At 37.1% G+C, this 70,115-nt stretch overlaps 6 protein-coding genes, 1 long non-coding RNA gene and 2 other non-coding genes across 10 annotated transcripts in view; 3 read left to right on the top strand and 6 right to left on the bottom strand.

Moving 5' to 3' along the window:
- Positions 1–5,315, bottom strand: part of LOC126725942 (allantoinase) — an 8,187-nt gene extending 2,872 nt beyond the window's left edge. The window contains exons 1-10 of one of the 2 annotated variants that reach the window (XM_050430966.1): positions 4,864–5,315; positions 4,476–4,569; positions 3,984–4,104; positions 3,166–3,239; positions 2,799–2,875; positions 2,486–2,522; positions 2,328–2,413; positions 1,269–1,328; positions 754–902; positions 136–262 (exon numbers count right to left, since the gene is read on the bottom strand). In XM_050430966.1, the coding sequence (XP_050286923.1) occupies positions 136–262; positions 754–902; positions 1,269–1,328; positions 2,328–2,413; positions 2,486–2,522; positions 2,799–2,875; positions 3,166–3,239; positions 3,984–4,104; positions 4,476–4,569; positions 4,864–4,953 (915 nt within the window). In that variant the 5' untranslated portion in view covers positions 4,954–5,315. Of the gene's footprint in view, positions 1–135; positions 263–753; positions 903–1,268; positions 1,329–2,327; positions 2,414–2,485; positions 2,523–2,798; positions 2,876–3,165; positions 3,244–3,983; positions 4,108–4,475; positions 4,570–4,863 lie in introns of those variants that run through there. The other variant, XM_050430967.1, reaches the window with a different exon arrangement.
- A 14,474-nt stretch (positions 5,316–19,789) lies between these two features.
- LOC126728179 (uncharacterized) lies at positions 19,790–20,677 on the bottom strand. Its single transcript, XM_050434043.1, has one exon. It carries the CDS (start codon positions 20,675–20,677, stop codon positions 19,790–19,792), a length of 888 nt encoding a protein of 295 aa, XP_050290000.1.
- Positions 20,678–30,146: 9,469 nt separating this feature from the next.
- LOC126725941 (uncharacterized) lies at positions 30,147–34,825 on the top strand. Its single transcript, XM_050430965.1, has 5 exons — positions 30,147–30,413; positions 31,373–31,426; positions 32,191–32,294; positions 33,493–33,531; positions 34,299–34,825. The coding sequence occupies exons 1-5, from the start codon at positions 30,338–30,340 to the stop codon at positions 34,434–34,436; spliced, it is 411 nt and encodes a 136-aa protein (XP_050286922.1). The 5' UTR covers positions 30,147–30,337; the 3' UTR covers positions 34,437–34,825.
- Positions 34,826–38,416: 3,591 nt separating this feature from the next.
- On the top strand, positions 38,417–47,344 carry LOC126725939 (general transcription and DNA repair factor IIH subunit TFB2). The gene is made up of 15 exons (XM_050430963.1): positions 38,417–38,781; positions 39,163–39,330; positions 40,168–40,236; positions 40,837–40,930; positions 41,118–41,218; positions 41,337–41,382; positions 41,467–41,526; positions 41,642–41,710; positions 42,009–42,092; positions 42,209–42,292; positions 43,240–43,325; positions 45,031–45,121; positions 46,464–46,544; positions 46,772–46,846; positions 46,920–47,344. Exons 1-15 carry the CDS (start codon positions 38,669–38,671, stop codon positions 47,055–47,057), a joined length of 1,359 nt encoding a protein of 452 aa, XP_050286920.1. The 5' UTR covers positions 38,417–38,668; the 3' UTR covers positions 47,058–47,344.
- A 483-nt stretch (positions 47,345–47,827) lies between these two features.
- Positions 47,828–50,832, bottom strand: LOC126725940 (uncharacterized). Its single transcript, XR_007655637.1, has 2 exons — positions 50,632–50,832; positions 47,828–48,462 (listed from the first exon to the last, which is right to left on the bottom strand). It is a non-coding gene; the product is annotated as an uncharacterized LOC126725940 (long non-coding RNA).
- LOC126731978 (U6 spliceosomal RNA) lies at positions 50,669–50,771 on the bottom strand. The gene has a single exon (XR_007659177.1). It is a non-coding gene; the product is annotated as a U6 spliceosomal RNA (small nuclear RNA).
- A 4,315-nt stretch (positions 50,833–55,147) lies between the features above and the next one.
- Positions 55,148–55,220, bottom strand: TRNAV-UAC (transfer RNA valine (anticodon UAC)). The gene has a single exon. It is a non-coding gene; the product is annotated as a tRNA-Val (tRNA).
- A 969-nt stretch (positions 55,221–56,189) lies between these two features.
- LOC126725938 (tetraspanin-19-like) lies at positions 56,190–59,220 on the top strand. Its single transcript, XM_050430962.1, has 6 exons — positions 56,190–56,616; positions 57,139–57,238; positions 57,528–57,608; positions 57,708–57,812; positions 58,555–58,743; positions 58,844–59,220. The coding sequence occupies exons 1-6, from the start codon at positions 56,450–56,452 to the stop codon at positions 58,853–58,855; spliced, it is 654 nt and encodes a 217-aa protein (XP_050286919.1). The 5' UTR covers positions 56,190–56,449; the 3' UTR covers positions 58,856–59,220.
- Positions 59,221–65,307: 6,087 nt separating this feature from the next.
- On the bottom strand, positions 65,308–68,260 carry LOC126725936 (sphingolipid delta(4)-desaturase DES1-like). The gene is made up of 2 exons (XM_050430961.1): positions 67,878–68,260; positions 65,308–66,369 (listed from the first exon to the last, which is right to left on the bottom strand). Exons 1-2 carry the CDS (start codon positions 68,028–68,030, stop codon positions 65,551–65,553), a joined length of 972 nt encoding a protein of 323 aa, XP_050286918.1. The 5' UTR covers positions 68,031–68,260; the 3' UTR covers positions 65,308–65,550.
- Between the last annotated feature and the right edge of the window lie 1,855 nt (positions 68,261–70,115).

Genomic DNA, 70,115 nt, shown 5'->3' with positions numbered 1-70,115 from the left:
TAAAAGCATGTATATTTAGAAGTCATCAATGATTGGTAAATCTATTTGGTAGTGGATGCATATAAAGGCAATGACAATTTGCATCTTCTTTATTAAGTATCATGCCAATTGGGACTACATACATAGAAAGAGTACCTTAATAAGTTCTAAGGAAGAACTTGAATCAGACAAGTGAACAATATGAAGATGAGATCCTTCTGCAAGGCCACCACTCCTTGTCTCCTTTGTCACTGCTACAAGCTCCCTAATAGCTGCCTCCTCCCTGATTAAAAACAAAGAAGAATATCATTAATCATGTAAAGTAACATTGATAGAGATCAAGCCCTTGAAGGGTGAAAAAATAGTTAACAAATGTTCTGCGTTTTGAAGGGCATGGATAATTTTAGAAAGAAGTATTGATCTGATTTCTAAAGGTGGTCAAAACTATTTTGAAAATATTCTGTGGTTTTTGTTTGTGAATCATCAAGATTGATACTTGTTGGGTGTCTGCTGGAAATTCTAATTTGACTCATTATACATACAAATATCAGCCAATTATCTAGATTCAAGACGCATTAGCCAGTTTGATACCAAAGGCATGTATATTAGATAGCAGCATTAAGTTCGAATGGGCGATTGACCGAACCAATATATGCATTAGTATCAGAATGTATCCTATTTCATAAACCTTTTTTTCTCCATTCTAGAAGTACAATTCAAGCAATAGCTCAATAACCTACTTACTTCTTCATGATGTCATAAGAAATATCTTACCATGAAGGTGGCCTAGTCTTCAGATAGGTTGAGTAAGAATGAGCATCATCACTGCCATCTTTAGCTTCCAAGTGGATTTCAGAATCTTGTTGAATCTCTGCATGTACAAGTAATGGTCTTCTGTATTTTGCCAGGACAGACAGTCCCTCCTGAGGAATAAATTATTGCAAACCATTTGCAAATATACAAAAATACATCAGCACTGCAAGAGACAGATTCATCCAAAAATCATCTCTGCGAGACTGGCAAGCATAGACCAGGAAAACTAAAAGGTATTGGGAAAGAAGTAGAGGAGAATAAAGTGAGCATGTGATGTATTGCAATAAAGGTGACATCCACAATTATTTATGCATCACAAATTAAATTGTTATATTGGAAGAGAATAACAAAACATTAGAAAAATGGAAATGCAGCATATTGATCTTCCAATAAGTCACTTACTGTAACTGTAACTGAATTTGCAAAATAGGTAGATTGTTAGCATGAACATTTGGGCAAAATAGCAAGAAACAAACCTTTATATGACTGGAATTTGTCATGGGAAAATCGTTGATCCCCGAAGGACACATAAAGGACTACAAAAAAGCACAGAAAACTTTATCAAATGACCTCCAAGATCATACTTATTAGACAAAAGAAAAGTTGGAGTCATGATGGTCTAGATAGACACTATACACATACTTTACAATGCTATTGTATTATCAAATTAAACAATGATGATGGAAGCAGAAACCTACATGATATTTATTTCCAAAATGTACCAACTTTAGTTTGTGGAGCCATTGCTACAAGTCAGCTAAGTATAAAACTCTAAAAATCAATTAATACTTAAGATCAGGCTCAAACATGAAACAGCTATACTCATATAGAAGTTTGAAATATTATAAGTCCAATAACACTACAGAACCACACTGCTGAAACTTAGGTTCCATGAATTGGTGGTGGATCTTCAGTTGTAGTCCCTAGCTATAGAGTACTATCATTGTCTCTCTTAAGAAGATTAGGTTACTCATTATCTAATACGATAAAAAGATAAGAGGAAATTGATGCCTCCCTCTTCAGATGTGAAAATCCTTCATGAACCACCCAAATAAGTCATCTCACTCTGGAAGTTTTTTTTTTTTTTTTAACGGTATACAGTAAAATTGGAAAATTATGAATTGAGGGAAATAAGGAATTGGAGGTCCTGCTTTTCAACAGAGAAGTAGCCTCACTAAAGAAGTCTTAGTTGCAACCATGGTTCTCAATAAGCATCTGAAGAGGGATACTTAACATGCTATTATTTTCCATGAAAGAAACATAGACAGCTCTTGCAATTACCCTTATGCATGAAATTCTGTGGAAAGGAAATATTGATGGAACAACACAAGTTTAAAGGTGGAGATGGAGAACTGAAGATATTTCAAAATGGAAGTGCGGTCCAGCAAAGATTGCTTTCAAGCTTTGAGTCTCAGATCACTTTAGTAAGATAGTATACAGTTCAGCCCCTCTAGTTCTTGATCTAAGAAAGTTTTATCCAACCTTTTGCATGTCTTTTTTGAAAAGGAAAACCGAGCTTAATGGCTCATACTTACCTTCAAACCAAGAACACCAGCATTTAGGAGAGCCTCAAGAGCACTTGCATTGAATGCATTTTCCGGAACTAAACCTCCCCAGAAACCTGTTGGTAGTATAGTTAAAAACACTAGTCCTAGAATTATTAGTAGGCTAAGGTACAGGTTCGAGAGCATACCAACATCGACATAAATTCTCTCCTTTGCAGCTTTAATCTGTTAAGCAGAAGCATAAAAGTCAGAAAGAAAAATCAGTGGTTAGTTGACCTTATCTGCAGCTACTACCCATTAAAATTCATAAGTTCATTTCTTAATAAGGAGAGATGGATGGGATATGACAATATAAAAATTTTACAGATTTTACCAGGGGGAAAAAACCTTAGGACTCAAAGAAAATTTTCCTTTGTGTTGTGCAGGAATGTAATAATAAAACAATAAAAATTTATTTGTAATAAAAAACAAAGTAATCTACTGCTTCTTTTCTGTCCATACCTTGAGTTTCAAAGTCTCTTGAGACACAGTAGATGGGAAACTATTTAGAGGCATATCAACCAATGTTGTTATACCACCTGTACAAACAGAGTGATGCCAAATGATTTGGGTGTACATATATTATAGACTAGAGAGAAGCAAATAGATAAGAAGAGAAGAGATCAACATAAAAGAATCAAAGAATTCTGGTACTGCATGAGTATTATCTGAAATTTACAGAGAAATAAAATTGAGGAAAAAAATGATATTCAATGACCCCGGCTATCTAGGATATCCAGTAAACTCACAAAAAAAAAAAAAAAAAAAAAAAAAATTCCAACCAAGGGCAACCTTGAAACTCAAGTATAGATGACACAGATTGCCATACCTGCAGCAGCTGCTTTAGTCCCGGAAGGAAATCCTTCCCATTCAGCTCTTCCAGGATCATCAAGATGTGCATGCCTGGCTTGAACATAATCCAAATCATATAAATTTAAGGGAAAAAGGGCATTGTTCATGTTCATAAAAATAAAGTTATCTTGTTGAACTTAAAATTAAAGCTGGAGTTTGTATTTTAAATACCCCCAATTATATTTAATCTTATGCATTCCATAGTAACACTATTTTAAGACAGTCAAATCAAATCATCTGTTATGCACTGCTAATTACAGCCTAAGTAAAGAATTACGTGAAAAAATAACTTCCAGCAAGTCTGCATAATAGTTCAATTCATTCTTGCAAGCAATAGCTAGTTGGTGGAGAACAATTGTGTAAATTCTGTTTTGCCTTTTAAGATAATAAAAAATTGCAGTATCTCATATTCTTTCTGCCAAAAAGTGAATAAAATACAACGCCCAAATATCACCTATCATGAGACATAGAAAGTTTGCAAATCAATACATCATTACATGTGACCCAAAATACGGCCACCAGTTGCATGCAACTATTCAGGCATTCAGCGAGAAATAGATTATCCTGGATTGCAGTTTCCTAAATGTGAAAACAGGGGACACATAAATGGGAATATGTTTCCAAGTCTAATAGGCATCTTAACACTTATATCCCTGCAGTTCCCGTCATTATTTCTAATATATATTTCCCCTTCTCAATAATCAAATCCAAAACCATCATGAAAACTATAAGTCTGATACATATATATGCAACAAAGAAATTAACCACAAGAAGGAGATAGATATTATAGCTTACACATCAATCAGGCCAGGCATGACAACAGCCTCTTCATAATCAACTATATGCCCCACCTTGGATTTCCCCTGCCAATCCTCTTCTTTAACAATTGATAAAATCTTCCCCTCCTTTATTTCAACTGCTCATTTTAACATTTCATTATAAATAAAATAAATAAAAAATGCATTAATTAAGTGGTAAAATGATAATTACGAACAATCACGGTAGAATGAAGCATTTAGCATTAAAATAACAACAATAACTATATAACCTTGGTCCCAACATTTTGGGGTCAGCTATGAATCTCAATAGAGTCACATGTATTTTTTCACATTGTTTTACTCTATCCAAAGTCATACAAATTACTAAGCAACATTTTTATATTAGACACAAGTAGATTTTAACAAGGTTCTATATAATTTACAATCCACAAACCCTGATTTTATTTTCTCTATTTTTTCTCACTCTTATTCTTGGGGGACTTATAAAAAATGAACTACTAAAACAAACCTGAACCAGAAATGACACCTTGTGGTGTCACAATGCGTTTGCTGGTTATCCAATAGTGCTGGTAAGGAAGAAGGCTGCACTCCTTATGAGACGACTGTAAAACATGAAACGTCAAATTCAATTAACCAACCCAAATATACTACACTAATTAAGTTCCTCTATTTTCGAAAATAATAAACAAAAACCAATGCTTAACCGACTCACTTCAAGACCCTGATTACGATTTTTGGAAGGAAAAAAAAAAAAAAATTTTATTTGGATGAATAGGCTTTGATTATTTTATCAGCGACCAGACCATGGCTGATATAAATCAATCATTAGGAGCAATATATATAAATGGCAAACTAATATTAATAACAATAAGAAGAAGAAAAACAAAATATACGACCTTGGAAGAGTTCTGAATGTAGAACAACAACAAAAAAGAAGCGAGTAGTGTCAGCAGAGGCAACACCCTCCATTGCAGCATATAATCCATTTCTCTCTCACTCTCTCACATACAGAGGACAGACACAAAGTCACAAAAACTACTGTATGTGTCTTATGTTATCTCTAAGAGGCTTATAGTACACTATTTTGTTCATCACTTAAATCGTGAAATCGTTTTTTGAAAACACTGTCTTGTCTTGTCTTGTCACGCACGAACTCCACTACTCAAGCCTAAACAGAATAATCAGACCTGTTTTGGTGAGCCAGAAGTATTGTTACTGTCACCCGTGGGGGAGGTAGTTAGTGTCACCTACCAATGACATGGCTCCGGCATGTTGGTTGTCAGTGGCAACTTTTTCAGGGAAATTCTACGCCTTAGTTTGGATTGAGCGTTTTGTTCATTCCGTGGGTCTTGCGTTTTTTTAGTAGGTCGTATGAGTATTGTTTATGGACTAACAAATTCAGAAAAATGTAAAATTTTAAGTAAATTTGGGTCTCATTTTCATAGTACTATTTACACATTTAATAATTATTTTACTACAATATTTTTAGTAATAAGTTTTCAGTTTTCAACAAATAAGCGGTATCCAAATACACCCTTAAAGGCGCACTTGCATTTGTTAAAGAGTGGAATGATGCCTAATCACATTGTGACAAATTTAAAACCAAATTAAGGATTTTTAAAAAAAAAAATATTCATTTCCTTTCTTGGGTTTTTTTTGTTTTTTTTTTTGAGTTTCCTATCATGTTTTTTCAAAACTTTCAACTAGAGACTAATCACTATTCACGATGAGTGGGCCCATAGCGGGTAAATCGCTGGTTTAAAGAGTTTTTTCAAAGTACTAGTGCCCGGACTTGAACTGGAAAGTTCCTAGTCAAACTCGAGATGTTCTCAAAAAAAAAAAACTCGAGATAGCCACTTTGAGACCAAGTGCCCAACCACTCAGCCAACCCTATTAGGTTATTTTTTGGATTATATACATGAGTGAAGTCTTACATGGAATAATGATAAAAAAAATGAATAATTAATATAACATAATTGAATATATATCTATTAAACTTAGGCCTTTTAGGATAAAATCTCTCCTTTTACATTATATTAATTACTCAAAAAAAAGCTTTCTAAAGTATTTTCTTTCTTCCCAACACTTTTTTTTCTTTTTTTTTAATAAGGGGAAAGTTTGGGTCTAGTGAGTCCACTGGGAGCACTTTACCTACTGGCAGAGGGCATGGTTGTATGATATTTGTAATGTTTCCTGATGTTTTTGGGAATCACCAGTGGGACAGTCACCGAATGGTGGAGAAGATTCTTTCAGTTTCGTTAACAGGCCAATTCAAGTAAAAAGCCGAAAAACAATGAAGCTATAAAGGAACATACAATCATACAGCACTCAATTATATTATATCAGAAGATTCACCACTTTAAATGCATAGATAGCGTAACTTATGTAAAATAAAAAAATAAAAAAAGTAAGTCTAGTATCACAGCTCGTTTCACAATTTTACCTTAGTTTGGTCATATGACAACTCGTGCGAGATGGAATTATGGACCGATATAAATTCACTATTTTATTTCCACTACTTACAACTCGCCACATAGACAAGATATGGCAAGAGTTGTAAAAATTGTTATGGTAGTAGATTTACAAAAAAATCAAAATCATTTAATTGTTTGATGCCATAATGAATATGGAGGATTGGAAGCTTCACTATTATAAATATATAATATAATTTAATAATTAAAAAAAAGTTTGTTATATGTATATTGTTATCACGTTATAATAAAATTTTATTATAAAATTAGCAATTTAGGAAAAAAAATATATTGTAAAGTTAGTGATTATTTAGGCATTTAATTGGTTAATTGGTCTACTAGCCAAACATAACCTTAATATTTTAGCCATTTTCTACTTTAAGGTACCGTTGGGTACCGATTATTGCATCCACGTTTGGACGCAAAAAACATTTCAAGCCTCTTTTTTTTTTTAACCAACGTCTATTGCATTGTTCATGCATGCAAATAGGCATATCTACAGTAACCCTTTAGTGAACAGTAAATTTTTTATTATTTTTTTAAGTTTTCAGTAAAATAAGCAGTATCCAAACTCACCCTAAGTTTTAACTACTTTGTTGATACCATTTTTTATCCACCCTCGTTTTGCATGTTAGGCCCCAAAAATTTCAAAAAAATCATTTTACCGGAGGACTGCGGAAACATTTGGATCATCATGATTCAACTCGTTTGGGCATCGAAGCACTCAAAGTGTCATTTTAGGTTAAAATGACCAAAATGCCCTTATCAACTTGACCGAATGTCAAAATTGGTCAAAAATTCACCAAAATGACATTTTTCATATTTTAACATCAAACCCAAGGCTATTGGAGATTTTTATTAACTTTGACCAAATTTGACCTAAAGTTGATTCTCAACGGCGATTGAAAATCGAATTTTGATCTGAATGTCCAATTATAAAACCAACTTTATTGCAAATAATATTGAATTCCCTTTCAAACGATTACACTTGGGTCAAAATCAAAGTTAAAATAGTTGAGATATCTTGAAAACAGTGATAGGTACATCAACTCACTTCCAGAGGCCATAAATTTTGATCTGGCCGTTTGATTTTCAAAAATCAACGTGATTTGGAAACTAGACAGCCATATCTTTCCAATGCCACCAAAATCAAGTCAATCGTTGTTTGGGAAGGCCTTCAAATGAGCAACTAAAGTTGGAACCGAAATAGTTGTAGGAAAAGACAAGATTGCTGACGTTAGCAAAAGGAACTGGTGTGCAAAACATCACAAATTCACTATAAATACCCTCCCACCTCCTAGAATTCCAAAAAAAAAAAAAAAAAAGGCATTTGGAGCATTTTCTGGATCAATTCTCTCTCTCTCTTTTCACCTAAATTCTCTCCCACACACACACACACACACATAAATCCTTGATTCTCTCATCCTCCATACATCAAGAGGTAGTGTTTCTTGCTTCCATCTCCTTCGCCTTGGTCCATCTTCCTTGGTTTTGAGGTTTGAAGGGTGTAGATGTTACTTTTTAGTTACAATCTACTCCCATTTAATTCCTAGCACTTTATTGCTTTATTTTATTTTCCTAGCATGTCTATTGCTTTCATGGTCTCCCTACCATGTTTTTATTGCTTTGATGATGTTGGCCTAGCCTTCTTGGGTTAGGATATGCCTAAATTTCTTGATTTTACTCTTTATGCCATATCTACATGTTTGGATGTTATGCTTGAGTGCCTTTAGCTTTAATTAAATTATCTATGCCTTGTTTTCTTTATTTGTGTCATGGGTAGGGTGTAGATCTTGACCTATTAGTCAATGTTCACATCCAAACACCCAAGTTCAATAAAGGGTTTGGATTAGGGTCTTATTGATTGTCCATGCTTTTACTTGCTTTATTATTAGATCAATTATCTTGTGATGCCATGTTTGGTTGTTCCATGCTTAGATCCATGTTCATCATTTAGATCCATGCTTGCATGTTTAGATCTAGCTTCTTGCATCTTTACCATGCTTCACATGCTTTATTCTCCTTTTAGCATCTGTTTGTTTGCACCTTTTGTGCTTTTCTTGTCTAGTTTGGTTGCATCTTTCTCTTTTGTGGGTTGTTTGGATGTACCTGCTTGTATAAGATCTTATCTTGATGATGTTGGCATGCTTGTATTCTTGCCTCTCTCTCATGCATAGCTTTGCAGGTTAGGGTTTCTCATGTTAGCCTTGAGTGTGCATTATGACATGATTAGCTTTTATCCTTAAGTGTGATTACATGCTTTGTCTCCTTTTGTGTTGCTTGCATTGCTTGCTTTATCCCATCATGTAAGATTTTCTTGTGATTGGTTGCATCCTTTGCATATTTATCTTGCTTATGCATGTGTCTTTGCTTGTTTGTTCTTGTCATCAAGCATTGCTCCAAATATTGATTCCGTGCAGCTTCATGCCCATCTATATACATGGAATCCTAAGTCCCTCTATAGGAGCTTTGCTTGTGGCCACATGTGTCGTTCGTAATTCAATTCAATGGATCTACAAACACCAAATCCAAACCTACATTTGTCCCATAAGGACACTCTTTTCTTTGATTGCTTGCTTGTACGTTCACATGCTTTCCTTATTTGCTTGTTTTCTAGCATGCTCCCTTCCTTTGCTTGTTTGCTCTATTTGCATGTTTTTTGCTGTTTTCTTTTTAGCCACTTGAGAACAAAAAAAGTTAGGGCAAATTACAACTTACCCCTTGTGGTTTGACTAAAATTTAAGTTGCCTACTTGTGGTTTGAAATTGACATTTTACCCATTTGAAATTTGGCCAAAATTTAAATTGCCTAACTGTGGTTTGAAATCTCATGATAAAAGTGTTCCGCTAGATCCTTTTTGATCTTATTTGATCTTTTATTTTTATGTTTATTGTGTTTTTAGAGGAGAGAAACATAACAGTAGAGCAAAATTACATATTTAGACATGTTTTTAACAGATGTATGTGTTGAGGCCCATTTTGGTAAAAAAAGAAAAGGGCCAATGGCAAGAAGAAGCCCAACAATATAACAAAGGGTGAAGAAAGAAGACTTAGCAAAGTAAGAAAAACTATTAGGCTCAAATGGTAGGAACAATGGTACACAGGCCCACAAAATAGTAAAAGGACCCTAAAGAAAGCAAATAGGCCCAAGGGAGCCCCAAAGAAGGAAGAAGTAAGCCCATGAGAATCATAAGAAGTAGAAAGCAAGCAAAGATGGGCCGGAAGAGCCCAAAGAAAGGAATTAGTAAATGAGATTGGTGCAAAGGCCAACAAACCCCAAAAGTAAAGGATATGATAATTGGGCTAGGAAAGCTCAAAAGATTTAGTAAAAGCTCATGGGAATGCAAGAATGAGATGGGCCAAGGATGCCCAAAGGAATGAAATGGGCCAGGGATGTCCAAAGGAATAAAATGAGCCGAGGAAGTCCAAGATGATATGAAAACTGACCTAGCAGAAATACTGGGCGACTTGAACTAAGAGAAAGAATAATACATGGCAGGCCCAAAGGAGGCCCAACAAGCACAAGTTAAGCGATACTATGGCTGGCAAAAGCAATGCAGCTACGTGGTAGGAATATCAATTGACCCACAAACCAAAAGTAAAAGGAGACAGGGCTTGAATCAAAGAAGAAAAGGGCCATGCCCAAGCAATACCTAGCCAAAGAAGAAACGAGATGCAAAGAATGAAGACCCAATGACTCATCCATGCCACAAAGAGTTAAAAATAAGTAGCAGAATGCACAACAAGACCAGACAGACCTGCAGTCAATGGCAAACGCATGAACAGTAGACAAGTCATAGATTCACATGGAAGTGGAGCACGCACAAGGCCCAGACACCACCCACTTGTATCCAGCCAATACAGGGGCGATAGGCCATGGGTCAGAGGTAAGAGAGGGTATGGTCTGGCGGTGGGGAGAAGGGAGAAGTCTATTTTGGGATTCCCGCTCAAGCTCTTTTAGGGGAGATGTCCTGCTGGGATGACAAACCACCCAAAAGAGGGAAAGATGAGCTGGAATCACTAGGTGCATGCCATAGGAGTTAGTAAGAGAAAATATCCAACCCTTATCCTGATGGGAATGCTACAGAAAGCAAGAAAATAAAACAAAACTTTCTTTGTCTGAGAATGGAACATGGCGTAGCCAGCACAAGGTAATAGTGGTGGCTGGGCAACCAACAGACTAATGGGTGGCCAGGGAAGGACACCCACAACAAGCCAAAAAAAATTGAGGGGTAAACTAGTAAATCTTATCATGGCAGACAGTATAAAAAGGTCTTAGCTGTGCACAGTAAACAACAACGGGAGAACAAGGAAGAACAGCAAGAAACATAGAAAAAAGAAGAAGAAGAGAGAAATAGAAAGCAGAGAAAAACAAAGAGGATAAACAAAAAGAAAAAAAAAAGAAAGTAAGAAGTGAAGTGAGAAAAACAAAAGTGTGATAGGGCATGCACCAATAGGCTACTCCCTTCTCTCCCTCTCAATAGCCTACTTTGTAGTAAGTTAAAGGATATGAGATAAAGCCACTTAGGTTCATTCTTCCAAATAGGGTAATTTCTATGGCAGGATTTCCCTGCGAGGTTGCCCACATTGGAGATTAGTTCCCTTCTTGGACTTAAATCTACTAAGGAGCCAAGTTTAGCAAATTAATCCCCTTCCCCTCTTTTATCATGATTGTTTAAGCATTAACATTGTTCTTTCCATTATTGCTAGCTTATTTTTTTCATACTAATATTATCGCGTTTTTTTTCTGTTGCAAACTTGTTTTAATATTATCTTTGGTTGACAGTAAGCACTTTAGTTAGAATGTCTCTTTTTATTACCGTGTTATATTATGTCTCTCCTGCCATAACATTTTTATGACAGTATCTCTAGCCGTAGACATGTGATCAAGATCTCTGTAAATGGGTCCTGGTTTGTGCACAAGTTGGTTTAAGGTGGGTTTCAGTTGAGCTAGTCCCGACTCTCCTACCCCAAAACTATTGGGCCACAGTACGATAGGAACAGTCCAGCCCAGAATACAAAAAGGCCCACCACATTTAAATTGACGACTTCACTACGGAGTTGGGAAAAAGACAGGGAAGGTAGATAAAGCCCTCGCAAGCTATGCCCCCAAGATCAAAGACGGCTCGGAACGTGAGCCCCGTGCCCTCATAGGCAAAGTCAAGACTAGCAACGCCCCACTAGCACCAGCCCAACCAAGCGGAAGGCGTCATTGGAGCGGGGGTTAGAACTCAGAAATAGCAAAGTGTTCCCACTGATAATGCCAACTTTTTCATCAAGGTGCTACAATCTGTGTAGCATTCCCAGCAGTAGATAATGGAAGAAAATTTTCAAATGAAGGTAGACAAGACGAAAGAAAAAGGAAGCCAACATGACCTAGAGTATGCGGCAGACAAGGAAGAAACCTTTGCGGGAGGTGGTCCATAGAATGCGAAGCAGCGTTTCATTACCATGGCCGAAGTTGCAGTGCTTCTAGAACAAGAAAGGGCCAAAGCACCTAAGAAAAGATTTATGCACGAAGACCTCCTTTTCCACTGAGAATACTCAACAAGCCATACCCTAAGAGGTATGAACCGAGAACTTTTGCACAATACGATGGCAGAAGAGGAAGTGCTATCAAGCATGTGAGCAAGTTTATTGACACCCTCAGTCCCTACATGGCAGACGATGACTTATGTCTTTGGGAATTTTCCAAATCCTTATGTGACCATGCGTACACTTGATACACCGGTTTGAAACCAAGGTCAATCTCGACATGGGATGACATGGTGGATATGTTCTGCACTAAATACTTTCATGGAGAGGAGACAGTAACGCTTGCAACTTTGCAAGAAACCAAGCAAAGAAGCGACGAGGATTTAATGGAATACATCAAAAGATTTAGAGACATAACTCTTGACTGCTATGATCATTGTGAGGAAAAGACATTAGTGGAGATGTGTATAGGTAACATGATTATAGAATATGAGGTTTCTCAGAAAATCAATAGGTTGGATGATGCGGATTAAGATAATGTGGCGGACCTGAAAAAGAATTGACAAAAGTCAGAGGAAACCGGGGTGACAGGCCACAAATCCTCCGATGATGAAGTTAGTTTCTTTCTTCAGGAAATCTGAAATTTCAAGATTCTAGGAATATTGTCTAGAATGAACTTACCCTTCTTCACAGGAGTAGAAGTGTTTATATAGGTCGATGTAAGCGGTTATTCATCTCATAACTCCCCCTATTATTAAGGAGTCCGTAGGATTTGGAGTCAACTCCTGTAACTGCCATGGGAGTTATGTTTCTTGACTATCGTTTCCATAACTGTCGTTGGAAACGATTCATCACAAAGAGGCCTAATTTCCTTTATTAAGTGTAGAGCTCGTCCGTCTAAACGCTTCTAAGGACGGACGAGGTCATTAAGAACGCCTAGGACGATCACTACATGCGCTTGGTTCGCCCTAGTTGGTCTTTCTTTGGACGAGCCATATGGACGAGCTCAGGAGTTGGCGTTTTTTGTAACACCATCAGTTGCCCCCTCGTCCACATGGATCGTCTAAAGGATTTGTGTACTTAATGTCTACAGCTGTACGTGCCATGTGTCATAATTTCACTGATGTCCAGTTTCGTCGATTTATTTTTTCGAGGGGTAAGCCACGTATCATATCCTTGTTGGATGTGCCGTTTCGAATACCCAGGTCAGATGTCTATAAATAGTGGAATTCCTCCTCTACCCTTTACATTTCTGAAATTTTTCTTCGTCTAGAGCCTCGTTTAGAAGTCTCTCCGCGTCCATAGTTCTCTCTCGTCTAGAGCCAAGTATTTTCTTCCTTCTCGTCTTTAGGTATTTGGTTTCCAAAAAATGTCTAAAACTGTTATTTCCTCGTCTAGCGATAGTACAGAGAAAGCTATAGACGAGTATTATGATACAACCAGCAATAGTGGTTCAAGTAACAGTAGTCATAGTAGTGAGGAGAGTTCTACGGACGAGGGGAATACCTCTGGTGTCCCTGGGCTTCCTTTAGAAGTTATCCAAGAACAACTTAAGAAAGCCTCTGGTTCCCAAGCTGGCACTTCGTCCAATGTTCCTCCGTCTAGTCCTTTGGACGAAAAGGATACCGTTTATAGTTGTGCCGTAGGTATTCATTCCAAAACAAATGAGCAAAGGCTTAACAATCTTAGGGCATGGTACCAGATCCCGGATGAGTTTAACCTTAAGTTGCCCGTCCGTGGAGAGTGGTGCTGCAATCCCCGTTTTGGGGTAGGCGTCTATGAAGCTTATTTCTTGGGGGGTTTTAGGTTACCATTGAATGCATTTGCTAAAGAGTTATTGGTTAGGTTAGGTTTAGGTATATGTCAATTCAACCCTAATGCGTGGAGATTAGTTGTCTCTATGCAAATTTTGTGGAGTGAAGTGTTTGGGAGGGACCGTCCCTTTACTGTGGATGAGTTCCTTTATTGTTACAAACCTTTAGAGATAAATCAATCTCTTGGCTTTTACCAATTCACAGCTAGGGATAAAGATTGTAGATTAATCAAGTCCCTGGCCTCGTCTAACAGAAATTGGAAGACAGAGTTTATCTTTGTCTCTGGTTTTTGGGCAGGAAACCTTGTGGACGTTGGCAGGGACCCTTTTGCCCCTTACTCTGGGGACTTAGGGAACCTTCGTCCTGAAGGTACGTCCCTCCCCTTTTTCATTTTTCTTTCTTTCAACTTATTTTTTATTTGCTTCTAACTCTTGTTCATTATTTGTTTGACAGGTGTTAAACGACCGTCTTTAAGCAAATTCCACTGTGATCACATCCATAGAGCTCGTCTTTTCGCTGATAGGGATTTTCGTTCTTTAGTTACCCTACGACGTCTTGCCAAGTGGGGACTTGGTCCTGAACCATCAGACGAGGCTATTGCTCACGAAGTCACAGTACGAAGAAGTAAGTTTCTACCTAATGTCATTTTGAACACTTACCTTATTTCCTGATCTACTTATAATTCGTCACTTATTGTCATTGTTTTTCACTTTTAAGAGTGTCAACGATGAAAGAAAATAAGGGAAAATAAATTGTAGATGAAGAAGATCGTCCTGAGACCCAGCCTCAAGTTCGTCCATTGGCTGGGGACAAAAAGAGATCTGTGTCTAAAAATCTAGATTTGGGAAATCTCCCCAACCGACGAGGCAAAAAGGCCAAGCATGGGTCGTCCCAAACAGTCAAGCCCAACATTGCCTCGTCTTAACAGCCTGTCAAAATTTATGATGTGGACTCATCCACTCCAATTGAGACCACTTCGTCCAAGTCTCCTCCACCTAAGACGATTGTGCCTGCCACATTCCAGCCTTCTCAATGGGTCCCTTCAAATATCATTGAAAATGAAGACCTGGCTTGGGAGTGTTTTCAGAAAGTTGTTTTAGACGAGAACATAAATACTTGCTATGACATGTCCTTGAAGGATTTTGAGCACTCTGGTGTTCACGATCTTTTTAAGGTAAGTAATCACATTTTTTCCTTGTCTTTGCTAAAAAAATATACATATATATATTTTCATCTAACTTTAATTTTTTTTTTCTTTTTTAGGCCATGTCAAAATTTATTGCAGCGTCCAGGCAGGCTACAGGATTGGACAAAACGAAGGTCCTATTAGAGACGAGGATTCAGGAGGTGAAAGAAGAATCCAAGAAATGGGCTGGGGTGGCTGCCAAGGCTAAGGAGAAGACAATAGAGCTCTAGAACTTGATTGAGGAGTTAAAAACTGATGCAGTGGAAAAAGACACTCCTCTTGACCATCTACAAAAAAAGAATGAAGAGCTGAGTACTCTTCTATCCAAGGCTAAAGAGGGTGCAGTGACTGAATTCAAGGCATCCAAGCAATACACTGATCTTCTGGATGCCAATTATGCAGCAGGTTTTGAGGATTTCAAAGCAGATGCTATGGAAAATTTCCTAGAAGTGGACTTTAGCTCCATTAAGCTTAACCTAGTTACTGCTACCAGCTCTCTTCTTCAAACTAGCTCTGAGGACGTCAATGTGGAAGACGATACCAGCACTCACCCACCTCAAGACGACCCCAATGCTAATGCCCCTTCTTCTTAAAGACGAGACTTTTACACTTAGGTGATCCTTGTATTTCTTTTTCCTTTCTTTTGGTTTTTGTTTGGTCCTTGGTTTTGGGACCTTTTTATGTAACAAAAATACATTTGCCTCATCCATGATTTTAGGACGGGGTCTTAAACAATCATTTTGGTTTGCTTGACTTAACAAGGGTTTTTGAACGTAGGCTGTCCACCCTTTAGTTAATGAATGACAGTTTATTTTCTATCATTGTGTGGACGAATGCTATTATCTATATTAACTCCAGCTTTGGCTCATCCATGGTGAAATTATATATATATATATATATATATATTTTAATGTAACTCGTCTTTATGGATGGTAGTATTTTTCCTTTAGCTTCATCCGTCCTAAGACTTGCAAGCTGGTTTTACATTCTATCCACAATTTCTTTTGCCTAACTTTTCACTCGTCCAAATATTGGATTGTTTCAGTTTGGTTTTATTCTCGTCCTTAATTTGGACGAATATGCTTTATAAGGCTTTCCCTCGTTCATGACTTGGACGAGTATGCCTAAGCTTTTCCTTGTTTTACTTAGGAAAACTTATAGACGTTACATCTCTGCATCCAGAGAATTTATTCGTCTTGAACTTTTAGCCCCCTTGTGGGTTAGCTTGAACAAAAATAGTATGGAGATTTGGAATTCACACAACATTTTGTACATAACACAAATATTGTTCACAGATAAAGCATATACTTACAAGCTAATGCCTTTTTAGGTTTAGGGAATTTAATAAGTACAAACTCCATAACTTCATCCATAACCACAACATAAATAACCACAACATAAATAATAAAGCAGCAGTATTAAACATAAGCAGTATCAAACATAAGTAGAACATAAGTAGACAAATAAGCTACAAGCTCGTCCATAGTAATACTCGTCCAGGCTCACTTTTACTGATAGTACCTCCTCAGGTGCTCTACATTCCAAGGATGCTCCAATTTTCTCCCGTCCAGGGCCTCCAAGTAGTAGGATCCTTGCCTTTTATAGTTGATAACTTTGTAGGGTCCTTCCCAATTAGGCCCTAGTTTCCTATGAGCCGAGTTCTTGGTTTCCAAAGAAACCTTTTTTAGGACGAGGTCTCCTATGTTGAATCACCTCGGCTTCACCATTGCATCATACTGCCTAGCCATTAGGTTTTTGTACCTTGCCGTTCTATGTTCTGCGTTCGTCCTCACCTAGTTTATTAGATCGAGGTTTAAACGGAGTTGCTCCTCGTTATCCTTATCTTGATACATCGTCACTCTGTGGTTGGTCATGTGCACTTCTGCAGGTATGACTACTTCGCTTCCATAGGCTAACTTGAAAGGAGTTTCCTCCGTAGGGGTTCTCATTGTCGTCCTGTACGCCCATAGAACACCTAGTAGCTCATCTGGCCATACTCCCTTCGCCCCCTCAAGCAGAGTCTTGATGATTTTCAACAAATATCGGTTTGCAACTTCCGCCTGACCGTTTGCTTGGGGATGAGTGGGCGAGGAATAATGATTTTGAATTCCAAAGTGTTCACAAAAGTCCCTGAAAAGTGTATTGTCAAATTGTCGTCTGTTGTCAGACACAAATACTCTGGGTACCCCAAACCTGCACACAATGTTTTTCCAGACAAAGTTCTTGACATTTTGTTGCGTGATATTTGCTAGGGGTTCTGCCTCTACCCACATGGTGAAATAATCAATACCCACTACCAGAAATTTCATCTGCCTTGTCCCAAGCGGAAAGGGACCCAAGATGTCTAGCCCCTATTGTGCAAAAGGCCATGGGGCCATCATAGAGGTGAGATACTCTGATGGTTGTCTAGGGATGTTACTAAATCGTTGGCATTGATCACAAACCTTGACATATGCCTTGGCATCAGCTTACATGTTTGGCCAGTAGTAGCCTGCACGGACGACCTTGTGGACAAGTGATCAGGCTCCTGAATGGTTGCCACATGCTCTTTCATGAACCTCCCTCAATACATAGTTAGTTTCGTTCGGAGCTAAACACCTTAGATAAGGTTGTGAAAAACCCCTTTTGTATAGTACCTCGTTCACGAGGACGTATCTGGCTGATCTAACTCTAAGCTTCCTAGCCTCGTCTTTTCCTTCTGGAAGCTTTCCGTCCTTCAAGTATGACACTATTGGAGTCATCCAATTCTCTTCACCCTCTATCTGATGCACCTCTGGAAAGTTTAAGCTGGGCAGGTATTGAATTTCATCAAACTCGTCCATTACTTCGCTTGCTGAGGATTCTTTTGCTAAAGTATTTGCTTCAATATTTTCTTCTCTTGGAAGCTGAACGAAATCGGCTTCCTTAAACTTCTTGACAAGGTGTAACACCTTGTTAAGGTACTTCTTTATTCGTTCTTCTTTGGCTTCACATGTCTCATTCACTTGCCCTATGACTAGCTGCGAGTCTCCCAAGACAAGTATCGATTCTGCTTCCACAAATTTAGCCAACTCCAACCCTTCAAGAAGGGCTTCATATTCAGCTTCATTGTTGGTCGTTTGATACTGCAGACAAACCTTGTGCTTCAATTTATCTCCCTCTGGGGATAGTAAGACAACTCCAATTCCTCCTGCATGTTGTGTTAATGACCCATCTACATGGACGATCCATTTCTTTTTATCTTATATTTCGCTTAAGTCTTCATAACTTAGAGTGAACTCTGCAATGAAATCTGTTAGGGCTTGAGCTTTTATTGCATGCCTTGGTTGATATCTGATGTCAAATTCACTAAGCTCGATAGCCCATTGGATCAGTCGTCCTGCAGCTTCTAGCTTGTTCATTGCTTTCTTGAGCGAATGATCGGTCATGACATTGGTGACATGAGCTTGGAAGTAATGCCCAAGCTTCCTGGAGGCCGTTATCAATGCAAAAGCCAGCTTCTTTATTAGTGGATATCGTCCTTCCGCTCCCCTTAGTGCTCTACTTGTGTAGTATACGGGCTTTTACACTCTTCCTTCTTCCCTTATCAATGCTAAACTAACAGTATGTGGAGTGACTGCTAAGTACAAATACAACTCCTCCCCCGACGTGGATGGACTTAGTAAAGGAGCCGTAGTAAGGTAGATTTTCAAGTCCTGGAGAGCTTTTTGACACTCGTCCGTCCATTCAAATGCCTTTTTAAGTACCTTAAAAAAGGGCAAACATTTATCAGTAGCTTTAGAGACAAACCTATTAAGGGCAGCAACTCGTCCGGTAAGAGACTGGACTTCTTTGATATTTCGCGGAGGTTCCATGTTTAGTAACGCCTGGATCTTGTCTAGATTTGCTTCAATCCCCCTATGCGAAACCATAAACCCCAGGAATTTCCTGGATGATACTTCAAAAGCACATTTGCTGGGGTTCAACTTCATGTTATACTGCTTAAGTGTGTCAAATGTTTCTTGCAGGTCGTCCAGGTGCTTCTCCTCGTCCTGACTTTTCACCAACATGTCATCTACGTAAATTTCTACATTCCGCCCAATTTGTGGACGAAACATGTGGTTAACCAACCTCTAATATGTTGCCCCAGCGTTCTTCAAACCGAAGGGCATCACCTTATAACAGAATAAGCCTTGACTCATGACAAATGATGTCTTCTCTTGATTTGCGTCGTCCATCCTTATCTGATTGTATCCGGAGAAAGCATCCATAAAGTTAAGCAGCTTATGTCCCACAGTAGAATCTATCAATTGGTCAATGCGAGGCAACGGGTAGCTGTCCTTGGGGCAGGCCTTGTTCAGATCAGTGAAGTCTACACACATTCTCCACTTACCATTTGCCTTCTTGACCATTACTACATTGGCCAACCAGTCTGGATAATAAGCTTCTTGAATAAACTTCTCTATGATCAGCTTCTGCACCTCTTCTTTAATAGCACTGTCTCTTTCAAGAGCAAACACCCTTTTCTTCTGTCATATAGGCTTATACGAAGGATACACATTTAGACGGTGGGTAATGACACTAGGGTCTATACCTGGCATGTCTTCATGACTCCAAGCAAATACGTCAATGTTTTTCCTCAGAAAACGGACGAGGTCCTTCTTAACTACCTCTTCTAAATCTGCTCCAACCCTGGTGCACCTCTCAGGGTTTTTTTCGTCCAAAGAAATGTCTTCCAATGCTTCGATGGGCTTCGCCACAAGTTTTCTTTCTTCAATGTTCATTGTCTGAACCTATTCGTCCATGGCCAACATGGCCAGGTAGCACTCTCTAGCTGTTAGTTGATCTCCATGCACTTGTCTTTCTCCATGTTCTGTTGAGAACTTAACCAACAAGTGGTAAGTGGACGTGACCGCCTTTCAACTATTTAGAGTTGGTCTTCCAATTATGGCATTGTAGGATGACGAACAGTCAACCACTAAGAAACTCACGTCCTTAGTTACTTGCTGCGGATATGCTCCCACCACTACAGGCAACGTAATGGTACCCACAGGTTGCACTTTCATTCCTCCAAACCCTATCAATGGCGAGCTCACTGGACGAAGTTGATCTCGTCCAAGCCTCATCTGTTGGAAGGTAGGGTAGTACAATATATCTGTTGAACTTCCATTATCCACCAACACTCTCTTAGTTGTATAATCTGCGATAAGTAAAGTAATGACAATGGCATCGTCATGCGGATGATGAATCCTTTCAGCTTCTTTGTTGGTGAATGAGATAGTTGACTCATCGGTCCCCCTCGTCCTTGGTGATCGTCTAGAAAGTTGGACGTTTTGCACCACTTTGAGATACGTCTTCTTTGACTTGGAAGACTGTCTTACTGAAGTCCCTCCTATAATAACCCTTATCTCTCCAAGTGGGGGTCGTGATGATTCTTCCATTTTTCCCTTCAACTTCTCATTTTTATGATCTCTTCCAACGAAATGCCTCAACTTTCCTTGTCTAATAAGATTCTCAATCTGCTGCTTCAAGTCATAACATTCGTCCGTGTCATGGCCATGATCTCTATGGAAGCAATAGTATTTATTCTTATTGCGCTTGTTAGGATCGCCTTTCATCTTCTCTGGCCACTTCAAGGAAGGATCATCCTTGATCTGCATGAGCACTTGATCAAGTAGAGCATTTAGGGGTGTATAATTCTGATTCCTTGCTGGGGGGCCTGTCTTCCTATTATCTCGGTCCTTTTTGTCGTCCGTCCGTCCCTTCTTTGGACGGGGCCCTTGTTCAGAGTGGCAGTTTGCTTCCATTTTCTCAATTCTCTTCCTCTTCTAGGCTATGAATGCATCTTCTGCATTTATAAAGTTCTAAGCGGAGTGGACGAGTTCAGCCATAGTTTGAGGCTCTTGTTCGTAAAGCTTGTGGATGAATAGATCTGAATTAAGTCTGTTATGAAAAGCTGCCAATAACAACTTATCGTCCATCTCGTCCACCGCCAATGCTTCCCTATTAAAACGGGTGATGAAGGACCGCAAGCTTTCATTTCCCCCCTGTTCTATAGTCAACAAGTTAGACAAAGAATGTTTGTGTTTCTGTCTTCCGATGAAGTTATTGACAAACAACTTACTCAATTCTTCAAAAGAACTTACTAAATTTGGGGGTATTTTACCGAACCACACTCGTGCTGGGCCCTTGAGGGTGGTAGGGAAGGCTTTACACATTATTTCATCGGGAACCCCTTGAAGATGCATAATGGTCTTAAAGGTGGCAATGTGATCAAAAGGGTCTCGTGTCCCATCATACGAATCCAAAGAAGGCAACTTGAACTTTGGTGGTAGAGGGTGACCATTGATAGAAGCCGTAAGGGGGAATCAGTTCTGTGGACCAAATCTTCTATAGGATTCGCCCTTCTCATGTTCTCTTTCATTTCTTCCATGACTTTCTTCATTTGGTCCATCTCCTCTTTCAAGTGTGGCACCGTTCGTGAAGTGGTACCTCTTAACTGACTTCCAATTTCAACATTTTCTCTATCATCATGACTCTGTGTTTGTCCTCCTCCTTCACGCTCTTCATGTGTCTGCCTTCTCAGATTAATCTCCCTTCTTAATTCTTGGTTTTGGGGAGTTAACTCCGCCATTGCAGCCGCCATGGATTGCACATGGACAAATGATGTCTGCATGACCATTGCAGATTGGCGATCGCGATGGGGGTTGCTTGAAGTGTCTCTGCTTCCCTGATGGCCTGGGCTAGTAGCCCTCGATCTGGTCCGGACCATTCAACCTTTTGTCACGAAAAAGAGAAAAAACTGCAAAATAATATGTTTCCCATAAACAACGCCAACTGATGTTTCTCGGAAAATCAGTAGGTTGGATGATGTGGATTAAGATAATATGTCGGACCTGAAAAAGAATTGACAAAAGTCAGAGGAGACCGGGGTGACTGGCCACAAATCCTCCGATGATGAAGTTAGTTTCTTTCTTCAGGAAATCTGAAATTTCAAGATTCTAGGAATATTGTCTAGAATGAACTTACCCTTCTTCACAGGAGTAAAAGTGTTTATATAGGTCGATGTAAGCGGTTATTCATTTCATAACTCCCCCTATTATTAAGGAGTCCGTAGGATTTGGAGTCAACTCCTGTAACTGCCGTGGGAGTTATGTTTCTTGACTATCGTTTCCATAACTGTCGTTGGAAACGATTCATCACAAAGAGGCCTAATTTTCTTTATTAAGTGTAGAGCTCGTCCATCTAAATGCTTCTAAGGATGGACGAGGTCATTAAGGACGCCTAGGACGATCACTACATGCGCTTGGTTCGCCCTAGTTGGTCTTTCTTTGGATGAGCTATATGGACGAGCTTAGGAGTTGGCGTTTTTTGTAACACCATCAGAATACATAGCTGTTTTGGAGAACTTAGAAATCTCCTAGTTCTCACAGTTGCTGCAGAAAGCTAGGAAAACCGCCCAATCAGTAAGGTCAAGCTCTGACAGGCCCAAAGAATGGAAGACCACTCCATAAGCCATGGCAGTATCTACTGGCGAAAGGAAAAGGAAATCGGATGGGAAGGAGTACGAGACTCCTCCACCATTACCATGTACATCGAAGGAGCTAGATGTGCTCCTAGATAAATGGATTGCAAATGGGGTCTTCAAGCCCAACCAAGTTTCCAAGGAACCGATCGAAGAGGAGCAGAAAGACCCGCATTTCTGTCGTTTGCACAATTATGTGCAACACCCTATCGCAGAATTCTGGGCGCTTCGTAGACTGGTATATCGAAGAATCAAAGAAAGAACTCTCGAATTATCTCAGCCATAAGTTCAAAGAAACCCGTTCCTGAACCACAAGGGAAAAGGAGTGGCAGCAGTCGTCATTTGCGCGGATTCAGGGGAAGACGAGGAGGAAAGGTCAGCCTTGCTTGTTGCAGCAATTACCACCTTGCAGAAAAGTTAGAGGTTTAGGAAACTGTTTGATCAGTTGGAACTCACAGTAAATGAGCGAAGAATTGCCACAAAGGCTCTAGCAAGCATTGCCTCAGGGGCATGAGTAGAATGCTTGTCGACAGAAGCCAAAGCTGACAAAGCTTTCTTACAGGATACAAATGAGATCATTTTTAGTGATGAAGACATGGAAGTGGGGTATTTAGATCATAGGAGACCCTTCTACCTAGCAGCCTTCATAAACCAAATCCCTATCAAAAGGGCCTTGGTTGGTATAGGTGCTTCCATAAACCTCATTCTACTGGACACATTGCAAGCAACAGGAATTTCAAAAAGGAAAATATAGGGGTGCCAAATGGAGGTGATAGGATTTGGTGGAAGAAGTGAATATAATGCAGGCCACATCCAATTGTAGTTGAAAGTAGGACCAATAGCCTCCTTAGCCAGTTTCCATGTAGTGAAAACGAAAGTCTCATACCATATATTATTGGGAAGGCCATGGTTGCATAAACACCAGTTGGTCTCATCTACCTACCATCAATGCGTGAAAGGAAGGCTGAACAACATAATGATACGAATAGTGGCAAACTCGTCACCCTTCGAGCAAGCAGAGGCTTATCTAGTAGAAACCATGTTTTACAATGAGTGGGCACCATCCGGTGAAAGCTTAATATCTAAACCACAAGGCACTTTCCTCCCCAGATGGAAGGATATTCAAGATGACCCGGAGCCCAATCTGAGGGGACTACTAATCCAAAGGAAGAAGAGGAAAGAAGCGCCCGTTTTGACATTAAGTGATGCACCACGATGTGTTGGGGTTCGGACCCTTGATGGCAGAATAGTCTACAAGTTATGAAGGTGCACGGGGCCCATTTGCAATGTGCAAGAGGGTCCCAGATAAGGGCCAGAGCATAAAAGTTTGGTGTCCTGTGTAACCCAGGAAAGTTCGGAAGAAGAAAGCAATACTAAAAAAGAGGAGGGAATTACAGCAAATTACAGCAGAGAAGGACACATAGGTGGCAGCAGAAGAGAAATTGGAAGAAGTCGACCCACAGAAGCCAAGACCCATTTCGATAAGTTCGAAATTGTCAGAGGAAGAAAAGTCAAAACTAATATTATTGTTGAAAGAGTTCAGAGATGTCTTCGCATGGGACTACAACAAGATGCTTGGGCTAGTCCCAAGATTGGTAGTGCACACGTTCAACGTAGATCTCAAGGCTAAGCCGATAGCTCAGCCTGCCAGAGTGTTTCATACCGGAATAGAAGAACATATAGTAAAAGAAGTGTAAAAGCTTTTGGCTGCTGGTTTCATCCAACACTCGCGATGGTTGTCTAAATATCGTGCCAGTGAAGAAGAAAAATAGGCAGATAAGATGCTGCATAGACTTTAGAAATCTCAACCGAGTCTGCTCAAAGGACGAATTCCCGCTGCCAAACATGGACCTACTAATAAACTCTGCAGCAGGAAACTCCATGTTCTCCTTTATGGATGGATTTAGCGGATATAACCAAATTTGAATAGCGCCGCCAAGAGATGCGGAGAAAATTGCTTTCAGAACACCCATAGACAATTTTTACTACACTGTGATGCCCTTCGGGTTGAAAAATGTAGGTGCAACTTACCAACGCACGATGACTACCATATTTTATGACATGATGCATCGCAAGCTAGAAGACTATGTGGATGACATGGTTGTAAAGTCAAGGAGACAAGAGGACCATGTCAAAGTATTAAAAAAGGTGTTTGAAAGATGCAGAGTTTTCAAACTGAGAATGAATCCCCTCAAGTGTGCCTTCAGAGTGTCTTCTGGGAAATTCTTGGGATTCCTGGTCTACAGTAGGGGAATAGACGTGGACCCAACCAAAGCCACAGCTATGGCAACCATGAAGCCACTTGCCACAGAGAAGGAATTGAAGAGTTTTTTGGGAAAGTTTCTTACATCCGGAGGTTCATCCTAGGCTTGGTGTCAATCACTCCAGCCTTCGCTAAATTGCTCAAGAAGAGACTTCAAACCACAAGTAGGTAATTTAAATTTCAGCCAAATCACATGTGGGTAAGTTATAATTTGCCCAAAAAATTATATCTATTAAAAACAAAAATCTAAATCTAAAACGTGTACTTTGTTGCTATTTTTTATTATTATTATAGAGGATTAGATAAAGAATTTGGATTGTAATAAGATTAAGATTTTTATCAACTTAGAAATTATGGGAGAATATAATTATATATATATATTTTTTTTTTTTTTAAATTTTAAATTTTTTTTTACAATTTAGTGAAGTCACTTGACGTAACTATTATTTCTAAACCCAACTTTTATTATATAAAGATTAAATTGGATCAGGAACTGGCGTAAAAGGTGTGTTTTACACCAGCCAATCCTGACCCAACACATCAACTAATTGAGGTTCTTTTCTCTCTCTTTCATGACAAGCTCTCTCTCTTCCCTTTTCCCTCTTTACCCGTTACTTTATCTCTCACACCTCTCATCACAGCACCTAGTTCTTCTTCGTCTTTTTCCTTAGGTCCCTTTTTTTTCTTCTTTAGTTCAAGATTCATAGGTCACTTTTTTCTTCTATCTTTTTTTTTTTAATTAATTTTTTTTATCTTTATTCAAATATGCATTTGAAGGTTTTCTGTTGCAAGGCCTGTGAAGTGAAATTGCTTTATAATGTGGTTTTGAGTTTTTTTTAGTAATATTGTTGTCTATGTTGTTCTTTGTGGCTTGGGTATTGCAAGATTGAAGTAAAATTGCAAGTTGAAACTACTGGGTTGTTTTTTTTTTGGGTGGATCTGAGTTTGTGACATGGGTTTCTCACTGTATTTTGTTGTGAGTTCCATTGATGGTTAGTTTGGGTGTGTGAACATCCCCTTTGTTGGGATTTCTTTGTAAAATTTGCAATTCTTTCATAGGATTTTGCAGAAGAGAGGAAGATATGAAAAAAAAAAAAAGAGATTGTGTCTCCTTCAACGTTGCTTGCCTTCAATGCTTCTGGAAAAGTGAGGGAGATGGGAAGAGGAGAGAGGAAGAGAGGAAGAGAGGAAATGGTTTTTTTATTATTTTGCTGACATGTCGGGTCAGGATTGACTGGCCTAAAACCCAATTTAATCTCTATTATATATAGTATACGGAAAAAAAAATATATATATATATATATATGAAATTCAGGTTTGGCTTGGCACTCCTTTGGCAACATGGAATTCAGGTTTGGGTTGATAGTTTTTCCAGATTTCATATTGATGCTATAATTCAAGGTGGTTCGTGTGAGGTTTGGAGATTTACGGGATTTTATGGAGAACCGGATACTAATGATAGGGAAGAGGCTTGGAATATGTTGCGCATGTTAAATTCAAAGCCTCATCTACCTTGGGTGTGTATGGGAGATTTTAATGAAATTCTACTCTCTGATGAAAAACGTGGTGGTAGGATTCGGCCACATGGGCAGATGCAAGCTTTCAGGGATGTTTTGGACACTTGTGGTTTTGTGGACTTAGGCTTTACGGGTCCGGAGTTTACTTGGCAGGGCAATAGACATGGGCAAATTATATGGGAGAGGCTGGACAGAGGGGTTGCTAACTATGATTGGATGTCTAGATTCCCAGCGGCTACCATTAGACATCTTCACTGTGTAGCTTCAGACCATAGACCGATCCTGTTGGTGTTTGACCCAAATGGGGAAGCAACTAGGTGGAAGCGCAAACCATTCCGTTTTGAAGAGATGTGGTTGGCTGATAAAGAATGTGGTGCAACTGTTAAGAGGGCTTGGGAGATTCAGCCGAATGGGAATCAAATGTACCGAGTAGTGACTAAGATTAAGAAGTGTAAAAAATTGCTGAAATCGTGGAGCAAGGATCATTTTGGTAGCATTAAAAATCAGCTTAGATTGAAAAAAGAGTTGCTATGGAAAGCTGAGGAGGATTCGGCCAAGGGAGGCAACTATGAGGTGGTGGTACAATTGCGACGAGAGCTGAATGTTTTATTAGATAAGGAGAATCGTATGTGGGCTCAGCGATCTAGAGCTCAATGGTTGGCTTGTGGAGACCGGAACACAAAATTCTTTCATGGGGTAGCCACTCAAAGAAAAAGGAGGAATTTTATTAAAGGTATTAGGGACCCTCATGGTGCTTGGGTTTCGGATGAAAGGGAAGTAGGGGCGGTTTTTGTTGATTTTTATACTAGATTGTTTACATCCTCAAATCCTACAGATTTGGAGCGTGTATTGGCTGGTGTGCAGCCCGTGGTTAGTACCTCTATGAATGAAGCTTTGACTTGTCCTTATAGTAGAGAGGATGTGGAGATGGCTATAAAACATATGGCTCCTTTAAAAGCCCCGGGTCCTGATGGGATGCCCCCTCTATTTTATCAATCCTTTTGGCCTGACATTGGTATGGAAGTCACAGATGCTGTCCTCTCTTGCCTCAATTCAGGTAATCTTTTGAAGTCTATAAACCACACTTTTATTACTTTGATTCCAAAGGTAAACAATCCTGAAACTGTAGCTCAATTTAGGCCCATCAGTCTCTGTAATGTTATCTATAAAATTTTGAGTAAAGTCATTGTTAATAGGCTAAAACCTATTCTTAAGTCCATTATTTCTGAGACTCAGAGTGCCTTTGTTGCGGATAGGCTTATTACAGATAACATTCTTATTGCTTTTGAGTCTTTACATCATATGAAAACTCAGTGTTCTGGGAGGACAGGTTTTATGGCGTTAAAGCTTGATATGAACAAAGCTTATGATAGAGTGGAGTGGGTCTTTTTGGAGAAAATTTTATTGAAGATGGGTTTTCAAGATAGTTGGGTGGCCATGATCATGCAATGTATCACAACGGTATCTTACTCGATTCTGGTGAATGGCGTACCTACAGGTCATATTTATCCTTCGCGAGGGTTGAGACAGGGTGATCCTTTGTCACCATTCCTATTTCTATTTTGTGCAGAAGGCTTGAATGCCCTTCTTAGTCAAGCTGCAAATTCTGGGGAGATAAGAGGTTACTCTATTTGTAGAGCGGGTCCAAAAATTACTCATTTGTTTTTTGCCGATGATTGCTTGTTATTCTGTAGAGCTACTCCTGAAGAATGTGCTAAAATCCAGTCTATTCTTGCATGGTATGGGGCTGCTTCGGGTCAGCAGGTGAATTCGGATAAGACTACAGCTTTCTTTAGTCGAAACACTTCCGCGGAGGTTCAAGACGAATTAAAAGTTTTGCTAGGGGTGCCGGTTATTCAAAACTATGAGAAGTATTTGGGGCTTCCCTCTTTTGTGGGTCGTGAGAAGAAAGCGTGTTTCAATCACATCAAGGAACGGATCTGGGCTAAAATGCAAGGGTGGAAGGAGAAATTGTTGTCTCAGGCCGGTAAGGAAATAATGATCAAAGCGGTGGTTCAATCAATCCCAACGTACTCTATGAATGTCTTTCGGCTTCCTATTGGTCTCCTTAAAGATATAGAAGCTATGATTCGTAAGTTTTGGTGGGGGTGTTCTGAGAATTCTAGAAAGATCCACTGGGTTAAATGGGAGACTCTTTGTTCTTCAAAGTCAATTGGAGGCATGGGCTTTCGCGACTTACGTATGTTTAATGATGCCATGTTGGGGAAGCAAGTTTGGCGCTTATTTCATGATAGGACCTCGTTGGTTTATAAGGTGTTTCGGGCAAAGTACTTTCCTTCCGGTAACATTTTTGATGCGGTAGCCTCTCCGGTTGGCTCCTTTGCTTGGCGAAGTATTATACAAGCTAGGGAAGGTGTTTTGAGGGGAGCTCGATGGAGGGTGGGGGATGGGCGAGATATTAAAATCTGGAGTGATCGTTGGCTGCCTTTTGATGGTGGGGGAAGGATTTTATCTCCACAAAGGGACCTTTCTCTGAATATGGTCAAGGATTTGCTGCTGCCTGGTTCACATCTCTGGAATGAGGAGCTTCTTGATTTGAATTTCTATCCGTGGGAAGCTGAAGCCATCAAAAACATCCACGTTAGCAACCATGAGGCAACTGATGCTCTGATATGGCCTCACACAGATGATGGTGTGTACTCTGTTCGGAGCGCGTATCGCTTATTGGTAGCATTTCAGCATCAGAATCAACCCAGCTCGTCGGATGTGGAGTCCGGAAAGGGGTTATGGAATGGAATTTGGAAGTTGAAGGTCCCTAACAAAGTGAAACATCTTCTGTGGCGCGCGGTTCGTGAGGCATTACCAACGAAATGCAATCTGCAAAGGCGTCAGGTTTTAAGGTTTGGTATTTGTGATGCTTGTGGCGACTATGGTGAAGACGTGATTCATGCTTTGTGGCTCTGTGATGCGGTGAAACCAATCTGGATGTCAGATGCTCGGTTCTCTTTTCTTCGTGCTTATCATTTTTCTAACTTCGGTGATCTGTTTCAGTTTTTATGTAAGCAAGGTTCCTCTAATCTGGTTGCTATGTTCGCTATGGCTGCTTGGGGTATCTGGGAGAGGCGAAACAGAGTGAGGGAGGGGCAGAGAACTTGGGGTCCAAATTTGGTGATGCACCGAGCTTCAGAGCTTCTGCAGGAGTATCGGGATGTTCAACCGGTGAATCCACGAATGGCTACCCGAAGTATGGATCTGCGTTGGAAGCCCCCTGATTCAGGTGTGTACAAATTAAATTTTGATGGGGCTTTATTCCTGGAACAGAGGTGCGCTGGCTTAGGGGTGGTTGTGAGGGACTCGGCTGGGCTTGTTATGGCTGCGTTAAGTCAGAGAGTGCGGCTCCCAGGTTCGGCCGATGTGGTGGAGGCTTTGGCAGCTCGAAGAGCCATCTGCTTTGCTCAGGAACTCAGTCTTCACAATGTGGTGATTGAAGGTGATTCTCTGAAAGTTATTGAAGCCATTAACGATACTAGACCAGTGCAGACTTTGTATGGGCATATTATTGATGAGATAAGACTGTTATCTTCTTCTTTTATGTGTAATTTTATGCATGTTAATCGGAGGAGCAATAAGTTAGCTCATGCACTTGCTAGACGAGCAGTTTTATCTGCTGATATCGATGTGTGGATAGAAGAACTTCCACGGGACTTGGAGAATATTGTTTAGTTTGTTTTTCCAGCAATAAAGTTTCTTTTACCTTTTCCTCAAAAAAAAAAAGATGCCACGTATCTTTTTAGCATTTCAAAAAAAAAAAAAAAAAAAAAAATCTTCGCCCAACCAAACAACAAAAACTAATGAAGCCAATCGATCCGAAATTCCGAGCCACTGAACTGAAACCTTGCTGACCCAAAAAAAAAAAACAGAAAAGGCAGGTGGCAGTGTGGCACTCACTGAAACTGTCACTATATTTTAATTACTATATTTTTTTTTTGTTCGGAGGAAAATATTTGAATCCAATAAAATTAAAAGGGCGAAGGCAAACCACGAAACGAAACATGTTGTTGTACAAAGAAAAGAAAAGAATGAAAATGACGAAAATAGCCTCACATAAAGAGGAGAACTTTTAAGCAACACTGTTCCATTTTCTTCTGCCTTGCCTTGAGAGTTAGGTGAGAAGAAGAAGAGACAGAGAAAGAGAAAGAGAATGTTACCACAGCAGTGGGCGTCGCCTTGCGGAAACCAGTGCACCAACAAATACGCAGCACTGATGCAGATTCCATGTAACTATTCAACACTTCCATCTCTATTTCTTTTTTCTCTCATCTCTAAATAATTCTTGTTGCTCGCTCTATCACTATGTGTCTTTTTTTGAGTGTCTTGGCTTAGATGTAAGTGTAACGCAGACAAATTCCTCATGTAGAATTCCATAACATAAAATGGAAAAAAAATAAAAATAAAAAAAAGTCAAATTTTTTAGAAAAAAAATGAGTCTAATTCATCATTAAATTTGGAAGTGGGTGTAGTTAGTTAGAATTGAATTTGAATTGTAACACATTGTAGTAAGGATCACACAATACGGGAATGTACATGTGCAATAAGCACGCGTGTTGTTCCTTGGAACGCAAGCGTATGAAATGTAGTCAAGAGTCTTGTAACTCAGTATCATTGCTTGGTCTTCCTTATGAGGAGAACCAAGTTTTGAATTCCCCTAGTCTGCTTGTAAAAAATTGATTTTTCAAAATGTGTTCCAAGTTTAATTTTGAGTACATGTATGATGAGTTTTTTGGTTACTAAATGACCACACATACGAAGTAGAAAAATATTTATATCTTAAGACTGCAACATATAAATATATATATATATATATATATATATATAAAAATATTAATTAGGTATAAGTAGTAGAAAGAGATGTTAGTGATGAGAACAAGGCTTTCGACCAATTTCTAACTGAAGGAGTAAATATTTAGATGATCTGATTTCATTCTACTTGGCACTTTCTTGCAATGATTGTAAAGTATTTATGATATTCATTGCGTTTACATTGTCATTTTTCTTTACCAATGCTTGTTGTAGGGATCTTTGGGTGAATTTTGAAATGCTTTTCCTCCCATTAACCTTTGTGAATATGTTGGGTTTGCATTGCTTTGCCTTTGGAATCATGATTAGCACTATTTTTTTTTAATTGCCCTTTTAAAATCTATAATTACTGAATTGGGTCCAACATGGGTTCTTGTAGGGCGTGTATTTTGCAAAAAGGGCTGTGATGCTGATGTAAAGACATGGGAAGAATGTAAGTTTTACTTTTCTTGTTTGTGCTGCAGTTTTCTCAAGCTGATCGGTATGACATTGCCAGACTTTGTTGTTTCTTAGCTTTTTACTTTTTTGATTCCTTTTGTGCATCAAATATTTGGAGTTTTATTGAAATCTTTTAAGGTGTCAATGTGGTAGTTAAGTTGGATAAAAAATTTGGTATATTTAGCACTGCAGTTTGGGTCCATTTACAAAGGGATTTTGATGAGAAAGTTTCATTATTATGATGTGTTAACAATAATGAAACATTCATTTAACACTGATCAAAAATATATAAAACATGCGAACTTATTGAAGTGATGCGGGATAATGGACCATGCAAAGTTAGCCTTCTTTTCTCAGAGAGAGAGAGGGGGAGAGGGGGGAGTGGATTGGGCGCTGGTTTCTAGGGGCCACCAGTTAGATACACTATGGGTTAGTCCTCAAAATTCCGTAAATTTCCTATGAATATGATGGCATTGTGCGCTAGAATTCTCTATTTAAAGGGGAGAATTTTTGGGCTACAAAGCCCACTAGCATGTGGCTTAGCCTGCATCTTGAAAATTATGACTTCAAAAACTCTTGGTTCACTTTAGCTCATCAATTTCTTAATTGAACGATCTAGCCATGTATTAAACCTTTATATGTAATGAATCATTGGTTTGGAGAGTTAGTTTGCCAACACAAAAGGAGTGTGTACATGGAATCAATATTTTCTTTATACTTGTTTGTTAGCCTGATATGATAAGAGTATTGCATGTCCAGGCTTGGAGGAGTGCAATGAGATATGCTATAAGGACCCTGTATTAAAGGACCACCAATGGAGTTCCTACATTGACCGTTCTCCTGGACATTCCACCTACTCAGAGGTACTTCATCTTTCACCTGTGGTTCTTTCACATTTTATTTCCCTTTTTTCATTACACTGAATGCTGCAGTTAAATTTTAATATTTATACTGCTGTTATAGTTAAAAGCCTTCACATAAGGGTGCCTGCTGAAGATGGGCATTCATCCTCTTTGGTTATTAAAGTACTCATACATACTACTTTGTTTGTAATTTTTAATTTTCAATCAAAATGGAATATGTAACAATCATATTCAATTTGAAGATGTTCTATGGCTACAATGGAAGATAATGGCCAATGGTGGCACTGCTTGTTTTAAATTTGCAATTTGAAAGTCAATTGGGGGGAAGTAGAGAACAATAATAATACAGTAAGTACAGACACTAGATAAATTTTAAAGTTCAGAACTTGTAGGCACAAAAAGTCCTTGTAACTTTTGGTCTTTAACTCTTGCAAGATCCAAATAATTTGACTGCCTGAGAAGAGGATTTGAGCAACATTATAAAATTGAAGTGATATGGTGGTGTGTGCAATTGATAAAAGATTTTGAGTGACATGGTGGTGCCTTGTGAGATTGCTTGAGGGACAGTCAAATGAGTTTAATTGCATATTGGGGTGCATTTTTTAAATGCATTTTAATCCCAGACTTGACATGGGGTACTGCCCTGTCTGATCTGTCCTTTTTTCCTTGCTACAACACCAGAAAGTTGGATGCCTTTTACTTTGTGGTTATCTTTGTCTTGGAATTAATGACTTTTAATGAGATCTTTTTAACAGCCCCAGTTTATGCAAAAGTTTGTAAGAAAAAGGACTAATGACCTACTGTAATTCGTGCTCTTTTTGATAAAGCATATTCAACAGATTAAGTTGCTTTACTTTATGATTGTAAGTTTAAGACATTCTAATTTATGCATGAATTCCTAGGCTCTGGATTTGAAGGGGAGAGCCAGTATTAAGATTTCACAATTATTATTCTTTTTATTTGGAAATGCTGTTAGTGTTGGAATTTAAGGTTTGAATAATAATATAATTCTTGATGCATTGTACGAACCACATACTAAAATATATCTAGTGGAACTTTGTGGTTGTCCTTGATGTTCTGCTAACATTCTTGAAATTTTTAGATTATGGAAATGCATAACATGGAAGAAAAGAGCACGAACATGGTTGAATGTGATTATCTTATCAATTCTTTGAATATTGATTGTTTCTGTATACAGGAATGTTTCCATGCTTGTGTATCTGGCTGTGGGTACAAGGTTAGTTTTTTTCTCAATGAGTTAAGCATTTGGTTTTAGTGAAGATTTTAAATCTATTAAGCTTGAGATTGTTGGTTCTCCAGTTGAGATCTTTATGCTTCTTTGAAATTGGCGTTGCATCATGTTTATGATTGCGTGTCTTAAAAAGGATTAAATATGAAAGGTTTCTTTGAAATTGTAATAATCTTTTTATGTAATTCCTTCTCAATGTCCATTGGCCAGGTACTTTTGCCTGGACAGTGTCCTTTGCATAGTCAATGGGCTCAATAGTCTAACTACATTTAATGTCAATTTGATGACCTTGCTTAATTATGCATATATGCCCTAGTTTGATATAATTAAATCCTGTATTATGAGAAGCTTGGTTGCAAACATTTGGGTAGCAATTGAATGAATATTCCTCCTCTTCCCCTCCCTTGTTTTCCTTTGTCCTCCCTCACATATCCCCATCTGCACAACTGCAAGAGATGCACAATAAATTGATTCGTTCATATGATGCTATAATTTTGAGGACTAGTATGGTACACATTTTATCAAATCTGGGGAGAAAATAAATACAAAGAAAACCACATACACATATATAAACCTTGCATACATATAGGTGTGTATGTATTGGGATTTTTGTTTGCATAATTTCCATAACTTCTGGCTGCTACAGGACAATCATCAATATTTCAGTGCAGTATTTTTCAAGTTTTTCCCCATAAATTAGATGGAGGAATTCACAAAATTTCCATGTAATCCAGTGGGAACTTTCTTAATTGCAGTTTGATATGCACTCGGAGAAAGTTGATAAAGTTCGTCCGAATAGGCCACTAAAGCTTCCCCCCCCTGTTCCAAAGCCAACTAGACCATCTGTTGATCACATAGAGACTGCTGAAGACATTCCTAGCACTTCTGCATAGTGAGAAGCTAAGCATAATTTTAAGACAAAATGTATACCCTAACAATTTTTTAGCATTGTAGGAATATCCTTTTTGCAGATTAGTTCAGTCTTAGGCCCCTTTTGTTTACAGGAACACAAGTTTCTTCATCCATCTTTTCCCTCATCAGTTTCCTTGAGCTTCATGTCACTTAACCGGTACTCAATCCTTTTCTTATGATAGCATACCATGGATAACCAGTGTAATGTGGGTGGCTCTTTCAATATTGATGAGAGAGAAGTCACTGATGGATCTTTTTGCAAGTTTCATCATATAATCAAAGAAAAGCTTAGAATGTATCTCTTTAACTTCAATAGATACATTGAGACTGTTCTTCAATAGATACATTGACTAAGTGTCCGTTTGGCAAAGATTATTTTTGCCAACTTATTTTACTATTCAGCATATTTTTGCTACTATTCATGGATCCTATTGCACCTTTTGGTACTATTCATGGATCCCACTGTACTATTTTAGCTAATTTTTACCTTTATCTACAGTACTTTTAGTAAAAAGTTTTCAATTTCAGCAAAATAAGTAGATTCCAAACGGATCCTAAATGGTGGTGACAGTTTGTAAGCTTCTTGGATAAGTTAAAGAATTTTGCAGCAATAGATATTGCACTTATACTGCTCAGAGGATTGTGATTGTGTGTCAGGTTAATCCTACTTTATGATAATTGTAGTGCTCAATGCTGATATTGGAGATTTCAGTAGCATCCAGGTAGTGGGATTTCTTGCAAAGCCCTGCTTCAACTTCAGCATTGTGTGCTGAGTTTATTTTGTAGAGCCTAAGCTCTCAGCTTAGAAACATTACCAAGGAGTTTCATTCAATTTGGATCTGATTTACAGCGTGGATAATAGTTCCTCGCTCCTCTGACTATAAATTGATCCTAATGGACATTTCAAGCAATTTACGACATTCTACAATGTCATGGTAGTGTAAAATGTTGTTATAGCAATCACTATCATGTAATCTAGTCATCCTTGCCTTGGTGGTAGGATAGGGTGTAATCTATCATTATAGTATCACTATAATGTTATATAATCATCCTTAGAGTTAAAAGTGAGATTTAACTTTAGTGCAGGGCAACATAGCGATGTGTACAACACATGTTCATGGTTGAGCAGCCACGGCTAATTAATTTTCTAGTTATGAGAAAAAAATGGTTTCACTAAAGATTGTCTTCACCTAAGCTTGTTCGTCAATGGCTTTTAATTAGTATCAAATGCTATATCTTAATTTTGAAAAGTGTGAATGAAATAGAGGATTGCTAATAGTTGCCAGGAGACGACCATAGTGAATAGTTTGTTGCTTGATTGTGTCTTTAACGGAAACATTTGACCTTTTCTTTTCATAGGTCTTGACTTGTGAGTGGTGACTGACAAATTGGTGACCAATAGGGATTAGGATCGGGCCATACAATTACCTCCTCTCAACTCATAAACATCTTCTTCATTTTTTAATTTAATTTTTTTTTTATCATTTTTACTTTTTACCCTTTTTTTTTACCCTCAATGCCAACTATTTATAGTTATTGCATCTGGTGTAATACCTAACTCAACTTGACCCAATTATCATTTTCCCTTGTGCAATCATAGACAAAACCAACAACACTATTAACAATAATACGTGCCAATTAAGTACAAATTTCTAGGATTTTTTTCAAAATAACACAATTTTACTAACAATTTTTTTAGTTAGCAACGTTTCCAAATTATTTAAGAAACTAGCATCTTGAGTTTGTTAGACTTGAGTTACTCTAACAATTTGAGCTTAAGAAACTCGAGTTCCTGCTCCTTTCTTCTTCTTTTTTTCCTCCACTGCCATTCCACTCTTTTCTTCCAAGCCCCCAAAACTCAAAATAGTTCTTCCCTTAAAATAACGATCTCAAAAGTGAAGCAAAAACCCAAATCCAAAATAACAATTTCAGAATCGAAGCAAAAACCCAAACCCAAAAATCACTTTCTTGGCACTGGGTTTGGCGTTCTTGGCACTGGAGTGGCTTGGGTTTGACAATCTTGGCATTGGAGTGGCTTGGGTTTGTTGATCTCGGCACCAAAGGTTTGTTTTCTGTGTTTTTTGGTTTGGTTTATCTCCAGATTCGTTTTTTGTGTTCTCTGGGTTGGTCTGTTTGCAGTGGGATATTTGGGTTTGAAGGAAGTTCCATATGGAACTCGAGTCTTACAGACTCGATTTGCTATAGTGAACTCGAGTTTAAGAGGCTTGAGATGTTAGTTTCCTAAATAGTTTGGAAACGATGCTATCTAACGAAATTGTTAGCATTTTGTTGTTAAATTAGGGGAAAAAAAAAAACCCAAACTTCTATGTCTTTATTGAAGGAATTTATAATTTACTATAAAGGTGAGGGACTGTTCACTCCTAGGTTGTTTAATTGTGGTTGATGTTATGAGGATATGGTTGAATCTATCCCATGCATTTGTTGTACTTTGCTAATGTTGATAAAGATGTGTGATTTTTCATGAATAAAACACATATCTTTTCAGTCTTCTTTTTGGGGGGGGGGGGGGGGGTCGGGGGGCATCAATTCCATAATCTAAATTGCAATATTGAATGTTGAATTGTGAGCCCCAAAAATCCCTCCCTTAAAATGACATTCTTGTGACTAGAATTCATAACTTTGGCTTTGATACCATTTGTTGAACCACGAGTTGTGCCATTTCATCTAAAAAAACCAATTAGTGATGAGAAAGACGCTCAATTTTTTTTTTTTGACATTTGATATCATAACTTTGGTTTTGATACCATTTGTCGAATCATAAGTCGTGCTACTCCACCTCAAAACTAATTGATAATAAGAAAGACACTCAAATTTTTTATGATATTTGATATCGCACCTCATAAGGGCCTATTTTTAGAGCGGTTATAGGAAGTCGAATTGTGGTCACTAATCAAATATCAATCTATATATCTATATATATAATAATAGGTAAAACAGAGAGAAAATCCAATTAAATTTCAAATTGGATTTTAATTAGAGTCTAATTTTACGCCATGTGTCTCATCTAATCTAAATTTTAGAATTTTGTACCAAGTGAGTTAATTTAGTGTAAAAATTGAATATCAATTAGAGTTTAATTTTACGTAATGTGTCCCATCTAATCTAAAATTTTAAATTTTTGTGCCAAATTAGTTAATTTAGTGTAGAAAACGAGGAGTCCAATATAATAAACCATAAAAAACATAATCATACAACTAAAAAAACAAATTCAAATTTATAAGTTATATATATATTAATAGGTAAAGATTAGAGAAAATTGAATTAGAATTTGAAATTATAATCTAATTTTGCGTCATGTGTCTAAATTTATGTGAAAACTATACCATAATTATCGACTTAAGCTTGTGCCATGTGTGTACTTCGGTTTTATTTTTTATTTTATTTTTTATCTTTGTGTCAAGTGAGTTAATGAGTGCAAAACAATAAGAATCTAATATCAACGAACTATAAAATAAAAAAAAATAATCAAATATACTCAATAAAAATCACCATATGTTTCTCAAAAAATAAATAAAATAAAAATCACCACACTTTTTATTTTATTAAAAATTAGAAGAAAAAAAAATAATCATAAGTAGTATTAAATTTATTTAAGAATTTTAATATGGGACTAATTATGTTTACTTTAAAAATAATAATTTGACTAATCATCTATATTTTATGATAAAATTTGTTTAATTTTAAATGTATATGTATGTATGAATGCATGTGTTACATGCTTTAAAAAAAAAATTAATTTGACTAATTATTTATATTTTTATAATAAAAATTTTAAAGGTATCTATGCGTTTGCATGGAATTATATGCCATTATTATAAAGTTTAAAGCTTGTTGGTTCTTACTCAAAAAATAATTAAAAAAATTAAAAAACATGTCATAAAGAAAATAGCCACTACGCAATTACGGCTTTTAAGTAGCAGTGGTAAATTTTCTTTCACCCAAAAAAAAAAAAAAGAAAAAAAGAAAAAATTCCTTCTTCCCCATCTCGCAATTAACGCAGGACATATTAGAACGAACACCTTTTAAGAGTTACAGTCTTTATAGTCTTACAGTGATGAGAAGAGAAGCATCATAAGTCAGAGTTCCGAAACGATATCGGTCGCTCAAGTTCTCACTTTTCTACAGTTTAAAACCTTTTGCTTCATTCAAAACCCTAAGCAAGCTTGATCGATAGAGAGAGAGAGAGATCAGAATGCCAGAGGTAAAGATAATAGCGAAGAATTTCATGGACATGGTGGCGTCCTTGCCGGCCATGAAGCTTGACAAGCTCTACGACAACGCTTTCATCTGCGAAGCCATTCTCAGGTCCCTCCCTTTCCCTTTCATTCACTTTGGTTTTACTTTTAGAGGTTTTGTTGCTATTTGCTTCTTCAGTTTTAATAATGTGATTGCTTCAGACCTAGTTTATCTTTTATTTATATATATACATATACACACAAATGACTTGAATATCAATTCCTGATGTTGGGATTAAATAGTTTTAGTTAATATGTTTCGATTAAAAAAAAAAAAGAAAAACCAAGAACAAGAGGAAACTCCTTATTCATTAGTAGCATTCAGTCCTAGAGAGTTATTGTGCAAATTTTGTTTTTTTTTGGCTGAATGGGTTATGAAGTTGATGTCAAATGCCAAGTTCTCTGAGACATATGTGGGTTTTTTTTTTTTGTGTTTGGGTGAGTTTCTCAGGTCTCTGCCACCTTTGGCCAAGAAGTATGTTTTACAAATGTTATACATTGATTCTCCGATAACTGCCAAGTCAATGGAGGTGTGGGTACTTCCTGATGGGTCCTCAAAGCATAGAGTTGCGATTGATAGGTTGATTCAGTTAAGGGTATTCACTGAAACTGTTGACAGGTATGCGGCCAGCTTCTCTTTACACAACATTTCATTTGAAAATGGAAGAATTTTTTGATATATATATGGTGTCTTCCTGTTTATTTGAAACTGTAAAAGAGAAATTAGAAATAAAAGAGTTAGATTGCCGAGGAGATTAACTGTTTTAAGAACCTTTTTTCTTTTAATCTAACCCAATAAGAACCAAATTTGTCCTAAAACATTGAAACAAGAAACGAATTTATTGGGATATACTACCTCTTAGGATGGAATATTTTCTGTACCATGAAAACATTTACAATAAGGCTGTGAAATATTTGAGTTTGACTTAGTTTCATTGGACATCTATGCGCTTGCCCATCATATTGCAATGCCTTATTTTGCGGTAAACTGGGGATATGAGAAAGAAAACATGTTTGGATTTCAGTTTTTTGTGTTCCCTGATCTCTGAGATTTACTCTTGACTGCATGACATTGCTTGAAATGTCATCATACCTTCCTTTTTTTTTCTTCAAAGAATGAAAACATAATTTTTTCAGTTCTCCCTCATAATGTGAGTACTCCCAAAGGTTGTCCACTTTCATTTTAATTTTAATTTTTTTGGAATTATAAGTACGTTTATATGAGTTGCATATTGTTGAAAGTTATAAAGTGCCACAACTTTCCAGTCTTTTAGTTTTTTTTTTTTTTTGAATGTTTTTGTTTTTGATAAATGTGCCATATAATTTGTATATATCTCTTGAAATGACTTTCACTACTATTATCTTTCTAATAATCATTTTTAAATTATTGGAGTATAGTTTTGAATCAAAATCTATTCTGTCTGCATTGTTAATGAACTTCATGTTTTACTGGCAGGAGAAAGGAAACAACTTACAAAATCAATCCAACATTTCAGACAAACCTCCAAAAGCTTTTAACACATGGGTGAGTTTAGATTCATAAATCTGACTTTTATTCTCTATATCAGTTAGCTTAAATGAATGTGTTTCTTTCCTTTGGGGATTCTTTTGTGGGTCTTTGGGACTTGAGAATCTAATAATTACAGAAAATAAGATAAATCTACCGTGTTTCATGTATACTGTACATAACTCATACAGGCATTACATGATCTTTATTAGATACAATGTGGAGTTCTAAAGGATTCAACTCAGGGTAAAGTTTTGACAAAAGCTATGAAATAGAAACCTTCTTTTCCTGTTTTTCCTCCATCCAACCCCCATAGAATACAAATCACAACCTTGGATGTGTAGCTTTGTAAAATATAACATGCACTGCTCTTTTTCCTTTTACTTTCACCATTTGCTTCCATGTTTGGTCATGAATGTATTTAATTTATGGCCTCAGATTGCTTATAGGTTGTTAGAGTTACCATATTAGTTTAAATTGAATGCCTAAAATCTTATTTTATCAATGGCATAAATAAAATTAAAAATATGATCCTGCATTCAATTATGTTTGGCTAATTACAGTGCTCAAGATGTTTTAATCTTATTTGGCACGTGACCTTATTATTTGATATGGCAGTGAAGTTTTGCCAAGGGAACCAATGCCTTCTAACATAACCGTGAGGCTCCCAAGCGTGGAGGAACTTGATGTGTATGCCATTGGACAATGGGAGGTGTGAAGCTCAACTATATGTTTCTGTTGTCTGTTTTATTTGTGCATGTATTTGAAAATTTTCTCTGACTCTTATTCACCATGTTATTCTGTGTGAGTGAAATTAATTTCACTTTTTGAATTTACCCGTTGTTCAGTTTCTTGATTAAAGCTAGACTCTCTTGTGACTTGCTATTGTGTTAAATTAGTGTTTCTTGCTCCAACTTATAAGCTCGGCTCAAGCTGAAAGGCCATCGAATATCAGCTCTTCCATGATGAAAGTTTTCCAGAGAGGCCTTTTGAGTCAAAGGTCTTCTCTCGTATTATTTTATTTTCTTGCAGTCATTTTACATTCCCCTGTTTGTTGTGTAGTATGGGCTTACTGTGTCTTATATCTGGTATTGTGCTGTGTATGTGCATTTGTACAGGGATAAAGAAGCTCCGCGATTAACTGATAGTGGTTTCCAGTTCTTGGTATGCATCTTATGATTCATGAGCTGCTTGCACTTATTATGTTGTGTTTTACTTGAAATTATTTTTTATCTGTGCAAAATACAGCTGATGGACACCAATGCACAACTTTGGTACATCATCAGAGAATACATCTCTAATTCTGAGGTATGGATAGTGAGATTTTCTTTGGTAGTTCACTTCCCAGTTCCTTTGTTTAATAGTTCCCCATCTCTAATACCAGTGTTCCATCTTATATCTGGATTTTCTAATTTTGTTTCAGGAGCGAGGTGTGGATCCAGCTGATTTAATTTCATTCCTATTAGAGCTTAGCTTTCATGTCACCGGTGAGGTATTACATATACCTTGATATACCTTAGTGTTGCTTTAATAGTTTCTGTATCTTTGTGAGAATGGACTTTGAACCAAATAACATCTACTGCCCCTGTAAAGAAAGGGTGAAGAGTGAGATTACAGATTCTCATATGCACGTCTGTGAGTTGTTTTCACCTATTATAAAAGAAAAATAACTGTATCTTTTCTTTTTCTTATGTTATATTTCGAGGCCTTTTTGCCTTCTTTCTAAGAAGTTTATTGTTTATTGCATATCTCACCTTGGTGTAATGTTGTTCACTTTTATTGTGTTTTAGGCATATAATAGTAACACATTGACTGAAGTTCAAAGGAATACGATTAAGGACCTAACAGACTTGGGATTGGTAAAACTTCAGCAGGTATTCTGTTTTCTGCTATTCTTGCTGTAGAATGTGCCATTTATCCCTCATATAAAGATCAATAGTTGCTTTGCAAGAGGTTTGATTTTCTTTCTTTCTTTTGGTGTCGTGTACAGGGCAGGAAAGAGAGTTGGTTTATACCTACTAAATTAGCTACCAATCTTTCAGTGAGCTTAACAGATTCATCATCACGGAAACAAGTATGTTCTTTGTGAAGTCAGGAATTATTGTTCGATCAATAGATTTATCCTTTGTTGTTTGTCTGCCGTTGTCTTTGTGGTTGCATTTGATTCCACTCATCATTATTGTATGTTTGTGATATCACTGTCTCCCAGTTGAAAACCTTACTCCTGAGTAGAAGACAATAACCAACTTACACTTTCTATGCATATGGTTGGCATTATTGTTTTGATTTGTGACAAAGGGTATGTTACCTGTGCCTGTATGCTCTTGCTGGCTTGGTTCTGTAATATCCTCTGTGTACATGTCTTGCGCCCCACTAGCTCCTGCAATTAGCCTGGTGTTGCTGTATTTTACAATGAAGCCTCAAAACTGATTGTATTTGTTCATCAGTTCTTCTTTTGTACCATTATAGCCACAAACAGTACAGAAAACTTGTTGGAGAAGGCAGAAATAGATTATCACAAATCCTATATCTCTATGAACATGGGATTTGGATGTTCTTAACGTAAAATTTATATAATTGAATATCTGTCCTTGCTATTATTTGTTGGCACCATTAGTAGTTACCATCATTTTCTACGATGGTGTCCTGAAAACTGATTAGTAGTTACCATCATTTTCTGTTGTTGAGCTATTTTGGATTTTTAGCCTCTCTGGCATTCACAGTCCTGAAAACTGATTGATAGGATGGATTGGGTTTGTTGGAGCTATTTTGTTCATCATACAGGGAGTCATTTATCTGAGAGCTTCTGCCTGTTATAATTTTCTTCCTGTGAATCTTTTTTGTCTCATATAAACCTTAGACTTGATAAAATCCTGTTGTCACTTTGATTATATTTCTTTTCCCTTGTTCAGCTTGTATTATAATAGTCTTTTTCTCCTCAGTCCTCACTTCTATAAATATGTAGTGGATAAAAATTTGTAAATTAATATTTAGGCTCTTGCTTCTTCTCTCTTTGCCCAGGGATTTGTTGTTGTGGAAACAAATTTTAGGTTGTATGCGTACTCTACTTCAAAGTTGCATTGTGAAATTCTACGTCTTTTCTCAAGGTATGCCAGGCAATTTGCTTGATAGGGTTTTGGTAGTCTCTCTTTTTTTTTTTTTCTGGGTTCAATGTTTTCTCCTAAGCAAGCTTCATTTGTGGGTTTATTAATTTTAATAAGACTGTTAGAATGGTCTTAAAGTGTTTTATGAGATTGTTGTTATCTTTTCAATTATCACTGGATGAGGTCTAAAAGTACTGGGAGGAGGAATAGATGAATATGGTACCGATTTACAAGAACAGTGGAGATATTTAAAACCTTACAAATTATTGTGAAATTAAATTTAGGAGTTACACTATGAAACTTTGATAGAGAGTAACTGAACATGGGTTAAGATGCAAAACAACAATGTTGGAGAATCAATTTAGTTATATGCTAGGGTGGTCACTGGTCCACAATGAATGCTATTTCCTTTACTTAAACGTCTAATGGAAAAATATAGGATCTGTATAAGGTTTTTATTGACATAGAGAAAGCATATGAGACAGTCCCTACTGAAATTATGTGGTGGGTTTTGAAAAAGAAATGAGTTCCTCTAAATTTATTAAGTTGATTTAGGATATGTATGATGGAGCTGCAACTAGTATGAGAACAAGTGGAGGCATCACAGTTGAGTTTAGACATTTGCATCAAGGATTGACATTAAGTCCATATCTCTTTTGCACTAGCGACGAATGAGTTCACTAAATCGATTCAAGAGGAAGTCCCTTGGTTAAGTAGAATAAAAATAGAGTACATGGAATGTAAGTCCAATAACAAGTAGAAACAAAGATAATTGTACTATAAGACTTAATAGTCAAAAGACACCAAAGAGCTATAGTCTTTGACATCTTGGTGCAATAATTCGCAAAGATGGAGAGATTGAGTATTGTGTGATAGTTGAATACCTATTAGGTTCTTTTTCTCTTTTTTATTTTTTATTTTTAAATATTGCTATAGGACTAGCTAGACTTTATGGTACTAAATTTTGGGTTGTTAAGAAGGAATATTCATGAAATGAGTGTAGTTCAAAATAAGAATGTTAAGATGGATAACTGGAAATACAAGAAAAGATAAGATTCAAAATTCAAAATGAGGAAATTCATTTAAAGATAGGGATGATCCCTATTGATGAAAAAATTAGGGAGAGTCGCTTGAGGTAGTTGATCATTTTTAGAAAAGAGTGATTTATGCACTTGTGAAAAAGAGTGAGTTGATTCAAGTTAATGGAGTGAAAAAAGATAAAGGAAGACCAAAATTAACGTTAATAGAAGTAGGAAAAAAGAACATGTTAACTAAGGAAGTACTTCGAATAAAATAGAACAGAAAAAAAGAATACATATGGCCAACCCTAGCTAGTTTGTTGAGGATCCATGACCAACCCCAAAAATGATTTTTATGGCTATTTGAAGTCATTTAAAAAAAAAAAAAAAAAATCTAGAAATACTGAGTGTTGATAAATAGCTGTTATGATATCAATTTATATATTTATTTTTATTTTTAATCATGGGATATAGATTGTCTTTTGTCTAAAAATCAACTCTCTCCTTTGTATTACTTTAATGGAATTTATGACTTGAATTGCCTATATCTGTTTATACAGTGGAGTTTGACTACTTATTATTTATGCACTTCGATCTTTATCACCATCCTGCTTGCCTGAGAATCCAGGTGGTCTTTTTATATATGTTAATCATCTCTGAGATGAAAAGTATTGTGTTTATATATGCAGGGTAGAGTATCAACTTCCGAATCTTATAGTTGGAGCAATCACAAAAGAAAGTTTGTATAATGCTTTCGAAAATGGTATTACAGCAGATCAGGCAAGTATTGATTTCTAGTCCACTCTCATCTACCTTTTAGTTTACAACTCAACTTAGTCTTAATCCCAACTAATTGGATTAGCATTATGGATTATTGTATGCCACTCAAACTTTTCTATGTCCACGTCCCTGTTTGCCTGTCCAATCATCCTTTTAGTTTACAATAAGGTAATTTGTATTTCTTTCATCCTTTGCCTGAATAAGTTAATCCAAACCCACAAGTACCTTTTAACTGAGGCTAATTCAACCATTTCACTTAGGAAGTTGCATGTTGGTCAATCTGAATTGACATGTTGGGATCTTACTGCTTGTCAATTTTTTTAGTTTCAATTGGAAAATTATTTGAAGAATCATTGCTGTGATGAAATTATCTTGGGAATATGGATCTTCTATTATTTCTCTCGTGGCCAATGTCTCTCTTTCTCTCATTGTCACCACATTTTCTTAAATATTATCTTTCGTCACTGTTCTTTGCACTATATACTACATATAAGAACCACCCACAGCCGTAACAATTAGAGAGAAGCAACAATCAATTGGGTATAAAGTCGAAGATGCACCAGTGAAATCTATGCCAATCTGACCATTATGAGTAGTTGGAATGGAGATCCAACAAGATCTGAGGATTCAAATTTTGTTTATTTTGTTTCTTTTTTTTTTTTTTTTTTTTTTCTCAATTTTTTATGTAGCCTTGTCTTGACTGTGTTGGGGCTGAGTCCCAATTATTATTATTATTTTCTTTCTGGATATGTACTAGACACAGACGTCCGCCTGTTGGCTCAGTATCCTTGTCTGACACAAGCACAGCGCTGTTTTTCACATCAGTGCTTCAGTCAACTCTATAAATTGTAATGGCTATTTAGGGATTGTGACAACATTTCTTATGGCTTGAAAGATATTGCCTATTAGGTTGAATAATCTATAACAAATAAGTGGAATATAACTATTAGCAATGAGGATATATCCAAGAGATGGTCAAATGCTCAAAATCGCTATAATGGTATGCTCTTTTCAACATGCACATAATGTAGGTGTCTTGATCTGTTAGTGGTTTGTACTATTATACCACCATGGAAGAGACATAGGCAGGTTCAATTGTTTAAATAAAATAAAAAAACTTGTTGGCACAAGGACAAAACACCTTGCTACAGTCCTCCCTTTCTTAAGATGCACCCACAAATTACTTTCACATTAATTTTGGTATTCTTTTGGGCAAAAAGTGTTGTTGCATTTGTACTGGTTCTGCAATATTGGAAGGCTAAAATGTTATTATCTTTTCTCTCATTATTTTGTCTTTCTGGTAGATATTTTGCTTCAATTAACTCCTGAACTATATTCGCAGATAATTTCTTTTCTTCAGCAGAATGCTCATCCTCGCGTAGCAGAGAGAATACCAACTGTACCAGAAAATGTCACAGATCAGGTTTCAGTTCTCTATATTCATATTTGTATTTAACAAATATACTGTAGCTCCTTTCTTGTGATTCAATTTATGTGATTCTATGTAACCACCGGCAGTCCATTAATAGCAGACTTGACCATGCTATTTTACTTAACAACAAAGTTCCTGAAATTTCTTAGTTATTGCAATTAGAATTGCCGTGTTTTTCTTTGTCTTCTGACATTTTGAAATGCACTCTTCTGTGGCAGATTAGGCTGTGGGAATCAGATCTGAATAGGGTTGAGATGAATCCTGCACATTATTATGATGAATTTCCTTCTAGGGTAAAAATATCTTAGAGTGATCTGTTCATCTTCATATTCCCATTACTGGATCTGATTGTCTTTTGTCTGACAGGAAATTTTTGAGGCTGCTTGTGACCACGCACGAGAGTGGAATGGGTTGCTATGGGAGGATTCAAAACGTATGCGTCTTGTGGTCAAGGCAGAAATACACATCCATATGCGAGACCATTTACGTGGTCAAAAGCAGTAGGCCAGATATTGTTACAATTTTTCCTGATGATGAATTACTGGCAATACAAGCAGTCAGGTAGAGCAATATACATGGAACATGCTACATGGTTTGTGTACATTCTGGGGCTGTCGGATATCAGATTCTTCCTTTTTGCTCGAGTTATGTTGGATTTACCAATAAAGACTGAGTCATGCATCATGGAAAAATGCTGTGAACATACTGAAGATGGAGAGGATTAATTCTACACTGCAATCAGATTGTAAAAATGCTGTACTCTATAAAATGAGTTGAGTTTCAAATCCCAACATTCTTTCGTGTTGAAAATTCTCAGGAATTGTGATTTGTGAAGGTAGGGTGAAGAGAGAGAGAGAGAGGGGGGGGGGGGGGGGGGGTGGTGTCGGTGGGGAAGGCAGACAGGATGATCATTCTGCTACTTGTGATGTGGATACAGCTTATTGGAGTCAATCTCGTATTTAATGAAAATAGACAATACGTTTTAGACAAAATAAAGGAAGGATATTTTTTAGAAAAAAAAAAAAAAGGTTAATGTAAGTTCATTATATCGGTTGATATGATTCACAATAATGAATGGGAGGTCTGTGACCAATAAGTTTTACTTCAAATTGTATTTCCTCGCTTTATAGGAAGAGTGGAAACCTTGTGGGTGAGATCATTCAATACTCACTAGTGGACGATACTAGTTAAAATGCGTTATGTTATAAACTTATAATACATTCTACAAGAATTCAAAATGCAAAATCAATAGACTACCAAAAGACAAGCATATATAAACACAAAAAGTTCTCATGTGTGTTTGTTATTTCAACATCTTAATCACATCCCAATAGGTTTAAAATGCAGAAATGCTATGTACACCAAAAAAAACCTGAGAGCTTTACACTCCTTTCGAGTGCCAAAACAACAATGCAATCAAACATCAAGCAGACCGCTCTCTTTCTTAGCATGGCTCGTGCAATGCTTTCCCTGCCATTCCTCTTCACATCAATGTCATCTGTAGGTAATAATTTAAAACTTCACAAGTAAATTCTATCTAATTTTTACGAAAGCTTATTAGTTACTACACTAGTCACAAATTTTCCTTAACAAATCAACTCGAGAATCCAGACTTTTGAGTCTCATCCAACCAAAGAGGATTGCAAACATCACCATCCATTCTTCCTCCAGATCAAATTTAATACCATCCTGGTTGAAAGCACTCTCAAGTTAAAAGTTTTGTTGTGCCTATTGCCCACTACCAGCTTTAGATGCGCAGCAACATTGGCAAAATTGCAAGGTTGATTATATACTCAGGAAGAGGAGGGCTCTTTTGCAAGTTGGTGATTGTGAAGGAATAGCACTTGGGTTGGGGTAAGGGGACTCCATTCCACGTGCAAAGGAAATTATGTATACATAGAACCAGCACCTGCACTAGTAAATTCATATGACCTTTTTATCGAGTTTAACATCTTCTCATTTACTAACACACTAATGTGCAAAGAGTGTAGTCCAGGAAGAGGGTGAAATAAGCTTTAGCTAAATGTAAACAACTGATCATCCTTGCAATTTCAAGTTGTTGTGCAGTAGAAAATTTACTTCAAGGCAACATCTAGGACCCCACTTGGCCTAACTGAGCTTCTTTTGCATATGTGCATGACCTAGACAGGATATCACACTAAGATGAACGCTTTCTATAGTTGTGACGAGACCTCACAGATACATCCCTTGTCAGGAAATTTGGCCACCAATTGGCTACACGGACCTAACTTTTTGACTCCATAGGGTTTGCTGTGGGAACTTGAAATGATATTTAAAAAAGGGTTTGATCTGTGCAGCAATGGTGGTTGATAACATAAAGGAGTCTTGACTCTTTATGCAAAATAAAAATGGCAACAAAATATAAAAGAAAAATACAATGAGCTAACAATTAGTGTTGTAACAGTAATAAGACAGATAATTCACTAATCTGTAGGAGGGAAAGCTAAGGAATCTTATGTTATCTTTCTGCCTTCCTAAATGGGAAAAATATCATAATTTTTCCCTTCTCTTTAAAATGAAAATCAAAATATCAAGTGATCTGAGGAAATTAGGCACATCATACGTTCATCAGCATAGTGAACTTTGACAAGCAAATTTACCTCTACCATATTGTATAGCTGATTTCTTGGTTTCATATATCTATTCATTCGTTCCTTTCTTTCTTTAATTTGTTGACAAATTTTTAGCAGCTTCTTAAAATGTTTGCACTACCCCAGCTGCAGAAGCAGTTGACTAAAGCAAGTTCTTAAAGCATGATTATCCAAGCTAGCATTCGTACCTAAGAAAATTCTAGCCTAATAAAGAGTTTAAGTATTGGTTTAAACCATAAATCTTTGCCCAAATGGAGATCACACTAAAACTGTATACTCCACTAGTGTCACCATTCACCAAGACTTCTCTGGAGCCTAGATCAACTATCCAAAACATGTAAACACCAAATTAGAACTTCCCAACCAGACATTTAGGAAAACAGAAAAGGTTATTTAATCACTTAAACTGTCACTTAATACTAAATTTTTTCATTTCAATTGCAGGCTACCTGCCAGTTAACAATCAATTTCCATGGCATTTCTCAAAAACTACGAGTGCATCTAAATGAAGAGCCAAATCAAACACAACATCGACTATACCAATGTTCTGTCATAACTCATAAGGATGGTGAGATACAGACACAAGACTTCAAACAATACTCCAGAATCCTAATCACTCCATGCCTCACAAAGGGTTCTACCTATACCTTGGACTTCATGAAGGGGAATGCTAATGACTTTGTATTTAGGAAACTTCACAGTGTGGGCTTTAGAATTTTCTGTGGCTAAATGGCTTAGCCTATAATCACTCTATGACCTTCAACGCAGACTCAATTGTAAATCCAATCAGTTTGGTTAGCTTCATTGAGAGCCAAAGAAGTGATCATGTGTTCAATGGGCTGGGCATAATGTCATCATTTGTTTCTCTTTTCTGGACGGGAAAAACTACGAATTGGGGTTTTACCATCTTTCATATGTATTTTATTTTTGAATTTTTAAATGCAAAGAAATATATGGCTTTGAACAACCAGACTTTAAGAAAAGGATATTTCAGCATTGAAATTCACCTGAGGAAGTTCTATATTCCAATCTAAGTGCAATTCACAGGTTTCATATGATGGAGGTCCTATTATAATCATAAGCTCACTCAACAGCTTTTTTAAGGGTGGGGAAAAATAACTTTCAAGCTGTAGTATTAAAGTGGAAAAACTAGCAAGGCTCAAAATTCCTCTACATATTATAATGTTCTGAAGTAAAAAAGTGGCGCAAAAAACATACAATTTGTAGATTGCAGAAAAGAAGGAAAAAATTAAACTAATTATTAGCAAAGATGTCAACTTTGAGGATATCCTATAAAAAGGCGTGAACCCAATTAAGTTTCAGGTTTGAGGGTTTGTAAAAAATGGTGAACCCAATTGCAGCCGAATGTAACAAATTTGAAGAGAGTTTGACTAATTGTAGCCAAAAAAAAAAAACCCATCCAAATTGATTTAACTTGGAATCCAAAACTAGCACGAGCAGCTTACCTGATGAGCAAGAGGCGAAAATTGGAAGAAAGAAGAAAAAAATTTGGACCATTTCTCGATTTATGCGTGTCATCCTTGCGCAGGGGCCATGCTAATCTTCTCTGTATCGTTCCAATTTTATCGGATGTCCCCGAAGGGACAAGCTTACTTGCCTTGCTGTTTATTATAAAGAGTCATAGCTTTGTGTAACTAGACGATGTGGGATTGGTTGGCTCCTAACTGGAATTTGGCTCCGTTTAGTTAGCTTTTGGGCTTCCACACGTGTTAACGTTTGTAAGTCGTAAACGCCATGACCGAAAGACCCTTTTTTTTTTTTTTTTTTTTTTTTTATAACTTTTTTCTTTTCTTGAAAATAGGAAACATTAAATTACAATGTTGTTATTTCTCTTAAAAAAAAAAAAAAAAAAAATCCAGTATGATACGAATGATGCAAGAAAATCAATAGCTCAGTCTACGTAAAGTTATAAACACAAAATAAATATACATAATCTTCATCACATAGTTTCATACCAACTAAATTATCAATTCAAAACCAAATAATACGTGTTCTTAGTATACTACATATTAAGAAAGTTTCTAAATCTCATTACATAGCAAGGGGTTCATTAATTTAGCATGACCTAACTAACACCTTAGTAGAATAGACCAAATTTCAAATATCAAATCAAAGGAAAAAAAAAAAATGATGAATAAAATCAATAGCTCATATTGTTTAAATTTGCTCATGGCAATAATATCAAATAGAACAATCAAATTCAAATTTTACATTCTTCTCAAAAAAGAAAAAAAAGAATTCAAATTTTATATTCTAAGAGCAAAATTTTGAAAACATTAAAACAAACGAACAAGAGAAAAAAGTTGATATATTACTCACATATTGGTTGAAATTATTATATCGGCCAAAATTTAGAGAAGCACATTGTAATTTAAGTTGATGTGGAATAAGGGAAAATCATACCGGTTAACTAGGGAACATAATTTTTTGGCAAAAACACACTGTATCTAATAACTTTAGTTGCGGGTAGTCTCATAAGTCATAAGTGAAAGTTAGATAATTGGCCAGAGCAATGTTAGGAATATAAACTAGAGTTTGCCCAGCCCCTAGAAACCCCTGGCCCTTATGGTTCGTTGACTTGCAATAGAGCTCAATTTTGCATCGTGATGGATTTCTAAGGGAGCAACAATGAGGTAGTGGTAGTGGTGGTTGGTTGATTTGCAATGGGGATTGATCTGTGATGGATGTGGCAACTTGATTGTTTGTTACAAAGTTTCTATCGCAACTTATGTAGTCTCTTTTTGAAACTCAATTTTCTCAAAAATGAGGTCTAACATGAAACTCGATTGTACCAAAGTTGAGTTCTATACAATTCAGTAATATGTGGCAAAAGTGGAACTTGACTTTTGCCACATATGACTAAATTGCATAGAGCTCAACTTTGGTGAAATAGAATTTTACTTTGAACTTGATTTTGAAAAAGTTGAGTTCCAAAAAGATGGTACATAAGTAAATAAGTCGCAATAGAAACTTTTAATTTAACAAAATAATTTTCAAAAAACGAATATTTAGCACAAAATAAAAACTCTTGTTATGGAGGTTAGTTTGGTTTTTGGTGGCTAACATTTTAATGGTGTTCGATTTTAGTTTTTGCCTGGTCGTGTTATGGTGGTTGATTTGGGTTTTCGCTGTCTGTTTTGAGGAGGTTGATTAAGGATTATTGTTGGTTGACATGTGATGGTCAATTTCAATTTTTGCCGACTAGATGGTGGTTGAAAGAGTGTAAGCTGAGTATATAGTAATTAAATTATTTAATTGAATAAATAAATTATTATTTAAAAAATTAGTTATTATTTGATAGAAATGCATTCTCTAAGGACACCATATAAACCACTTCGAGAATCCAATTCTGTAGGAATTTTATTATTAGAATTAGGTACAGCCCCACTACTTACAAAACCTTCACACAACTAGACTTTGTATTGTAACCTTAATTGTCTTCTCATAATAGTAACTCTAGAATCTCTAGAATCCTTTTATGGGAGTTTCCTCCATGAATGAATCGTGTTTGCAACTCAGAACTTCGGAGCTTAGTAACAACAACCCATTGTTGGAGAAATGAACTTTGGGTTTGAAGAATGGACCGTTTAAGTACAAGGTATATCAAGATCACAATATATTTTTTACTAAATATGATCAAAGCACAAAGATGAATTTTCTCTATTTAAGCTCAAGGATACTGTTTTCTAGATTGACTTGTGTGGTGGGCCTTTTTGCAATTTTGGGTTGGGTTGTCTCCTGTTGTATTGGACCCAAGTGTTCTGAGTAAAGGAGTTGAGACCAGTCCAACTACAACTTACTTTGGTCCGGCTTGTGCACAAACTATGCCTTGTTTGCCAAGAATTTCGTTCACATATCCATTGCAGGGGAAGCTACTTCGTATGAGTCATGACAAGCAGACATGATAATAATAATAAAAGAAAGTACTTTTGCCTTTAGACAAAGTGAATAAATAATTCCCAATTAAAATGATAATCACATTGATAAGAAACACCTTGTAGAGAAAGTGGTGAAATAAATAGTAAGACATGAGTTAGCAAAAGAAAGAAAAAGATCAATCCGTTATGCCAAGTTATGTCACAAGACCAAGACCAAGGAGGGAAACCGTTTTCCTTAATGCGAATAATCTTCCAGGGAAAATCCTACCATGGAAATTAATCACTTTGAGGGAAGCGGACCTGAATGGCTTGTGCCCAATAGAATCTTTTGCTTTTGGCAGAGAGCAGGACTTTTAGAGGAAGAGAGGAGATCAACATATTGGTGCATGCCTGTCATTCTATCTCTCTATTTTCTTTCCTTATTTTCTAATTTTCCTTTTCTTTTTCTTTTTCTCTTCTTTTCTCAGTACTTGTTTCCGTGTTGTGATTTTCTCCTAAAGGTTACTATTACCGTGATTGTGTCCCCCTACTGTGTACGGCAAGGGTCCTTTATATAGTGCCTGCCGTGACTGGCTTTTAATATTTTAGCCTTTAACTACCTTTTTCTGGTTTGGGTGTCTTTGCCGACCACCACTGGTTTGTCAGCCGCTTAGCCAGCACCACTTACCTATGTTGGCTGTGCCACTCCCCATCACCAGACAAAGAAGACTATTTTGTTTGTTTGTCGTGGCACTCTTACTTGCTATAGTGTGGGTGCTCTCTCTCTTCATCCCTCATGGCATGCACCTTGTGATTCCAACTCATCCTTACTTCTTTTGGACGGTATGTCATCCCAGCAGGACATTTCCCCCAAAAGAGCCTGAGCAGGAACCTCAGAATAGGTTTTCCCCTCTCCCTACTGCCAAACCATACCCTCTTACCTCTGACCTATGACCTACCACCTCCTGTATTAGTTGGGTACAGGTTGGTGAAGCCTAGGCCTTGCACGTGCTCAACTTTTGCGTGTGTCCAAAACTCGCCCCTTGTGTTTGCTGTGGTCTAGGCTCATCTGCACATCCTGCTGTCCATCCTTGACTTCTTATGGCGTGAGCTATTTTCTGATTCTTCATTCTCTATGGCCCATTCCTTTTTGGGGCCGGGCTTTGCTTGATTGTGGGCTTTTCTTCCTTCAGCCTATTCTTTTGTTCATTTCTATAGTCTTGCTACTATTTCCTACCGTACCATTTTGCCATTCTTGCTGTGATGTTATTTGACCCCAGCCTGTTGAGTCTCTTTGGGCTTGCTGCTTATTCTTCTCTCAATGACTCAATATAATCATTTAGGTTTTGTATTACATTGCTTGTGGGCTCTTTTGTCCCATTTATTTCCTCTTGGGCATCCTTGGCCCATTTTCTAACTTTGCATTCCCATGAACTTTTACTAATTCCTTTGGGCTTCCCTAACCCAATTATCTTATCCTTTATTCTTGGGATTCATGGGCTTGCCATCAACCCCTTACTTTCTTTGCTTGTATTACTTCGGGCTTGCTGCGACCCATTCTCACTTTTTTACATCATATACTACCCATGGGTTTGCTACTTCTCTCTCTCTCTGGGCTCCTTTAGGCACATTTGCTTCCTTAAGGCTTATTTATTTATTTTATGAGCCTATAATCCATTATTCCTACCACCTGAACTTAATGGTTTTTCTATTCGTTTATTAACTCTTTTCTGCTCATGTTGCTAGGCTTCTTCCTTCTACTGGGCTTTCCAAAATGAGCATCAACAACTTGGTATGGCTATGAGAATAGCAACCTTCTTTGAAGCTTTTCTCTCTTCGTTTGTGTTTCAATCAAGCAAAGTTTGAGTTTCGCTAGGTTAAAAATATGTTCTTCAAATTTTCTACAATAGCACCTTGACACAAGTTTGTTACATGGAATTAGCTAAAATCTAACAACTATTTATCAAAAGAATGTATCATGTTAAAATGTCGTGTAATAAATTTCAGAATGCAAAATCAATAGAGTTGCAAAAGGCACCTTTTCGTTGATAATGAATATGTGTATGAGTACGAAAAAAAATGCACTTGAAAATAAAATTCACTATGTTGCTGCCCAGGATCGAACTGGGGACCTTTAGTGTGTAAGACTAACGTGATAACCACTACACCACAGCAACACCGTTGGTACGTTCGTAACAAATAATTATAATAACTCTTATTTTAATTCACTTCCAACATCTTTCCAAATTTTCAATGCCTCAATTAGCTATGAATTGAATTCTTTCCACCCCGACCAAAGTGAAAAGGGAGGAAATTTCTCTCGACGTCAAGACAGATTGAGACGTCAATTCACGATCGCCAAGTACGGGAAGCTTATCAGGCCAACCTTATAAAAAGACACAAGAGACAGTTTCTAAGAAATTTCTTATCTCCATTATGCTTTGGCTCTTTATGATTTGCACACTTTGTGGCAATAACTTTTTTGAACAAAGAATATTTCGACAAGAGCAGTGCTATGCCTATAATATTTCAGTCCTTTTTGCAATTTGTTAAACTGTTGATTTGAGCAGCATCTATTTTAATACGAGTCCAATATTAACTTTCATTACACTAAGAAATCTAAATGCATAAACTTTTTCAAAAAGAAAAAGTTATTACGGTTAACCTATATTTTTCACAATTTTCTTGAGAATTTTCCTTTTTCTCAATTAATATGATTTGTTGTGATTTGTGCACGATAAAAAATCATGTCAATAATAGACTTTTTATTTTATTTTTGAGAAGAAATAATGGACTTATGTAAAAGTAATGTTGTCTCAATCATATCGGTTTATATTAATCTTTGTGAAAAATGTTGTGTTTGTGTCGTGGTATTAATTTCTTATCCACCAATCCCAACAACCCATTTGCATGTCAAGAGTTGTTAAAAAAAATATAAAAATAAAAAAATAAAGTCAAAATTTTGTATCAGGTATATTGTTTCAATGTAGTAGCCAGGCCTCTAGGGACATACGTGCCTGATTAAGAAAGAAATTCAATAGTTTTTTTTTTTTTTTTTTTGAGAAACAAAGAAATTCAATAGTTGAGGCTCAGTTTTTGTCTTTTTATAAAAAGTGATTATGATCTCAAAATTTAACCCTCTCCCAAAGGCAGACGCGGCCTAATATTTCATCCCATGCTAACTGATGATCGTACCACATTTGTCATGTGGAATATCTTACACCTTAAGATTTGAGGATTGATTGCATATTTTGTCTTTAAAGAATTGAATAGCAATATTAATCAAGAAAACATATTTTGTCTTTGCTTCCCATATCTTGAGTCAGCTAAGTCTCTTAAGATTTGAGGATTGATTGCATTACTGGGAGTTTCACTTCTTAAACTGCCTAGAAAATTGGCTAGGATAATGGGAAGAATTGCAAGTACTTGCCTACGGTCATTGCTGAAATTTGTCAATTCCATGATGGGTTTACTTGGAATTGCAATGATTCTTTATGGCTTGTGGATGATTAGAGTTTGGCAGAGAGACACTGACGGATCCCCATATGTTGATTTTAATTCTACTGGTCCATGGTAAGCTCTTTATCATATTAGAGTTCTTTCAGTTTGTGTTTGCGTTTGCCTGATTATGATTAATCAGTATTTGATTAAATCTTAGTGCTAAATGGTAGCTTGGCCGCTCTAGCATTAGAAAGTTCTTGCTTGCTGCTTGTGGACCTAGTTTAGTTTGAAGGTTTTACTTGTACAACTGTTAGTTCTTCATGATGAATTGAAGCCTATATGGGCTTGTAAGTTGTATAATAAGAAGAAGAAAAAAATGTAGACTAGTTTTAACTATGTTTCTAAGAAGAAAGATGTGGGTTGTTTATGCCAATTGCCCAGTAAGAAAACAACTCACTCTGCTAGCTCCTAGGAGCTTCAGTCTCTTCCTAAAGGATGATGATACATGAGATTCCTAGGATTTGTTTTTAAGTTTTTTTGTTTTTTGTTTTTGAGGTGGTTAAATTCTGGAAATCCTAATGATTATCTATTTGATAAGATTTATTTCTACTCAACACAACATTGGTGACAGTTATTTTTGTACAACAATTGCAGGTTTATATACACTTTCCTGGGGATTGGTGTTATCTTAGGCGTGATAACTTGCCTAGGTCATTTTGCTGCTGATAGTGTCCATGGTTGTTGCCTTTCCTGTGTATCCTTTTCAAGCAGTTTTTAGAAATGTATTTAATAATTATGAGCATAACTCTGGCCAGTTTTTCAGGTTGTTTTCATTAATGTGTCCATGTTCCTGGAAACACGATTTCTGTTCTTAAAAGTTTCCTGAAGAGAGTTTTTTAAGATTTTTTTTTTCTCAAATTAGATATGTAAAACACCACATCCATGTTTCAGGAACAGTAATAAATATTGTCTATCATATGTTAAGCATGTGCCTGCTAAATCAGGCTCATGTCCTCTATATTGCTAACCTTAAATCAACAAAGTATATGATGGTCATCATTTTGCTTCTCCTATTGGAGACTGCAATGGCAGCAGATATACTCCTAAATTCCAACTGGGAAAAGGTGATGTTACCTTAATTTATTTTTCCCTATTTTCTATCCAATTTCACTTTCCCATATATTTAACATGCTACTTGGTTCTTATCTTGAAACTTACATCAGGATTTACCTGAGGATCCAACTGGAAGATTCCGAGATTTTGAGGATTTTGTGAAATCAAACTTTGATATCTTCAAATGTATATCCTTGTTAATCCTCTTAGCCCAGGTAATTTTGAGTTTAAATGTGTTGGTGAAAAAAAAAATGGTTCCAGTTTTTTAAGTAGGAGCACAAATATATTTTAGTTTTATGTATTTGTTAAGAGAAATAAATAAATTTGGACTGTTTATTGAAAAAGTTAGACAGTGACATAAGGATATAAGTTTCTAATATGCTGAATTCTGAATTTAACCCTTTAAAAAAAAAAAAGGAAATGCAAAGTTTAACCAAATTTTTATAATAATTTATGAAATGAAGATATTGGCTCCATAAATTAATGATCTCTAAACTAAAATTGAGTAGTTCATCTCACAAGTATTTTAATCGAATCTGTTGTTGTGTTGATTGAAAGTCAGACTGAACAGTTGGCTTTAATTTAAGGTTTAAAATAGATCAAAAGTCCATTGTGCTTATTGTACAGAAATTTATTTCCAGAATTACACTCATTTAGGCCAATCAAAGAGAAAAAAAAAAGAAAAAAAAAAAAGAAGACCTTTTCAATAGGCTTAATTTGTTAAGCTGGTTTTTGGTGTAGTAGTTGATTCATCCTATAAAATTGTTTACAGAATAACGTAGTTGTAGTGGCTAAATATTACAACCATACCAACTTGCAAATTCCATAGTTTCTATGTGTCATCATCCATGCTAGCATTTTTTTTTTTTTTTTAAAAAAAAAAAAAATTCTGGGTAGTGCTTCCAAGCTGATTCATACAAAAAGTAAATATTTCCTTAATGATGGTTTTACCTGCAGGGATTTTCGATTCTATTATCCTTGGTTCTAAGAACTCTTGGGCCAAACCAAAAATCCTATTTTAATTATGACAGTGATGAGGATTATGCTCCAGAGAGGCTTCCACTTATAAATAACAAAGTTCAACCACCACCATATGTTAATGTCATAGCTGACCCTCGGTTTTCCTCCAAAAGTGACACCTGGAATGTAAGTTTTATTTCTCAAATTCAATAATCCATAGCTTACTTCTGAGTTTCCTCTACAAGGCACATGATATTTTTCCCCTTCAATTTGATTTCCTTCTCAGGCAAAGAAGTAAGAAGAGCAGTGTCAAATTTTCACAAAATTATCATAAGACAGATGCAACTGCCATTCTGGACACTGGTGGCCTTATCTCCTTAGTGAGCATTTGAGTTTGATGGTATAATTAAGGTGTGGAATTGATCAAGGCTTAAGACTCTGACGTAAGAAAATATCAAGATTTGATCGCCTGGAGCATCTACTTGACTATGTATAAAGAACACTTGCATGTTAAGCCATTGATTTCACACTCCCAAGTTTGTTTATTTTCCTTTTGATACAGTCTGGGATGTTTATGTAGAAAATGTTTTTAATTTTGTGAAATATTAAAAACAACAGGAGGCTTGTTAAATGATTTAACATGCTGAACCCCTTTAAATTTAATTATTGATACTTATGTTATATCATAACACAACCAAACTAGAAACCTTTTTTTTTTATAAGTAAGAATGATATATATACGAATGGCTACTCTATGCATGAAAAACATAGAGCAAACCCAGGAAATACAAGAACAAAAACAGAAAGAAAGCAAAAAAGAAACCCAGATAGCATATTAATTACAAAGGAGAAAGAGAGCAAAGAAAAGAAGGAAGGGAATCACTAGTTATGAGTCCCCACGCCCGAGACCAATCAAAAAGAGTCCCACAAAAAGAAGCAAGCATCTGATCGCCAGAACTATCCAAATCCTCAAAAGTCCTCTGATTCCGTTCCTTCTAAATGCACCATAGGATGCATAACGGAACTAAGTTGCATATCTGAGACGAATGCTTCCTCAACCAATTCCACTAGCCAAAAAGCAAATTTGGGATCGATCTAGGAATAACCCAAGACAAGCCAATAGTAGTAAAGGCAAAGCTCCACAACCGATGAGCCATCTTACAATGAAGAAGTAAGTGGTCTACCGTCTCTTTACAATGTCAACACATAATGCACTAGTCTACAAACGAACATCCCAACATATAATGCAGCCCTTCATCCATCTCCTAATCATTAAGATCTCGACTAAAACGAACATCCCAAATTCTTCTATCCTCCGCCCCTTGCCTTGACAAAGAAGCTTCTACAGATGCCTCCTTGTCAATGGAAATACCATACAGCTTTGGGAAAGCCAATTGGAAAGGTTGATCCCCATACCACCCATCCTGCCAAAATCTCACTCTATTCCCCAACCCAACAATAAACTAACAATTTTTGCTAAAATCCTCTCATCTCATATGAATGCCTCTCCACAAACCACACCCATGAACCCCCTACCTAGTTTTGAGGTCTAGGACCCCCCCCCCCCCCCAATTCTTCCCCATATTTCGAAACTACCACCCTCCTCCATAACCAATCCTCTTCCTTCCCAAACCACCACAACCATTTCCCCAATAAGGCCTTATTGAAAGTAGTAAGTTTTCTTATCCCCAAGCCACTGTTAGCTAAAGGCGCACAAACTTAATCCCATCCAACCAGATGAGTCTTGCTATCACCTCATAGAAAATCCCTTTGCAACTTTTCAATTTTATTAGCCACATAAGTAGGAATTGTAAATAGAGAAAGAAAATAGGTAGGAAGACTAGATAACGTACTCTTGAGTAACATCAATTGACCCCCTTTAGACAAATACAACTTCTTCCACCTAGCTAATCTCCGCTCAATTTTCTCTAAAATGGGATTCCAAATTGAAGGGGATTTGTGTGAAGCCCCCAATGGCATGCCAAGATAAGACATAAGCAAACATCCAACTTTACAGCCCAAAATATCAACAAGGGCATGCACATCATCAACCTCCCCTATTGGAACCATTTCACACTTGTGCACATTGACCTTCAAACCAGTTACCGCCTGAAAACTGAGTAACAATAGCCGGATATGAAGAATTTGCTCCACATCTGCGTCACAAAATAGGATAGTATCGTCTGCAAACAAAAGATGTGAAACACTTTCCCCACCATCCCTCCTACCCTTAATTTTAAAGCCACGAATCAATCCAGCTCCCTCCACTCTTCTTAGCATCCTACTGAACACCTCCATCAAAATCAAAAACAGCATAGGAGATAGCGGATCCCTTGAACTACCAAAAAAATCAGCTGGAGACCCATTAATCAAGACAGAGAACTGAACAATGGATATACAAGTACGGATCCACTTACACCACTTCACTCCAAAACCCATTTTATTCAACAAATCCAGCAAAGCCTCCCAATTCACATGATCGTAGGCCTTCTCAATATCAAGTTTACAAATGACTCCAAGAACCCTACTCTTCCTTCGGCTATCCACACACTCATTCGCAATAAGAACTGAGTCAAAGATTTGTCTCCCACCTATAAAGCTATTTTGAGTCTCAGAGATCAACTGATCTAAAACAACTCTCAAACGATTTGCCAAAACCTTAGCCAAGATTTTATACACACTCCCACCAAGCTAATAGGTCGGAAATCTCTAATATTAGAAGCACCGTTCTTTTTAGGAATTAAAGCAATGAAGGAAGCATTAAGAGATTTTTCAAACTTACAATGTTGAGAAAACTCTTCAAAGAACACTAAGACGTCTTTCTTCACTACTCTTCAACAGTGATGATAAAACGCTATAGTAAACCCATCCGGACTTGAAGCTTTGTCCCCCTCCAAGTCACTTACGACTTGTAGTATCTCCTCTCTCTCAAACTTCCGTTCAAGCCAAACCCTCTCCAACTCCCCAATACAATCAAGTTCCAAACCCTCTGCAAAAGGCCTTCACCCCTTAGACTCCTTGTACAAATTTTTATAAAACTGGACTACCTGATTAGTTACCTTGGAATCCTCCTCAAAAACCACCTCATCCACCTCCAACGTCCTAAGATGGTTATTCCTTCTATGGGAGTTAGCCATTTTGTGGAAGAACTTGGTGTTATTATCCTCTTCCTTGATACATAACATCCTAGATTTTTGCCGCTAGGATTTCTTCCAAGGAAAGAAGATGCTCCACCTGGGACCTCAAATCTGCCCTATGACGATTCTCCCCATTAGTGAGACCTAGGTCCCTTTACTTCGCGTCTAATATTTTCAACTCCTCCAGTAATTGTTTCTTTTGCCGCTTTACATTACCAAACTCTTGGCGATTCCATTGTAAAATGTCCTCTTTCAAAGCCTTAAGCTTTTTAACAAGCACGAAACTAGGTGTACCTACAAATGAGTGCCGATTCCACTAGGATTGAACTTTGTCCACAAACCCTTCCGTTTTCAACCATATATTTTCAAATCTGAACGGACTCTTCCCCCTTGCCATTCCCTCTGCCTCTAAAAGAATTGGACAGTGATCTGAAATAGGACGGGGTAAAATCCTTTGAATAACATCTGGGAAGTGATCCTCCCAATCTGGAGTAATCAGAGCTCTATCAATCCTAGACATCGCTGGTTGATCAATATCACTTGACCATGTAAAACTACCTCCTTCCAACGGCAAATCAATCAAGTTAAGATCCTTAATAAATTTAGAGAATTTTTCCATAGCTAGGGTTAAACGAGTCTCACCTCTACGCTTACTAGGAGAGCGAACAACATTAAAATCTCCAAGGCAGCACCATAGTATCCTTCAATACTGCTGAATATCCACTAACTCATCCCATATGTGGCCCCTCTCGTTATTCTCATTTGGGCCATAAACCCCTAAGCATGCCCATATAAAACCATCCTCCACCCCTTGCCACTTCACCGAAACTGAGAATGCACCAACCATAACCTCCACCTTATCCAAAACCCTTTTATCCCACATAATCAAAATACCACCAACAGTCTGATCAGCCTCCAAAACAGCCTAATCCACATATGGACAACTCCACAAACTACAAACCAACAGTCTATTCATGCTAGCAATTTTTGTCTCTTGTAAACAAACAACATCACACTTCCACTCCAGCAACAAATTCTTCACCACAAGACATTTTTGAGAATCATTTAAACCTCTAACATTCCACGAAATCATTCTTATCTTCATTACCACGGTAATATCCCCACCTACTAACACCAGCGCTAAACCAAACCTCTACCTCCCATCATAATTCACCGAAGAGATCAAGTTTCGCAGCTCTCTACATCCCTTGTTTTTGGACTTAGCCACTTTTTGGCTACCTATTGCTTTCTGGTGTAGCACATTGGCTGCCTCCATCTCAGATTCTAGCCTTTGTAAGAGAGCAATGCACAACTTCTCATGTCGAGTCATTGACAACCCAACTAATTTACTGAAACTAGGAATTTTATGTTTCACCCACCCAGAAATATCCAACTTAGCCTCAATACTCAATACCTCAGTGACCTCCTCCAACTCTGCCGAAGATGATGAAGCACTCGGAGTAATAATCCTCAGAGGTAAACAATCTGTTAGTTCTGTTTCACCAAAACCTGCAGAAAAATTAACTACATCCTCCACAAGCATGACCTCCCCAGAAAGCCATCGGGAGTAAATGTTGAAGAGGATGGGCCTGAGTAAGTTTTGGAACAGTTCCCAACCTCTGAGAAGCCTGGGCTTGTGGTCATCGGGCTTAACTTATAAACAAGATGGGCTTTTAATTGTTTTAGACCTAGCCCGATACCCACCTTCTCCACTGACCCAGGCTTCACATAAACACCATCGGGTTAATCATCAGTCTCATGGAGTGGGTAAAATCTGCATATGGCTCCTCGGCACTAAGACCATCGAAGATAGAGCACTGAGCTACCACTGAGGGCATCGCGAGACTACCCATTTGACCAACCACAATCTTATAGTCATCAGCTCTCGTCGTAATCGCCGGTGAATGGTTTCACACCTGAATCACTGGCGCTAGTGACTTCTCGGCGTGAAAACCACCATCAGCTGTGACGGCGACCACCCTTGGAAGCTTACCAAGTTGACCTAACTCATTCCGACTCAGCGAGGCTTTATGGAGGGCAGTGGACATCACTGCCAACGCCGACATGTGGGCTTTAGGCTTTGGTAGGCTCAGGTCAGCTACCGAGGAGCTCTCATCCACTTCCAACCTGAATGGGCCTGTGAGCTCTAAGTTAAGGAAGCCCACCTGTTGATCACAGTAAGAGTCTTGACCCACCACATCTTTGATTTGAGCCTGTTTTACCCATTTAAAAATTTTTACTCCCCCTTTCTTGCTATCCCAAGAAACCTGTCTCCTTCCTTTCACATCAACTTCCACAATTAACCCACTCCCTGTCCAGCACTGTCCAGCAAGGTCTCCTTATATCACTCCTCTTCCCATTTTCGTTTGATTTTGAATTCAAACTAAATCTTACTGGGATACGTTTCCTATTTTCTGCCAGAATTTGCTCACTTAATTCTGTATTGACATTAATGCACTGCTCCCTCCTATCCCTTCCTCCCACCACCATTGTATCAGGCTTGCCCACCGGAATATCCCCCACCATAGCACCTGTGAGTTTCGAATTCGTCGCCAACAACCCCCTTGACTGATTCTTCCTCTCCACAAACTCCCCCTGACTCGAAATTTTCTCCTTATCCTTGGTTGTAACATGTTATAACCGAGTCACCTCCCTTGGCTGCACCTAACCCTTCGGTGCCTCAACAAAAGACCGAGAGGGATGAAACCCCGACATTCTCCTCTGTGGCTGAGACACAAATTTGGCCTGGCCTAAACCACCAAAAGCATATTAGTCAGGTTCCAACATCTTCCTCAGTTCAAGCCCAAAGACCTTCCAACCATTTTGTGCTTTAAGTTCAGACACTAAAAGGAACTGACCAAAGGAGTTTGATCTCCACTGCAAAGTGTACGCGATATCTCCTTCCCTAAGCGTAAAAAACTGTTTTGGATTGATTTCGACCACCGTGTGTTCTATATTCTTCATCAACCATAACGTTGCATTTTTGCCCATGAATACTGACTTCATGAAATGTTTGCCTCGTTCGAAAATACGTAAGGAGAAAAAGGTTCCTCCTTCCTCAACCACCAATTGGAAAAACTTAAATTCAATGAAAAAACTACGAATTCCACCCATTGAAAAAACTCTGAAACCCCACCCCACAAAGCTGCACTACTCAAAGCAAAACCTTGTGTAGCACCTTCACACCACATGCAATACTATCAACAACAAAAACACCATGCAATGGGAAGATGTCTCCTGTGTTTTGCTTACAAGGGTTCAGTTTCTCCTTCTTGACCAAAAACTAAGATAACATCACAGTCAGAACTAGAAACCTCTGAAATACAGAGATCTCAAGTAATTTATTTTGCCTGCATCAGCTGCATCTTTAGGACTCCAGATTATATGCAAACATGTATTAATTGAGCCAAAAAATTGCCACCATAAATTTTGCTTGGATTTCAATTTTCCAGTCAGAGAAAACAAATTCTACATTGCAAGAATTGAAAGGAGCACTTTACATACAAAAGCAAAAGAATGAAACTGCACACTAAAGCTTACTTAGTGCCAAGTATAAGAGTAAGAAACTCACAAGTTCTGTGTGTGTGCGCGCTGCACGCGTGAGAGAGAGAGAGAGAGAGATTACTATAGATATTATTATCAATATAGATATACCCCACATCTTAAAGGCATAAATCAGTAAACAGATGTTCTTCTGAATTGTTAATGAATGAACAAACAACTAACTCTTTTAGCCTAAAACTAAAGCACTCTTCAAAAATGTTACAAATACATAGCGAATTACAAAGGTAATTACCATTACCAATCCAGGGAAAGAGGATAAAAAATATGGAACAGGTAATAAAAATGAAAACACCTATTCATTTTTCTTTACCTTCCTCTTCATTCGGCTAAAAGGCCCAACTGTTCGGTCCATAACATACATATAAATAACCTGGCTCCAAGATTTATATGAGTCTAAACCTTCATAGTACTCAGGTGCAATCTCCTTCACCTTATACAGCTTGTTCCCAGGAATTCTAGGGAAATCATGGTGCTCGTTGTGGTACCCCACATTCCATGTCATAAGATTCAGGGGGCCATAATAAGAATATGTCTCCTGTTCAGGGTTGAAGACATAATGCTCCGAAATGAAGTGACCAGCCATTGGGTGCATCCCACCCCCAACAAATGTGGAAAGGATCAAATAGGCAAAAGATTTCCAGCCCCAAAAGTAAACTATAAATGCATCAAGGGATATCTGAATAAATGTGTTGATGAACTCCCAACAACCAGGAGGCTTTGGTTTCAGAAATAGAGGCCGGAAAGCATAGAAGAAGAGTTGCAAAATGACCCATATGCTTTTGGAAATAACATTTGTCACAAGATGAGCTTCAGTGTGACTTGGAATGTCCATATCAATGCCATCTACACCTTGGAACCGATGATGCTCAAGGTGATATTTTTGAAAGGTGACAGACATGGGTACACCAATAGGGAGGTTAGCAAAAATCCCAAGCCAACGGTTGTATACTGGGGTTGAGAAGGCAAGATTGTGGCTGAGCTCATGGATGGCCAAGAAGAGGTTGTGGTTGAGAAAAGAGCCAAAGAAGTAGGCTATTGCCAGTATCTTCAGCCAACCAGCATTCTGGAGCAAAGTTGCCGTCCATAGCTGAAGCAAAACAACCACAGCAATCTGCAACACCACAATTACAAGGGCATGAACATAATAAAATAGCTGATATGGTATTGTAAGACTGAATACACTTTAAAGTAAAATAATCACTATATAAATTCATCACTGAAAAATAAGCAAATTACTACAGGCTTTCTTAATTGTGTAGTTAACCAAATAAATAAGGTTCCGAATACGGTCATCATCTCTTTCATAGGGATTTTCATATATTTTCGAAATTGCCTTCAATGCAAACAAACCAATTTTGATATCCAGTGATTAAAAACACAGCCAAACATCCTATTGACGTTCAACAACATTTCCAATAATCTCGCTACTTCATGTTTCTTTCTGCATACTTGTTGGGGTTTAAGAGGGTGTGCACAGGAAAGAATGTTTTAAAATTTTAACAATACTAAAAACCAGCCTTTTGCTGGTCAAGTGGCTCATAAATTTCTACACAGCTTCAAAGACATAACAGAACATTTAGATGAATGCGTAGGTAACATTTTCAATAATATTACCATTTTAAAGCCAAACATGCTCATAAATAGACAATTACCCTTCTTAAACCGTATGAGAAAAGCTTCTCAGTTCCAAATCACTCATTTATTCTAGAGCGCTACTTGTTAAGATTTCTCTAAGTACCACATCTAGAATAAGAACAATCATCAAACTAAAAAAAGAAACTTCCAGTACAAGCAAATGAGAGAGGTGCAGGAGTCTAACTAGGCACATAAGAGCAGATTGACTTTTTTGTTCCTCAGAAGAAAAAGAATAAACTATAAAATATGCACACACAGAGCACTTATATTATGGAGATCTCATGAAACCCATTACAAATTATCATAATTTGGTGGATTCCAGAATCACTATAAACAAAAGACAGACATTGACACAGAAAACTCAATTCTAAATACTAAACTTAATAGAGGGAATATACCTAATATAATGTTTTTATAGACAAGATGAAATAGTAGTTCAGTTGGCAAGTTACACACGCATTTCAATGGGTTTGAACTCACAACCTCACACTCTATATACAAGAATTATTTGAGACCGCATCCATTGGCTTAAAGACAGGATGAAATAATGACAATGAGATTAACATAATGAAGGAAAACCAAAATGCAAAACAGCAAAATCCTGTAGTTTTAACATATCTTCTACATGAAGCAAAGTCCCAGTCTAGAATTTAATATTCGTTTAAAAAATAAAAATAAAAAAGCGAAATATTGGCAATCCATTGATTAGCGTGAACCAGAAATTATTTGAATTAAAACAGATCCATGGCAGATGCCAAAAATTCGCTAACAATAAAATCTCTTAAAAACCCATCAAATAAAATTGTAAACAAGCACAAACCTGATAAACAGGATTGATAAAAGCGGCAAAAAAAAAAAAAAAAAAAAAAAAAAAAAAAAAAAACCCAGAAGTCCAAATTGAAGGAAAAAGTAGAAAACTTTAAAGAAAAAAGAATTTACAATGCAGGTAGCAACGAATATTGAAACATGAAGAAGAAGAAGAACCTTGAAGAGAGCAAAGGGGTCAGGACCAAAAAGATCCTTGATCTGAGGGTACTGAGAGAGAATCTGGCGGCGCCTGCTAGCGTGGGGTTCATCTGTGTACGACCAGAAAAAGTCAGTCGCCATTACTCCTTCTCCTTCCTCTCTCTCTCCCATCTCTCTTTTCTTTTCTATAACACCTCCTCTCCTCTCCTCGCTGAGTTATTGTTTTGTTTATTAAGTAGTACAGTATTTCAAAAGAAACCAACAAAGAATACGAACGTGAGAATGAGCTGTGTCTGTGAGGAGAGGAGAATAATACTAAGATTGGAAACAGCGTTAACTTTATGTTACGTTTGTTTGGATCTCATTGGCCGTCATCCCCGGTTTTACAGCTATGCAAGCACAAGCAGCAGAGCTCATAGATACCACTCTCTTTGGGATTTTTTATTTTAGATTCAAATTGTAATTTCCACCCTAAAGTTTGAGTGTCATTTTGATTTTTGTCCGTTAACTTTTAAAATTTTGGATTTCTATCTCTAAAGTCAAGACTTTTGAGTTCCATTTTGAAACCATCCCTTTCATTTTTTTAATAAACAAACACAAATAAGGAGAGAATTTGATTTTAGCAAAAAAGCACGCTATAAACTTTACTAAAAACAAATCATAGTAACTTTTCATTCATACCAAATCTTACGTATCAAATATGCCTACAAGTTATTTTTTTTTCTTAATAAACACAAGTTACTATGAATATCTAGTTTGAAGACCAATTCTTCAAATTCTTCTTCAAGACATCACATCACATCAAGCAAAGCTACAGCACAACACACGACATTTCACAAACACCCACATGCACAACTCCCTCTACCTCTAGCAATCAAGTGAAAGATTCATAAATAAGAATGCCTACAATTGTTAGGAGTTTATATCACCTTCAAGTTTGCCATCAAGCTGTTTGAACTTTGAAGGAGGGATAATGCATGCAGGTATAACACACCAACCACTATAATATACAAAGATTTTTTATTTTATTATTATTTATGTAGTTTGGCCATATTTTCAATTTGATTCTTAAGTTTCATAGCTTTCATTTTGGTTCTTAAATTTTTAAACTAGTTGTCATTTTGGTGCATATCATCATTCACTTATGGAAAACTCCTACATGGCTAATGATAATTAAGGTTTTTATATCAAGCGTTTTTTGTAAGTGAGATAATGGTAGAGACCAGAATAACAAGAAGTTTAAATAAAGACTAAAATGAAAGTTGTGAAAACTTGAGAAACAAATTGAAAATAGGGCCAACATATAGAGATCAAAAAGGTATTCTAGCCTTATACAAATAATATATATATATATATATATATTCATCCATATCATGCATTGTAACATGTTGAGTAAATTAAGTACATGACAAGTTTGCCTCCAGATTTGAATATTTAGTTTGAAGACCAATTTCTTATCATTTTTGCTTTATTTTTTAGATTGTAACTAGAAAACAAAATCATGTAATTTTCTATTTTAGTATAATGTAACTAGGATCAAAATCAATGCAATTTTTATTTTTCTTAGATTCTATCTATGGTCAAAGCCATGTAATTATTTATTTCTTTTGATCTATTAATGTAATTTGTCAACACCCCATTTTGCAACCTGCATTTAGCCTCACGCGGGGGGTAAAAGGATAATTTCACATTGAAAATAGGCAACTTAATTATGCCCATTAGATCCTTAATTTCGTTTCGTCAAAATGATCTTGATATTATAACGATCAAATTGACTAGTCCTAAGCTTTAATTGGATCATCAGATTGAAAGTTATCATCAAATCAAGTTTTAATGGCCGAAATGCACTTTCACAAATTGAGTCCGACTATATGTGATTATGAACAATTGATTCCAATTAGTTATAATTATAATCAATTTGAAATTAATGACATGTTATAATTTGATTGGCGAGGACTACATCTTATGGTAAGGTTGCATACACTTGATTAATTAGATAATCAAACATTAATTATTCAAATGAGTAATTTGCGTAATTATCTTTTTAACTGGGGTAAATTTGGAATTTATTAAGTTTGAAATGGAAGTGATTCAAGCCTATTAATGTTAATTGGAAACTAATTTGGGGCCTATTAATATTAATTATGCTGAAACTATTTTCTGACAAATAATCTCTGCTCACCATTTCATTGCTATCTCTTAGGATATTTTGAATTTGTGAGTGAGTTTAATTTTTCTAGAAACTAGACATCTGGG

This window comes from Quercus robur, chromosome 5 (genome assembly GCF_932294415.1).
Source record: "Quercus robur chromosome 5, dhQueRobu3.1, whole genome shotgun sequence".
Taxonomy (NCBI): Eukaryota; Viridiplantae; Streptophyta; class Magnoliopsida; order Fagales; family Fagaceae; genus Quercus; species Quercus robur.
This window is presented reverse-complemented; position numbering and strand designations above follow the sequence as displayed.

What these genes read in the sequence shown, in the direction of transcription:
- LOC126728179 (XM_050434043.1), bottom strand. Translation starts at nt 20,677, where the DNA reads ATGGAAGCAAACTGCCACTCTGAACAAGGGCCCCGTCCAAAGAAGGGA.
- LOC126725939 (XM_050430963.1), top strand. Translation starts at nt 38,669, where the DNA reads ATGCCAGAGGTAAAGATAATAGCGAAGAATTTCATGGACATGGTGGCG. An exon ending in ATGCCATTGGACAATGGGAG is followed by an intron (nt 40,931 to 41,117) that starts GTGTGAAGCTCA and finishes GTGTTAAATTAG; the next exon opens with TGTTTCTTGCTCCAACTTAT. An exon ending in CAGAAAATGTCACAGATCAG is followed by an intron (nt 46,545 to 46,771) that starts GTTTCAGTTCTC and finishes CTTCTGTGGCAG; the next exon opens with ATTAGGCTGTGGGAATCAGA.
- LOC126725936 (XM_050430961.1), bottom strand. Translation starts at nt 68,030, where the DNA reads ATGGGAGAGAGAGAGGAAGGAGAAGGAGTAATGGCGACTGACTTTTTC. An exon ending in ACCCCTTTGCTCTCTTCAAG is followed by an intron (nt 66,370 to 67,877) that starts GTTCTTCTTCTT and finishes GTGGTGTTGCAG; the next exon opens with ATTGCTGTGGTTGTTTTGCT.
- LOC126725941 (XM_050430965.1), top strand. Translation starts at nt 30,338, where the DNA reads ATGTTACCACAGCAGTGGGCGTCGCCTTGCGGAAACCAGTGCACCAAC. An exon ending in TGTAAAGACATGGGAAGAAT is followed by an intron (nt 31,427 to 32,190) that starts GTAAGTTTTACT and finishes TTGCATGTCCAG; the next exon opens with GCTTGGAGGAGTGCAATGAG. An exon ending in GACATTCCACCTACTCAGAG is followed by an intron (nt 32,295 to 33,492) that starts GTACTTCATCTT and finishes TTCTGTATACAG; the next exon opens with GAATGTTTCCATGCTTGTGT.
- LOC126725938 (XM_050430962.1), top strand. Translation starts at nt 56,450, where the DNA reads ATGGGAAGAATTGCAAGTACTTGCCTACGGTCATTGCTGAAATTTGTC. An exon ending in TTTAATTCTACTGGTCCATG is followed by an intron (nt 56,617 to 57,138) that starts GTAAGCTCTTTA and finishes CAACAATTGCAG; the next exon opens with GTTTATATACACTTTCCTGG. An exon ending in TAAATTCCAACTGGGAAAAG is followed by an intron (nt 57,609 to 57,707) that starts GTGATGTTACCT and finishes AACTTACATCAG; the next exon opens with GATTTACCTGAGGATCCAAC.